The sequence below is a fragment of the Lepidochelys kempii genome, chromosome 20 (genome assembly GCF_965140285.1).
Source record: "Lepidochelys kempii isolate rLepKem1 chromosome 20, rLepKem1.hap1, whole genome shotgun sequence".
Taxonomy (NCBI): Eukaryota; Metazoa; Chordata; order Testudines; family Cheloniidae; genus Lepidochelys; species Lepidochelys kempii.
In genome coordinates this window covers 15,046,867-15,117,862 of record NC_136399.1, presented here as the reverse complement: position 1 = coordinate 15,117,862, position 70,996 = coordinate 15,046,867, and the positions used below count along the sequence as shown (strand labels likewise).

The following is a 70,996-nucleotide window of genomic DNA, read 5'->3' as shown; positions in this document are numbered from 1 at the left end:
GGGCTCAGGGCTGACAACCCTGTGTGTGCTCTCGGCTGATAACCCTCAGCATGGCCGGGCTCCGCCTGAAACCCCATTACAGTGGTCGGGGCTCACAGCATCCTGGATGCCCCAGCTCAGGGCTCACAGCCCCACTCCTGGTTGGGGTCAGGACTTGCAACCCCATGTGGCAGTCGGACTCAGGGATCACAGTCCCGCTCCTGGCCAGGGTTGGGGTCTGGGCTTGCAGCCCTGTGTGGGGGTTGGAGTCGGGGCTCGCAACCATGATTCCCTGTCGGGGTCGGGATTCACAGCCGCACACCGGGGTCATGGCTCACAGCCCGGCGCAGGGGTCGGGGTCGGGACTCACAGTCGCACACCAGGGTCAGGGCTCACAGCCTAGCACAGGGGTCAGGACCCACAGCCGTGTGCCTGGGATGGGGCTCGTAGCCCCGCAGCTCCACACAGGGGTCGGGGCTCGCAACTTACAGCCGCGCGCTGGGGTCGGGGCTTGTGACCCCCCCACTTAACCGGGTTGTGACCCCCAGTTTGAGAACCAATGATCTAATCTACCTGGATGTCAGTGATGCATTTGATACAATTGGGAAAATATTAGTTCAATTGGAGAAGATGGGGTTTAATATGAGATTTGAAAGGTGGATAAAGAAGTGGTGAAAAGGACCTGCAGAAAAGGACCTGGGGTTACAGCAGATGAGAAGCTGGATATGAGTCAGCAGTGTGCCCGTGTTGCCAAAAAGGCTAACAGCATATTGGGCTGCATTAGTAGGAGCATTGCCCACAGATCGAGTGAAGTGATTATTCCCCTCTATTCAGCACTGGTGAGGGCCTCATCTGGAGTATTGCGTCCAGTTTTGGGCCCCCACTACAGAAAGGATGTGGACAAATTGGAGAGAGTCCAGCGGAGGGCAATGAAAATGAGTAGGGAGCTGAGGCACGTGACTTATGGGGAGAGGCTGAGGGAACTGTGGTTATTTTGTCTGCAGAAGAGAAGAGTGAGGGGGGATTTGATAGCTGTCATGGAGTCCCCGGACGATGCTCTGGAACTGCTCCCCATGAAGCCAGTCAGGACTCTGGGGAAGTCTCCTGTCTGTGAGCAGACTGTCTGCAGGCTGACACAGCTTCCTGGGTCTGACCTCAGAGCATTCAGCATCCTCTGCCCCTCCGTGCGCTTCCCACAGCGAGTCCGCTCAGGCGGGGCTCCTGGGGAAGCCAGAGGGTCCTGCACCCCAACTTCGCAGTCAGATGTGACTCTCAGCCAGCCAGTAAAACAGAGGTTTATGAAACGACAGGAACATGGTCTAAAACAGAGCTTGCAGGTGCAGAGAACAGGACCCCTCAGCTGGGTCCATTTTGGGGGACCGTGAGCCAGACAACCATGTCTGCCCTTCACTCCATGTCCCAGCCAGCCCCAAACTGAAACTCCCTCCAGCCTCTCCTCCTCTGGGTTTTGTTCCTTTCCCCGTGCCAAGAGGTCACCTGATTCCCTTGTTCTCCAATCCTTTAGCTCTCACCTTGCGGGGGGAAGGGCCCAGGCCATCAGTGGCCAGGAAACAGGGTGTTGGCGATTCTCTGTGTCCAGATTCCTGCACACACCTGCCCTCTAGGGCTCTGCAGTGATCATACAGCCTTATCCCACCACCTAGATCCTTAAGAACTGCATAAGGAAACTGAGGCACCCCCACACTATTCAGAGGAAACATTAAGAACAGTCCCACATTGTCACATCAGCGCCCCCCCCCGCAACTTGTCTAGAGATTTTATCGGTGGTAGGCATCGGACATGGTGATGGCACTGAACTTCCGATATCCACACAGAACCGGATCGACCCGTCCTTCTTGGGGACCAGCACCATGGGAGAGGCCCAGGGGCTGGAGGATGGCTGGATCACCCCTAAAGCCAGCATGTCTCCAACCTCTCTCTCCAGATCCTGGGCTGTTTTCCTAGTGACCCTGAATGGGGACACCTGATGGGAAGATTGGCTCCTGTTTCCACCCAGTGAACAGCCAGGTTAGTGAGCCCAGGCCGGCTGGAGAACAGCTGCCGGTGTGAAGGCAGCACCTCTCTGATCTCTGCCTGCTGGGCAGGGGTTAGCTGGTCTGAGAGGAGAATTGATTCCAGCGAGGGGTCAGCCCCCACCTCAGGGAGGAGTCCCACCAGGGGATCTTCTCCCTTCTCCTCCCACTGCCCACACCCAGCCAGCCCCAACTTCTCCCTGTCCCAGTATGGCTTCATCATGTTGACATGGTGCACCCAGTGGCGGTGTGCCCGGATGGACAGTTCCACTACATATTTCACTTCATTTACATGTCTGATGACCTTGAAGGGGCCGTTCCAGGCAGCTTGCAGCTTGTGCTTCCTCATGGGGATGAGAAGCATCCCCTGGTCCCCGGTAGCCTAGAAGCAGGCACGTGCTGAGCAGTTGTACCAGACCTGCTTCCTGTGCCCTGGCTAGGTTTCCCCTGGCCAAGCCCATGAGCTCCGCGAACTTTTCCAGAAAGGTCAGAACATACTCCATCGGGGGAGGCCTTCCCCCCGCACTCGTCCCTCATCAAGTTGAGGGGTCCCCTCACCCTCCTCCTATTCAACAACTCAAAAGGGGAAAACCCTGTGGATTCCTGGGGCACTTCCCTGTATGTGAACAGCAGGTGGGGTAAATACTTGTCCCAGTCCTGTGGGTGCTGGTCCATAAAGGTTTTCAGCATCATCTTTAGGGTCCCGTTGAACCTCTCCCCCAGCCTGTTGGACTGAGGGTGACACGCCGAGGCCCAGGTGTGTCGGACCCCACACTTCTCCCACAAGCACTGGAGCAGGGTTGACTGACATGAAGTTGGACCTCTGGTCTGTAAGGACCTCCTGGGGGAACCCCACTCTGCTGAAAATGGTGAGCAGCGCGTCTGCCACGGTGTCTGCCTCCATAGACGACATGGCCACTGCCTCGGGGTAGCGCATAGCGAAATCTACCACCACCAGAATGTATTTCTTCCCCGACCGGGTTGCCCTGCTGAGGGACCCCACTATGTCCATGGCCACCATCTGGAAAGGCTCCTCTATGATGGGCAGAGGTCTCAGAGCTGCTTTACACTTATCCTGTCCCTTCCCCACCCTCTGGCAGGAGTCCCAGGACCTGCAATACTGTTGGACGGCATCAAAGGCCCCAGGCCACTAAAATCTCTGCAGCAGCCTCTGCCTGGTGCGCCAGATGCCCTGAAAGGGGAATATTGTGGGCCAAGTACAACAGTCTGTGGTGGTACCTCTGGGGGAAGACCACCAATTGCCTCTTGGCTTTCCAAGGTTCAGTTGGCCCTGAATCATAGAATCATAGAATATCAGGGTTGGAAGGGACCTCAGGAGGTCATCTAGTCCAACCCCCTGCTCAAAAGCAGGACCCATACCCAATTAAATCATCCCAGCCAGGGCTTTGTCAAGCCTGACCTTAAAAACTTCTAAGGAAGGAGATTCCACCACCAGCCCATTCCCGGTACAGGAATCCCTTCTCCCACAGGAATCTCTCCCGGCAGTCCTCCCCCTGGGATCCTGCACCATTGTGGCCAGCAAGGGCCCTCAGCTTCTCTAAGGAGGGATCCTCCTGCAGCTCCATCTGGAATTCGGCTGCTGGGTTGAGGGGACAGCCCTGGTTGGCGGTGCCTCAGTTTCCCCACCTTGGGACAGAGGCTCTGGCCCAGCAGTGTCAAGCCCTACCCCTGTGCTTCGGTGTGTCCCCCGACCCCAGCATAGCCCTATCGACTGCGGCCCCCTGGACCCGCGGTGCCCCCTCTCGGTGGGCTTCCACCCAGTTGACACCCCGCGGGTTCTGCTCGGCTGCCATTTCCTCCATCTTCAGGCATTGAGCCACCTTGTGTCCTTTTTGGCCACAGTAATTACATTTCAGGTCCCTCAAGTCCCACGGGGGGTCAGCCTGCCCCGGCCTTCAGGGGCACCTGTGAGTTGGGCTTCCTGGAGTCCCACCCTGGAGAGGTTTCTGTGTGACTCCCCTTCTGAGTCCCTGATGTGGGTCTCCCTCCTGCGCCCTATCTGCTGTTCACAAACTCATCCACTAGTGCCCCTGCACTGCGCAGATCTTTAGCCTTCCGGTCCACTAACCACATCTTCAGGTCTGGAGGGCAGATGTCATACAGCTGCCCCAACCTCACCACGTTACACACCTCTTCTGCGGTAGTGGCCCCTGTGCCCTTCCCCCATCTACGGAGATATTCCCCCAGCAGATTGGTGACCTCCTTGTAACTGACACCTGGGGTCTTGCGTACACCCTGGAATCGTTTCCTGTATGCCTCAGGGGTCAGTTCAAACTTCAGCAGCAAAGCCTGTTTGAACAGGTCATAGTCCCCCATCTCAATACCATCCATTTGGCTGAATGGCTCTGTGGCCTTGGGATCCAGCAGGGGGGTCAGATAGTGTCATAACCATACAGCTCAGGGTAGCCTAGAATTCTTCCTTAACTAGTGTTGGCCCATTCCCAGCTTCTGGCAAACAGAGCCTAGGTACACTTCAGAGCTTGGTTTTGCATCCCTGCTCATCCTGACTAATTCATGAACTTATCTAGTTCTTTTTTAAACCCTGTTATAGTCTTGGCTTTCACAACTTCCTCTGGCAAGGAGTTCCACAGGTTGACTGTGCATTGTGTGAAGAAATACTTCCTTTTGTTTGTTTTAAACCTGTTGCCTATTAATTTCATTTGATGACCTCTAGTTCTTGTGTTAGGAGAAGCAGAAATAACACTTCCTTAGTTACTTTCACCCCCTTAGTCATCTCTTTTCCAAGCTGAAAAGTCCCAGTCTTCTCTCTTCTTATAAGGAAGCTGTTCCATACCCCTAATCATTTTTGATGCCCCTTTCTGTATCTTTTCCATTTCCAAGATATCTTTTTGAGATGGGGAGACCACATCTGCACACAGTATTCAAGATATGGATGTAGTGTGGATTTATATAGAGGCAATATGATATTAATTCTGCTTATGCTCAAATAAATTGGTTAGTCTCTAAGGTGCCACAAGTACTCCTTTTCTTTCTGTTAATGTTGCATTTGTTTAATCACTGTACAGTGCCTAGCACAACAGATCTTTGTCCATGACTAGGGCTCCTGGGCACTATGCTAATACAAACAAATAATAACAATGATGATGCAGAATAGACCTGAGCTCTCCCTCCTGTAGCTGGGCTGGCTCTGCAGAGTTAAGATGAGCAAAATGCAACAAATCCTCCCCCTTCTCATTTTTGTCACGACCGTCACAGCTCTGATTCCAATACACACACACAGAGCAGGCCAACTAAGGAGATGCCATTTTTAGCCAGTCACGTTTCAGAGCAAAAGGACATCATGGTACTGAAGTGACAACTTGCCGGCGGGGTAGCAAACATATTTTCTGATGGGCAGCCAAATCTGAGATCTGAACGGTGGAATTGAACGCGGCCATAGTGAAGTGGCTAAAATATATGAAATCTGGCATTTTAATGAAAAATCTGATGAACTCTTTTCAGAGTATATCAAATGATACCTCCGCCAGAAACAAGAGGCTTCCGGGTATCCCAGTTGGTGCACAGACGAAGAAAAACAAAATAAGTACATGAACGATTTCTACCAGAAAGAAGGCATGTGTTTGTGCCAACACGAAATCAGGTTTAACCCTGCTAAACGCCAAATCGCTAAACTGTTTTTAAATTCCCTCACAAGCGAGATCCTGCCAGATCAACACATCACCAAGTTTGTGTCGGCAGACCCGAAAACATACAGGTATAAGCTGTCAGGAGGAAAGGCCTGTATGAAAGTCAAAGGTATTACCCTGAACTTGGCAAACTGTCAAAAGATCAACTTTGACAGTTTGAAAGATCTAGTCCTGGACTATTACACGGGCCTGCGAGAAAACACCTCAAAAAAGAGAGAGGTGCAGCAGCCCTCTATCGTAAGGAACAAAAATCAGTGGTAAATGGAGACAAAAACCCTTAAGAAAAGACAGAAAGTCATTTACAACAAGAGGGTCCTAGGAGAAGGGTTTAAAACCCTGCCCTACGGCTTGTAAAATGGATACGAGGTGGAAACACCCCTTTTCTGCAATTCTCGCGGGGCCTAGCAACAGTGGGAAAAGTTACTTTATAAAAAATGTGTTGGATAATGCCAAACAAAACATTGGTTTCAGAGTAACAGCCGTGTTAGTCTGTATTCGCAAAAAGAAAAGGAGTACTTGTGGCACCTTAGAGACTAACCAATTTATTTGAGCATGAGCTTGCGTGAGCTAGAGCAGGAGAGTGAGTTTGTGTGTGTGTGTGTGTCCCCGGGGAAAAAAAAGAAAAAGGGGGGGTGGGGTGAGAAAGCCTGGATTTGTGCTGGACATGGCCCACTTTGATTACCATGCACATTGTAGGGAGAGTGGTCACTTTGGATGAGCTATTACCAGCAGGAGAGTGAGTTTGTGTGTGTATGGGGGTGGGGGGGTGAGAAAACCTGGATTTGTGCTGGAAATGGCCCACCTTGATTATCATGCACATTGTAGGGAGAGTGGTCACTTTGGATGAGCTATTACCAGCAGGATAGTGAGTTTGTGTGTGTGTTTTTTGGAGTGGGGTGAGGGGGTGAGAGAACCTGGATTTGTGCAGGAAATGGCCCACCTTGATTATCATGCACATTGTGTAGAGAGTTGTCACTTTGGATGGGCTATTACCAGCAGGCGAGTGAGTTTGTGTGTGGGGGGGTGGAGGGTGAGAAAACCTGGATTTGTGCTGGAAATGGCCCGACTTGATGATCACTTTAGATAAGCTATTACCAGCAGGACACTGGGGTGGGAGGAGGTATTTTTTTATGATCTCTGTGTGTATACAAAGTCTGCTGCAGTTTCCACGGTATGCATCCGATGAAGTGAGCTGTAGCTCACGAAAGCTCATGCTCAAATAAATTGGTTAGTCTCTAAGGTGAAACAAAACATTGTCTGTTATGCCTGAGAATATTGGATAACATGGCTATAAAAAGCATTGCAAGATACACATGTGTGGGCTTGCTGAAACACATTTTGAGCAAAGCTAGGCATGCCCAAGAATTTAAAATTTATTTTTTACAAAATTCATCACCATCCGGTCGTTTTGCACTAAGTCGTTAGAATACAATTTTAAAATCCGGTCAAAGGATAAACCCTTACTCCAATGATGTAAGAAAAACACTCAGTGACAGCTGCAGGTAACAGAGCGGGGGTCTTGTAATTGTCTATTGAGAAACACAATGCCTGTGGCATTTTTGTTTAAAAATTTCATAATGCTTTTAGGAAACAACATGCTCTTCGGGGGGTGCCCGTATGAGTCTAAAAACTCTCTACCGTTACGCTCCGCCAGACACAAGGCAAGCCAGTGTTCACCAGGTTCGTTGTGTGGATGCGTGTTGACCACCAAACCTAGGGGTCTCTGAGACAGCTTGTAGCCAGGGAGCCAATGGCAAGGGAACGCATCTAAGAAATTCTTTTTCGTATAAGGCACATTGATAAGACACGAGAGCTGCACGGTGTCCATGTTTACATATAGTCAAACAGAATGTCTCTCCTCTGATTTCTCTCTATGATGTTGTCAAAAACCCCATGCACGATCAGATTGACGGTGATGGTTAAAGCCTTCTCAAAACGTGTTTCTGCTCTCTGGTTCCCGGTTTTAATCAGGGAATAGTCATTGGTGCATTCCTGGTCAGGAGACAGGTCAAAGGCAAACAAGGTGTAACCCTGTGGAAACTCCTCACGGTCGATTAACAGAGAACGATCTGTCATGTGTTTACTGTTAGGATATAGATATTCAGGCCTGTCTGCAAAGGCCTATACTCTAAGAATTTAGGTGTATTCTTATCACTTGGCTAGTGATAGAGGTATAAAAGAAAGAATCAAAACCACTGTCTGCCAGTGTAAGGGCCTTCTCTTACTGTGACAGTTTGTGGCCCTGTTCTTAGGCTAAGGCCTTTGGCTAAGCAGCAGAGGCAGCCATAAGCTGGGAAGCGAACGGTCACATCCTCACATTCCAAACTAGTCACATTGAAATTAGGTGCTATTGGGCTGTTAGGCACTATCAGGACAGGATTGTACTCCTATCACCTCCAGAGAAAGGGAAGTGCCTAGAAAATGTAAAAGGAAACTTAGTTTGATAGCACCCTGTCTGGCAAGAACTCACTTATCAATAGCTGGGATGTGAAATCCTCACTTCTGTATTGTTTTGCCATTATAGTTCCCACTTTGCTGTTGTTTGTCTGTGTAATCTCTGTCTGGTTCTGTGATTGTTCCTGTCTGCTGTATAATTAATTTTGCTGGGTGTAAACTAATTGAGGTGGTGGGATATAATTGGTTACATAATCATGTTACAATATGTTAGGATTGGTTAGTTAAATTTCAGGAAAATGATTGGTTAAGGTATAGCTAAGCAGAACTCAAGTTTTACTATATAATCTGTAGTCAATGAGGAAGTGACTGGGTGTGGGTGGGGGTGGGCATATGGGTGTGTGAGATGGGAATGGGGGTAAGAAAATTGGAATCATGTTTTGCTAAAGGGGGAGATGGGAACAGGGAATGGGGGTAAGAAAATTGGAATCATGTTTTGCTAAAGGGGGAAATGGAAACAGGGAATGGGAGTAAGGAAGTTGGAATCATGTTTGGCTAAGGGCAGGAATGGGAACAGGGACACAGGTGTAAGGCTTTGTGGTGTCAGAGCTGGGAAGGAGGATACTAAGGAAGGAAACTGGAATCATTCTTGCTGGAAGTTCACCCCAATAAACATCGAATTGTTTGCACCTTTGGACTTCGGGTATTGTTGCTCTCTGTTCATGCGAGAAGGACCAGGGAAGTGAGTGGGTGAAGGAATAAGCCCCCTAACAGTCTGCACTTTGAGCTAGGAGGGTCACTCCCAGTTCAATGGGACAGGCCCACACTAGCTCGGACAGCGCTCGCATGCTAAAATTAGAATGTAGCTAAAGCAGCACGAGCAGTGGGAGGAGCTAGCCACCTTGAGAATTGACTTTGGGGTTTAGACGGTTCCATACTTGGGGTGGTTAAACCTCCTGTTGCTCCTGCCATCGCAGCTACTCTCTATTTTTAGCACTCAGGGCTAGTGCGGGTATGTGTCATCAAGCTGGGAATTTTACCCCCAGCTCCAAGTGTAAACATGCCCTACGAGACAGTGTCCCAGCCTCTACGACTAAATGACTGCACCATGCTTTCCCCGCAACAATCCCGAAGCACTTTATAGCAACTCATGATTTCCTCCAACCACCACACTGGAGAGGTAGGGATATTAACATCCCCATTTATGTATGGGAAGCTGAGGCACAGAGAGATTAATGGCAGCTCAGTGCTGCACAGTGGGATTTTTTTCTCTCCCCCTCAATGGGAATACCAAAAGGGACACTGGGCATCATCTCTCACCAGCTAACTTGGCTGCAACTGCCCGGATCTCTTCCCAGCTGCTACAGAAGTACGTGATGGTGATTTTGTACAAGTTCTCCAGCAGCTCGGCATTCTCTTTGGCCTAGAGGAAATCAGTGACACATGAGCTCTCTCTGGCTAGAAGTGCCCTTTGACTGCCAGCACATGTTTTTACAAGCCATAGGTAAATCAGAGAAAGAACAGGTGACTGGGTGGACGTGGGAAAAATGGGGATCTGTGGCAGATTTACATTTCCCGTCACCCTCAGTCATATATCCCACTCTGCCCGTTATTTCCATTACCCATCACACATCCCCCCACACCTCTACACCACCACATGCCACTCCAGTCAAGAATCTCAGACACTTCAACAGCTCACTCACAAGGTGTCTGCAAATGTCCACCTGGAGCTCTTCAGGCTTCAGCTCGGCTGTGCCATCAAAGGTGTTCATTAATTGCAGTTTGGAGCCTCTTCAGTCCCAAAAACGGGACCCTGAGGTGAAACGTAGCTCTGCATTCCTGAAAAACAGAAAGAGTGTCACACCATTTAATGGTTCCCTACTGAGTGCTTTGGTCATTCAAAGGGAACTCATCTGCTTGACTGCTCATCTATTTCAGGACAAAAAGGGATTCATCTGGATGTAACTGGCAGAAAACATGCAGGAATGACTAATAGAGGGGAGAGCTTCCTCTGAAACCTGGAGGTAGCATCAATGTCTTTTTGGAACCGATCTACCTATGAAAGCTGCTTCACCAGGTCTCTCTTCTGTTCTGGGGAGGCAGGGGCCTGGGGTGCAGAGACAGACAGGAATAGAGAGCTGTTGGGCTCAGACCCATGACCTATCCTGGATTCTGGTGAGGCAGCCATGGACCAACCTGGCGGAAACTCACTCAGCAGAAAGGCAATGAACTGAGGGGAGAATTTGGGCCTCCACAGCAGGCAGGAATAGCAGAGCTCCCCTGGCATTGGGAGGAAGATTCCTTTGGCTTAGTCAATAAGTCACTCTCGGTCTTACCACTGAAACCCTGGGGTTCGGGTCTTGCAGGTGCAGCAGAAGTGTGACCCAGCTCTGTCTAACCTGGTCGGCGAAATAGGCCTTCCATTTTCTTTTTGTCAGGCAGGCCAGGATGCCAAATAGGACAAAGGCCAATAAACGAAGAGCATCATCCTCCTACAGCCAGGAAAGCCCCACAAGTTAGTAACTAAGGGGCAATCACATCACGTACCTCGCACAGCCATCTCTTCTACGCTAAAGTCGAGGGATTCCAACTCCAGCTAGTCGGAAACACTTTCATGAACCAATTTTTTATTTGAATTTGATGATTCATCAAGCTATTTTAGCGACAGTTCCATTTTGATGAAATTCCTCCAGAAGTCAGGCAGGGGTCCTTAGTATCCTGCCTGCTGTCTTGCCAGTGCACTCATCCAGCTCCTTGGAAGCCGATCTAGCAGGCTGACTGGGATCGTGGGCTTCCAGGCCCCCAGCTTCTGGGACTCTGGCTCTCAAATTTGCAACTCCCTGGCACCTCTAGCTCCCACAGTTTCCTGGGTTCCCAGCCCCGGGATAGTCTGAGAGCAGACTGCCCGGACCCAAGGCTTTCAATAGAGCTCGGTTGAGAATAGTAATTCTGTTTCACAAAGAGTTTTGAAGTTTGGGGAGAGGGAGTCCCACAACTAGGAACAAAACCAAAATTTGAAATCTCAAAATTCTCTGCAAAACGGAATCATCATTCCAACCCTCTCACATAAAAATGGTATAGAGCAGGCCCAACACTCTCTATTGTACCTTGGAACCCCCTTTTCATGGTTATCTAGCTACCCAATCTAGTATTCAGACTTTCTTTGAGGTTCTCAGTGGCAAGAAAGAAGAACAGAAGGGGGAGACTGTGGGAGCAGGGATGTCATCCCCATCCTCCTAATGTTCTTCTCCTCCGTAAAACACCTCTCTTTCTTGGGGCCGAAACATCTCTTCACTCTGACATGAGCAATGCCCAGGGAGTAAACGGAGTCTAATCAAGATCGGTTGAAGTGGGGCTGGAGAGTTCTGGTCACATATGTTGTCAAAGTAGGTCCGGATCTGTTGGGTGAGGTCTCTGAAGGAAGAACCTATGTCCTTCTCTTTCAGCTCCTTCAGGACTTTGGCCACTGCTTTCATGCTCTCGCCAATGACTTCAGAACTGAAAGGGTCATTTAAGGCCCTGATCAGTATGACCATAAGAAACTTCTTGTGCTTTTTCACCTGTACAAACATACAACATTAAAGAACACTCATCACTGATCACACTTCTAATAAGTTTTCTTTAGCAGTTATGAAGCTGTGGGAATTTCATCTCCCCCTCCCACCCCCTGGAGACCTATAGCTATATTTCAGACCAGGTTCGAGCTACAATGAGCCAAACCTGGTGCCATAATACACCTGTGTCATCCTATTATTAGATTCCTAGTTACTTAGATTCCAAGGCCAAAAGGAACCATTGTGATTATCCGATCTGACCTCCTGCATAACATAGAACTTCCCTAAAATAGTCTCTGTTGGGACTAGAGTGTATCTTTTAGAAAAACATCCAATCTTGATTTTAAAATTGCTAGTGACAGAAAATCCACTACAACCCTTGGTAAATTGTTCCAATGGTTAATTAAAATTATCATTAAAAATCAATGCCTTATTACCAGTCTGAATTAGTCTAGCTTCATTTTCCCCCATTGAATCTTCTTATACCTTTGTTTGCTAATGGGAAGAACCCATTCTCAAAATGTGTTCCCCATGTGAGTAGTTATAGACTGTCCTCAAGTCACTCCTTAACCTTCTCTTTGTAAGGCTAAATAGATTGAGCTCCTTGAGTCTATCACTAGAGGTATCTTTTCCAATCCTTTGAGAATTCTTGTGACTCTTCTCTGAATCCTCTCTAATTTATCAGCATCCTTCTTGAATTGTGGACATCTTATCTGGACACAGCGTTCCAGCAGTGCTCACATGAGCGTCATATTCAGAGGGAAAAGAACTTCTTTACTCTTATTCAAGATTCCTCTCTTTATGCCTCCAAGGATCATTTCAGCCCTTTTGGCCACAACTTTGCATTGGGAGCTTATGTTCAATTATCTGCCATGACTCAAGTGGTTTTCAGCATCATTGCTTCTTGGGATAAAGTCTCTCATCCTGTAAGTATGGCCTGCATTTTTTGTTCCTAGATATAGACATTTACACATGGTCATATTAAAGTGCACAGATTGTTTGCTTATGCCCAGCTTAGCAAAGGATCCAGCTTGCTCTGTATTGACTGCAAAGAGGTTACTCGGGTATGTGAGAGAGCAGAATTTGGCCTAGTGCATTGTGTGCAGCCTCTGTAAACTCCGAAGAACTATTTCCCTTGGTTTCTCTAGTTATGCTGCATTCTAGTCAGTATTCTCTCTTACCTTCTCAGGTGCCCCATAGACTAAATTTCCCAGGCCTCTTTCAGCCATCTGACGGACAATGCTGTTCTTATCATGTGACCTTTCTTCCAAGATGTGTAAGACTGGCTTAAGGAACTTCTTCTCCCTGAGCATGGGATCACTCATTAGCTGAAAGAAAATCAACCTGTCCATTAGCCCCAATAGGATCAGTAAGATTGGGAATAGAATTTGAGCAGACATGTCATACACTAAAAACAACAAGGAGTCCTCCTACAGCCCCAGTCTTGAGGATACAGACAAATATGGCTACCCCTCTGATACTTGGCACATAATACACTGTAACTTTAGTATTCCACACAAATGAGAAAGGTCTACAAAACATGGAGCTTTCCTTTTGGGCACTAGAATAGGGATCCACTCACCTCTTGAGAGCCTCTTAGTGGCTGGGTATGGTATCACAGTCCTTTTCTCACCCCTGGTGCACACTGCCAGCCGTCCTCAGTGAGTCTTCTGTGGCTCAGGCCTCTGGCTAAGTCCCAAAGTCCAAATGAACCCCTTCTTGGATAGTCCAGAACAGTCCCATTGCCCTCACTAGGGTCTCCAGCCCCAACTCTGGGTCCTTTACATTCTGCCCTTTGTTTAAGTTCTCCCTTAGCATTGGAGCTAAACAGGAGCTAGGCACTGCTTGATTTCAGTTCATTGTCGCTTCTTCCTACCGGCCACTTTTAGCTTCACTCTCACCTCAGGGTTAAAGTTCTTCGGGACTCTCTTCCTGTAAACCCATCTTAAGTAAAGGCTGCCAGAATCAAACTCTGGCTGTCCCCTGAATTTCTGTGGCCAGAGAGCAGCACCCTTTCTTGCCCCTCCAGTTCCTGCCAGGAACTGACCTGTTAAGGCAGTTCAGCTCCTTTTAGCCGAGCCTGATGGGCTCGGATTGGCTGCTTTCATGAGGCCTCTCTAGACAGACCCAGATTGGGGGCTCTTTTCCTGGGGCAGGGTGTAGTAGGACCATGGGGCCTCTTGTAAGGAGCCTCAAAGCCCAGGTACAGCCCATCACAGGCACAGAGAGGTTGTTTTTCTTAGAATCGGATGAGCCCCAAAGATAGTTGCTTACCGTAAGTGGGAAATATGATGCAGATGTTGGAGGAAGGCTGTGGAAAGGGAAGATGCTCCAGCAGGTATCACACTAGCCTAGGACTTAGGAGACCCAGGTTCCATTTCCTGCTCCCTCAAAGCCTTCCTGTGTGACCTTGGGCAAGTCACTTAGCCCTTCTGTGCATCAGTTCCCTGCCTGTAAAATAGGAAGAATAGTGCTTCCCTACCTCGCAGGGGTGTTGTGGGGATACAGACATTAAAGAGTTTGGAGGTACTCAGATACTAGAGTAATGGGAACCTAAGATAGACGTGAATGTAGTTGTGGGTTGCTTGGTTGGTAGTATTAGGACACTAGGTTCATTCAGAAGATCTGCTGAGCGAAACCAAAATCAGGAGCTGTTGGTTAGGATCAGCACTAGGACTTGGCAGAAGAGATCCAGTCATCCAAACTCTGTCTGTATCTCTCTCAGCCAGCACCTGGTTGTGTAGCTAGTATAGGCAATTATGGCAATAAAAACAACAGAGAGAGAAGGACTCAGAAAGGTGTCGTGAAGTTCCTGGTGAGGTTTCCATATAAAGGAGGACCTATTCTACTGTCTAAAATGACAATTACTCCTATGCACTGAACTGTACAACTCCCAAAAGAAAGGCAGACAACAATCTAATGGTGAAACTGCTCTTCAGAGCCCTGTGTCTTACCTGGGCAAGGAAAGCTGTGCTGGTGACTCGGTGGTTTTCTGTGGGGGAATTCACCCAGGGGAGGAGGCGCTGTATGATCTTAGGTGTTATGAGTCCAGATCTAAGCAGAAGACTGGAAGACAAAAGAAACCTCTCATGGGCTAGATTGCACACTTCAAAAAAGCTCAGCTGCTCTGAGCATACAGCTCTGATATCTAGGAGTGGGAGCTGTGTGTTTCCACCCAGGACACCCCCGCCCACAAAGCTATAAACGGGAGGTTCCCTCTCAGCCACTCCATTGGCTACTGATTCCCAAGGATAAAATGATGCCTCCTAGATCTCTTACCTCACCAGCAGACACACTTCCTCCTGGTGAGTCTTGGGGTTTTCCAGAAGAATCCATGTTCTCTGCTTCCTGAGCGCTCTCACCAGTCTCTCATTCCCACCCTTGAAAAGCACAGACTCGAATGCTTTGATAAAAAGCCTGGGGAAAGAGAGGCACAGACCTGCAGCAATCAGGAGGAAGGTACAGCTTGAACAGAAAGTCAGGAAGCCGCGGTTACTTCTCAGGTCTGCTGTTCAATTGACAGTTCATCCATTGGCAATATCCTGGACACCAGTGTCCCTGGAAGGACTTGATGCTGGGAGGTAAGTTTCAGTCTCATACATCTCCTAGGACTAGATTTGCTAGGGACAAAAATTTGCAGTCCTTTTTCTCTTTCTGCAAGCAGTATGGGCACTAAGAGAGTACAGTGATATGGAAAAGATACATGATCAGGACCCAAAAACAGGGGGCATTGAGTGTGGTGATCACTAATGGACATTTTGGGGTCATATCTCCAGATATGAGGTGACAGAGTGCTGAGGGTTTGCACCTGAGTCAGCACTCTGGTCACTATTCCTACTAATTCGGTTCCTCACAGAAGGACTAATTGGATAGAGGTGTACCTGATTACGAGGTCAGATTGGGGCTAGTGAGTCAAGGAACCAATCATTCCATTAACAGGGAATCTGTATAAAAGGACATGGGCAGGAGCCCTTTGAGGGGAACAGACAGAGAAAGAAACTTGGGTGACCAGATGTCCTGATATTTGGGGCTTTATCTTATACAGGTGCCTATTCCCGCACCCCCACCCCCGTCCTGATTTTTCACGCTTGCTGTCTGGTCACCCTAAGAGAAACAGAAAGACAAAAAGCTAGGAGAGCCTGACAAAGTGAGGTCTCTGAGTGGAAACACCTTACCCCCCCCACACCCGACTTTTGGAGAAGAGTTTAGAAAGTTGAGATACAATATAAAGGTGCTATGTATTGCTAGTGGGATTAAATAGACTATATGTTGGTGCTTAGACACAAAAAAGTCTCAACGCGGTCTGTGTTTGTGGAGGATGTGGGGGTGCAACAGCCCTCTCTGTCACAGCTGGGGGCTCATCAGGGATTTCCTTGATATCTATGCAAATGGAGAGCCTTTTGGAAAAGCTGGTGTAGAGGTTTGCTAGTCCGGGCGATGGAGGGAACACTGAAACAGGTGATGAAGCAGCAAAGAGAAGTGTAGAACAGGGGTTCTCAACCTTTCTGTTTCTGAGCCTCCCCCCACCCTCAACATGCTAGAAATACTCCATGGCCCAGTTCCAGGCCCGTTCCAGACCTCTGCCCTGCCAGGCATCAGAGTCTGGGCCTGGTATGTACATTCTAGTTCACTAAAAGGTTGCCCCATGAGTCTCAAATAAAAGCCCGTGTTATCAATATCATTGTGAAACGCATGTACAGATGCTGCGTCAAGAGTCATGTATATGCATTGAAAATTACATTCTTAGGATCTGTGTCTTGGGACTAGTCACCAGGAAAGGTGACAAAATGGTTTTCTTTCAGGCAAGAAATGTTTATCCATCTGTTTGTTTACATGTGCATTAAGCATGTAGGGTTCACATTCAGTTGAGAAGGACTGTGAGAACTTCAAAGAAAGAAAAGTAGCAAGAAGTAGACAGGGGGTGGGGACCCAATTTTGGGGTACACATCAAAGGTTTGCTCTAGTATAATTGGGGGACATCTTTCGCTTAGGAAGTAGATGGACCGCGAGTTTGCTTGATGAAAGAGGGGTCGCGCTCAGGCTTGGTTGAGAACTTTGGGTGAGAAACATCTTTAGACAGGAGGTTAACCTGTTGGTTAAGTTTAGTTTCTAGGAGCAGGTTATGATTTCATTTTACATGTAACCATTTTTGGCTTGCATTCTTACTGACGATCACTGGACTCTCTGCTCTTTGATAATCTCGCTTCTTGTTTTCACTAGAAATATATCTAAGTGCTGTGTGTTTTGCAGTATAGAGTATAAGGAATAAAGTATCAAGTATAGAGTCTAAAGTAGAAGTAATAAACTGGTGTGTACTGTTCCACTGGGAACAGCAGGCCTGACAATTCTGTGGGAGTTCAGTGGATAAAGGGCTGGACACTATACGGAATGGTCAGAAGACTCGGTGGTGGGTTTGTGCCTGTCATTAACCTGTACGAAGAGACTGAGGTCTGAGGAGGCCTGGGTGGCAGGGTTTGTTTTGCCAGAGCCTGGTAGTTTCAGGGAACTGACCCACAGCAGGCACACACAAGACTTCCTCACTCGAAGGGCACGTGACGGTAAGGTGCCTCGTAACCCTGGGAACTCCTGGGGAGCGTCACACAACTCTCCTGGAATTCTCTTGGTTTCTCTCCCTTCCTTCTAATTACCGGCAAGGGTTGCCCTCAGGAAGTTGTAGCCCTTTTCGGATTCTGTACCACAAACCCCTCCTGCACCACAAACCCCTCATCCCCGGCCACACCCCAGAGACTTCAGCCCCAGCCCTCACTCTCTCCCACACCCCAACCCCTTGCCTGAACCCACAGCCTCCTCCCACACTCTGAATCCCTCGGCCCCCACCCCCTAGCCTGGAGCCCCCTCCTACACCCCAAACCCCTCATCCCTAGCCCCACCCCAGAGCCCGCATTCCAGCTGGAACCCTCACCTCCTCCCGCACTCCAACTCCCTACCCCAGCCCAGAGCCCCCTCCTGCCTGAACCCCTCATTTCTGGCCCCACCCCAGAGTCTGCACCCCCAGTTAGAGCCCTCACCCCCTCTCATACCCGAATCCCCTGCCCCAGCCCAGCCAAAGTGATGGAGGCTGAGGGAGAGCGAGCCACCGAGGGAGGGGAAATGTAGTGGGGGGGGGGGAAGGGGAAGGGCCAGGGCCAGGGTTATTGGTTTTGTGCAATCAGAAAGGAGGTAACCCTAAGCATACACAGCTCCCAGACCCTCAAGTTGCACTCCCAGAATACACTGCTCCTGCCCCTCAGCTGCTGTCCCAGCCTGCACCGCTCCATCTCTGACCCACGTTCCCAGCATGCACTGCTCCTGCCCCTCAGCTGCTGTCCCAGCCTGCACCGCTCCACCTCTGACCCACGGTCCCAGCATGCACTGCTCCTGCCCCTCAGCTGCTGTCCCAGCCTGCACCGCTCCACCTCTGACCCACGGTCCCAGCATGCACTGCTCCTGCCCCTCAGCTGCTGTCCCAGCCTGCACCGCTCCACCTCTGACCCACGTTCCCAGCATGCACTGCTCCTGCCCCTCAGCTGCTGTCCCAGCCTGCACCGCTCCACCTCTGACCCACGGTCCCAGCATGCACTGCTCTACCATCCAGGCTGCGCTCCATCCCCTGCCACCACTGCTGTCCCAGCCTGCACCATGGCCCCTTAGCCGCACTCCCCCTATTCGCCCCGCCCTCCCAACACGGCCTGCTCCAATCCAAGCCCGACCCTGGGGGGCGCCAGCTAACCCCTGCGCCGAGTGCCGAGTGCTCAGGCCCCTCCCACTCCGCCCCTTCCGCGGGCGGGCTGACTTGAGCAGCCTCGCTGGGGTGCCGGAGGGGAGGGGGGTCGGAGCCTCGCTGGGGTGCCGGAGGGGAGGGGGGTCGGAGCCTCGCTGGGGTGCCCGAGGGGAGGGGGGTCGGAGCCTCGCTGGGGTGCCGGAGGGGAGGGGGGTCGGAGCCTCGCTGGGGTGCCGGAGGGGAGGGGGGTTGGAGCCTCGCTGGGGTGCCCGAGGGGAGGGGGGTCGGAGCCTCGCTGGGGTGCCGGAGGGGAGGGGGGTCGGAGCCTCGCTGGGGTGCCCAAGGCGGGGGTGGTGAGCGCCTCGCTGTGGTCTCACGGCGCGGGACGCGGGAGCTTCGCGGTGCCTGCTCCGGAGCTCCAGGAGCCGCCTTCACACTGAGACCATGCGCCGGTTCGGCGCAAAGTCTGCTGGGTAATGCCTCCCGCCAGGTTCGCCTCCCCTCCCCGGGGGCCGGTAACCTCTTCCCTCCCCCCGGCCAGGTAGCCCTTCCCCCTCCCCTCCTTCTCCCTCCCCCTCCCCCCGGCCGGGTAGCCCTTCCCCATCCCTCCCCCTCTCCCTTTCCCCGGCTGGGCCGGCGGGGTAGCAAACATATTTTCTGATGGGCAACCAAATCTGAGATTCAGGTTGTCTCTAGACTGTGCAGTCCTTTAAATTCTGTCTTATTTAGACTTATAATCTTGGGGGGAAGGATTTTTTTTAGATGACCGATGCATTCAAATTGTATGAATTGCAGTGAAGACAGGAGAGAATCTAACTCTTTGCGTTTTTTGTTTGTTTGTTTGTTTTAACGAAAACATCAGGAACAAAGTTCTTCGTACAGATCATGAGCCACAAGGTAGGTGTAAAAGTGTTGACCTCTCAGGCAGGTGTAGGGGCTCAGGATGGAGTATTACTTTAAGTGTGTATAAGAAAAGATAGCTGAGCTCCCCAAATACATGGCTTAATTTTTCTTGGGAACTGGTTCTTTGAATCCTCTTAAATGTATTGGGAAAAGAGGATGTTTCAGACAAAAATCTGTGGATTTTAGCATCTTGGAGGAAACCTTTTCTCTGTGGAGCACAAGAATACGTGGTTCCCGGTACCCTACATTATACGTGGGCCCCCAAGAATAAGCTTGTATCCTATGCATGTACAGCGTAGATATAAAGTCTACCACTTGCTGTAGTGCAGTTGATCTTTGACACTTAATAGCTGTGATGAATAAATTGAAATGACTTTAAAGTTATTTCCAGTGCCTGGAAGTTGAAGCTAGAAAAACGCAGAATGGAAATAAGGTTTATTTTTAACAGTGAGGATAATTAACCATTGGAAAAATTACTAACTGTTGTAGATTCTCCATCAAATTTTAGAAAGACATCCAATTTTGATTTCAAAAAGATCTGCTCTAGGTCAAATGGGAATTAATTCATGGCAGTCCTATGCCTTGTGTTCTACAGAAGGTCAGCCTAGATCAGTAGTTTTCAACTTTTTTTCATTTGAGGACTCCTAAAAAATTTTGAATGGAGGTGCAGGACCCCTTTGGAAATCCTTGACATAATCTGTGGACCCCCAGGGGTCTGCAGGTGACAGGTTAAAAACCACTCCTAGATTATCATAATTGTCTCTTCTGGCCTTAGAAATCTGTGAAGCTCCTCATTTTTCGTCTGTAGGGTTGATATTTTTAGGAGGAGAGTGACACTCAGAGACTGGCTCAAAGAGTCCTCCAACAAAGCTTCAGTTCTTTCAGCAGCAGTAAAATGGATTTAGAAGGCAACTCTGGTAAGTGTTTCTTTGCTGGCTTCTAATATTCATGCAGGGAACTGGACTAGATGACCTCTCGAGGTCCCTTCCAGTCCTACAATTCTATATTTCTATTCATGTATCCTGCAAAGATACAGTGAGAGACAGCTTAGATCTTTGCAAGTATGAAAATATCTTAAACTTGGTGAAAGGAGGAAGTAGAGTAACTTTCCGCTATAGGCATTAAGTTTGGTGAATATATGCTTCTGTGTATTAGAGCAGCAGTTCACAACTTCTTTCATTCTGGGACCCAAAACCAGGTGCAGTGGTGGTCTTGCAATTCAAAACCACACAAAGTTTAGAGGCAATAAAGGATAATGTGGGTCAATATCACAGCAAGAAACAATACCTAGGTTTTTCAAGGTGGGTGTGAGACTGGCTGGGTAATATGTAGTTGTTGGGTCCGGGACTGGGTGTTCTGAGACAAATGCTTCTAGGCAGTGTATTGGGTGCAGATACTCTACATCATGACCCAACCTTTGTGAACCAGGAAGGCTGGAGTGGGGGCATAAATGCAGCTATGTGTGATTTGTTTTATTTATTTAGTGTATGCAATCCGGACAAGTCGCAGCGTTCTTATCACTGATGTTCAAGGCATGAAGACCACCAGGAAGTTGCCATTTTGCAGTCCTCCACAGTGTGCATCATGGTTTGTGGGTTCCCACATTGACCTAGTGGACTATGTCCCCCAGCTGCAGCATGTCTGTGGTCTGGAGAAATGGAGGATCCAACTAGCAGATCAAATTTGCTTTGTGGGGTACAAACTGGTTATAAAGCTACAGTCATGTCTTGTGCAGCCAGGGCCTAAATCAATTTCCTGGGGATCATCCCAGTGAAGTGACTGTTCTTATTAAGGCCCTGTCCTTGCCATAATTCATAATTGACTTTATTACCAGTGGCTGGCTCCAAAATGCGTTTTGCTACAGACGCAACATGATTAATATCCTGTTAGTACTAGGGCTGTCAAGCAATTAAAAAATGTAATCGCGCACTTAAAAATAATAAAATACCATTTAAACATTTGTGGATGTTTTCTACATTTTCAAATATATTTATTTCAATTACAACACAGAATACAAAGTGTACAGTGCTCACTTATATTTCTTTTTTATGACAAATATTTATGCTCTACAAAAAAACCAAAGAAATAGTGTTTTTCACTTGACCTAATACAAGTAATATAGTGCAATCTCTTTACCATGAAAGTTGAACTCGCAAATATAGAATTATGTACAAAAAAAATTGCATTCTCAAACAAAACAATGTAAAACTTTAGAGCCTACAAGTACACTCAGTCTTACTTCTTGTTCAGCCAATTGCTAAGACAAACAAGTTTGTTTACATTTGCAGGAGATAATGTGTCCATGCTGATGAGTTCTGCTCAATAACGATCCAAAGCAGTGTGGCCCAGCACATGTTCACTTTCATCATCTGAGTTAGATGCCACCAGCAGAAGTTTGCTTTTCTCTTTTGGTGGTTTAGATCTGTAGTTTCAACATTGGAGTATTGCTCTTTTAAGACTTCTGAAAGCATGCTCCACACCTCGTCCCTCTCAGATTTTGGAAGGTACTTCAGATTCTTAAACCTTGGGTCGAGTACTGGAGCTATCTTTAGAAATCTCAGATTGGTACCTTCTTTGTGTTTGGTCAGATCTGCAGTGAAAGTGTTCTTAAAATGAACAACCTGTGCTGGGTCATCATCCGCGACTGCTATAACAGGAAATCTGTGGCAGCGTGCGGTGAAACAGTGCAGGGGGCGCACCGCTCTCCCCCAAGGAGTTCAGTCACACATTATTTAACCCATTATTTTTTTTAACAAGTGTCATCCGCATGGAAGCACGTCCTCTGGAACAGTGGCCGAGGCAGGAAGGGGCATACGAATGTTCAGCATCTCTGGCATGTAAATACCTTGCAATGCCGGCTACAAAAGTGCCATACAAACGCCTGTTCTCACTTTCAAGTGACATTGTGAATAAGTAGTGGGCAGCATATCTCCCATAAATGTCAACAGACTTGTTTCTCTCCGTGATTGACTGAACAAGAAGTAGGAGTGAGTAGACTTGTAAGGTCTAAAGTTTTACATTGGTTTGTTTTTGGGTGCAGTTATGTAACAAAAAAATCTATATTTGTAAGTTGCACTTTCACGATAAAGAGATTGCACTTCAGTACTTGTATGAAGTGAATTGAAAAATGGGATTTCTTTTGTTTATCATTTTTACAGTGCAAATATTTGTAATAGAATAGAGTGAGCACTGTACATTTTGTATTCTGTGTTGTAATTGAAATCAATATATTTGAAAATGTAGAAAACATCTGAAAATGTTTAATACACACACACAATAGAATACCAATTGAAATGTAACTGTGTGATTCATTTTTTTAATAATTTTTTTTGAGTTAATCGCGTGAGTTAACTGTAATTAATCGACAGCCCTAATTAGTACCATGGTCAGGTAAGGGTGCTGCCCTCTCCATGGTGTTGGTTTGATGCATTGAGGACTTTTTTCCACCCTATAGTAGTTCATGGATGCACGGGCTTGGTGCTCTGGAACCATTGAATGAAGTTCAGGGCTTGTCTCCGCTTCCGCTTAAGTTGTTGTCACTTATGTCTGTCACGGATATGAAAAAGCCACCCCCCTGAGCTGTCCACACCAGCACTAAGTCAGTGGGAAACACTCTCATTCTGTCATAGCTTCCACCTTTCCCTGAGGTAGAGTAATTATGCTGACAGGAAAGCGCTCTCTGGTCTTCATAGTGCATTTACACTACTGCCCTACCTTAGCGCAGCTGCAGTGAGTCTGGTGAAGACTAGCCCCCAGACCAGTGGGGCCCCTCTTGCAGTGTGACTACCCCTTGGGACACACTCGCACTAGGACAAGCCTCCTGGGCTTCAGCTCAGAGCATTCAGCATCCCTGTCGTACGCCATAAGCTCCCTGCAGTGAGCCACCTGAATAGGACACCTGGGGAAACCTTACATGCCCTCCAAAGGGGCCATGCACCCCCGACTTCAGCAGTCAGGAGTGACTCTCAGCCAGCGGTGTAAAACAGAAGGGTTTATTAGTCGTTTGGAACACAGCATAGAGCAGAATCTTGTTAGCACAGAAAGCAGGAAGTTACAGTAAAGTTCAACTTGAGCAGACCCAGAGCCATGGGTCTCTCCTCCTGAGTCCCAAACCAGGAGTCTGACCAGCCTCCAGCAGTCCACCTGCAGTCACACCCAGTTGCCCCTCCTCCATCTTGTATGCTGTTCCTCAGGCAAACCGGTCACCTGGCCTCCACCTCCCTTTGTTCTCCAATTCCTCCAACTGGCTCTTGCAGAGGATGGGGCCCGGCAATCAGTTGCCAGGATACAACTATTGTCTGGGCCCAGGGAGCTAGACGGCACTTGTACCTTCCCTCTCAGGGTATCTGCAAAGGTCACACACCCTTATCCCACCACCTAGATACTTGTGCAACACATAGGGGAAACTGAGGCGCGCACAGTATTCATGCAAACACTAGGACATTTTCCACTTCGTCACAAGTAGCCATTTGTCCTAAGTACCTGTGTCAGTCTTTCTCAATGGCCTGTCTCTCAGATCTCCCTGACACTGTTTAGAAAGGCTGCAAGCTTTGGATTCACCAAGGGCAAGTGATACCTGACCAACCTGATTGCCTTCCATGATGAGATAACTGGTTCTGTAGATATGGGGAAAGCAGTGCATGTGATATATCTTGACTTTAGCAAAACTTTTGATACGGTCTCCCACAGTATTGTTGCCAGCAAGTTAAAGTAGTGTGGATTGGATGAATGGACTATAAGGTGGATAGAAAGCTGGCTAGATTGTCGGGCTCAACGGGTAGTGATCAATGGCTCCATGTCTAGTTGGCAGCTGGTATCAAGCGGAGTGCCCCAGGGGTCAGTCCTGGGGCTGGTTTTGTTCAACATCTTTATTAATGGTCTGGATGATGGGATTAATTGCACCCTCAGCAAGTTTGCAGATGACACTAAACTGGGAGGAGAAGTAGATACGCTGGAAGGTAGGGAAGGGTCCAGAGTGACCTAGACAAATTGGAGGATTGGGCCAAAAGAAATCTGATAAGGTTCAACAAGGACAAGTGCAGAGTTCTGCACTTAGGAAGGAAGGAAGGAAGGAAATCCCATGCACTGCTACAGTGCATGGGAAGGACCTGAGGATTACAGTGGATGAGAAGCTGGATAGGAGTCAGCAGTGTGCCCTTGTTGCCAAGAAGGCCAATGGTATATTGGGCTGTATTAGTAGGAGCATTGCCAGCAGATCTAGAGAAGTGGTTATTCCCCTCCATTTGGCACTGGTGAGGCCACACCTGGAGTGTTGCGTCCAGTTTTGGTCCCCCACTACAGAAGGGATGTGGACAAATTGGAGGGAGTCCAGCGGAGGGCAACGAAAATTATTAAGGAGCTGGGGCACATGACTTACAAGGAGAGGCTGGGGGAACTGGGGTTATTTAGTCTGCAGAAGTGAAGAGTGAGGGGGAATTTGATAGCAGCCTTTAACTACCTGAAGGGGGGTTCCAAAGAGGATAGAGCAAGGCTGTTTCAGTGGTGGCAGATGACAGAACAAGAAGCAATGGTCTCAAGTTGCAGTTGGGGGAGGTCTAGGTTGGATATTAGGAAACACTATTTCACTAGGAGGGTGGTGAAGCACTGGAATGGGTTACCTAGGGAGATGGTGGAAACTCCATCCTTAGAGGTTTTTAAGACCCGGCTTGACAAAGCCTTGGCTTGGATGATTTAGTTGGTGTTGGTGTTGCTTTGAGCAGGGGGTTGGACTAGATGACCTCCTGAGGTCCCTTCCAACCCTGATATTCTATGATTCTCAGCTGGTCCCTGGTATCAAAAAGGTTGAAAAACACTGATTTATGTAATGAATCTGGCCCATCCTCCTTACTTCCAGCTATCTAGAAAACCTCCCACTGTCCGTTGGTCCATGTTCCTTTCTGTGCATGCCCTCTGTACACTGATACAAACGTGTATAAATAGCATGGAAGGTGTGAGGGGAGACACATTTGTGATGGCAAGAAAGCTGCTGCACGGACACAAACTGAATCCTGAAGAAGAGGTCTATGAATGCTTGAAAGCTTGTGTGTCTCACTATCAGAAGTTGGTCCTCCCCTACCTTGTCCCTTCTGTGTAACTGTTAAGTGATTAAGGTGATTCGTGCCTGTCTCTGGGTCATAGTATGGACTAGGAGGGAACGCTTTCAAAAAGTGCCTGTGACTTAGCCCCTCACTATGTTCAGTGAGTGTTGGGCTCTTAAGCACCTGCCAACCTCTGCACTTTACAGGGCCAAGTGCACTGTACTGCAAATTGCATTCCTTAACTCCAGACATGTTTGTTTGAGTTTGATTTTTTTCCTTTTCCAGCAGAGATGGCCTTGGAGTATGAAGGTAAATGCAAAAGGATTTACTTCAGAATGCCGTGCTTCTGCCAATCCTTAGCATGTCACTGCTGTACAACTAACTAATTTGGTAGCTTCAAGGGTTTTTATAGTAATGTTTATTTCCAGCTCACTGTTCTGCATAAGTATAGTCATTCATATGTACTGGCCACTCTGCACTACTGATTGCGCTTTCATAGAATATCAGGGTTGGAAGGGACCTCAGGAGGTCATCTAGTCCAACCCCCTGCTCAAAGCAGGACCAATCCCCAATTTTTGCCCCAGATCCCTAAATGGCCCCCTCAAGGATTGAACTCACAACCCTGGGTTTAGCAGGCCAGTGCTCAAACCACTGAGCTATCCCTCCTCAATTTTTAATTTAATATTCCACTCACCCAAAATCCGAAGTGAATTTGGTTGGGTACACACAGTGAGTGCCAACTTAGCAGTTTTGCATTTTTGTCTCGGCTATTAAAAATTGATGGCTTAACCCCGTTAGAGGGCAGCTCCAGTAGCTAGTATGTTTCCACTCTTGTTAATTGTGTTGATGATGAACTTAGATCTTGTTTTACAGAATGTTTTCTTTTGTCTTTTTATTCCTTCTCTTCCAGTTGATGCTTTGGATCCAGAGAGGTTAATACAATGTCCCTATGATAAATATCATCAAATCAGGGCCTGTCGGTTTCCCTATCATCTTATAAAGTGCAGGAAGGTAGGATGGGATGTTAAGGTCTCTAATGCACTTGGGAAATCATATTTTTGTAAATGCTAATGCATGGTGAGCTCAGTACGCTGTGCTGCCTTTTGCTAGAAGGATGCATTCACTTGCTATTAGGCTGGAAGAAGCCGTCTTTATTTCATATTTATATCGCTCATCCATTTACCACTTCGTAAAAGCATCCCGTTCATATTTAGTAATGCCCTTCAGATCAGTGCATTTACCCTGAAGAAAGGCGAAACAGGTTCTTCAGAATACCTAGCTCAGTGATGGGATCCTATTCTCTTCCAACAGTTCACTCATGGGACCAGGGTATTTACTTCCCAATACAGGCCATGGAGCAAATGCAGCCAGTGTTATACGGATGCCTTCTGGCTGGCCAAAGCAGAAGCGATCTGATGTTGCAGTTAAATCTTTACTTTGCAATCAGAGCAGGAGAGCTGCTAAGCCATCTTTTTTTTATATTGCTAATAACTCTATTCAGTGTACATCTGTCTGCAAGTCCCTCTTCTCAGTCTTCTATCCTGGGCGAGAATGCTGTATATTTAAGAGGAGAATCTGCTCCTTTCTTTTGTCCTCTCAGTCTAGTATCTTATTTTAAGCTCTCCAGTGCTAGTGTATATTAGTTGTACAGGTATAAGCACACTTATATCGGTATAACTGCATCCACGTGTTAAGATGATGTCCTGGTATGATTGTATTGGTTAGGAATCACACCCCTAGCCAACATCGCTATAGTGATAGAAAAGCCATGCAGAGCAAGCCTGAGCAGTGGGTTCGTCCTCTTTGTATTCTTGCTCTTTTCTAAGGGTAAAGGCTCTTCATTAAGTGGGGGACAGTAGTGCTCTTCTATGTCCACACTAGTTTACCTGTACTGGCAAAATGCTCCCAATATAGACGTGGCCTCAGCTGGAACATTGAGTAACTTCCCTCCTGTTTCAGAAGGGTTAAATTAACTGCAAAGACTTAAGCTCTAGCGCAGGCAGAGACTTATCATAGAATATCGGGGTTGGAAGGGACCTCAGGAGGTCATTTAGTCCAACCCCCTGCTCAAAGCAGGACCAATCCCCAACTAAATCATCCCAGCCAGGGCTTTGTCAAGCCTGACCTTAAAAACCTCTAAGGAAGGAGATTCCACCACCTCCCTAGGTAACCCATTCCAGGGCTTCACCACCCTCCTAGTGACAAAGTTTTTCCTAATATCCAACCTAAACCTCCCCCACTGCAACTTGAGACCATTACTCCTCGTTCTGTCATCTGGTACCACTGAGAACAGTCTAGATCCATCCTCTTTGGAACCCCCTTTCAGGTAGTTGAAAGCAGCTATCAAATCCCCCCCCTCTTCCTTCTCTTCCACAGACTAAACAATCCCTGTTCCCTCAGTTTCTCCTCATAAGTCATGTGTTCCAGTCCCCTCATCATTCTTGTTGCCCTCTGCTGGACGTTTTCCAATTTTTTCACATCCTTCTTGTAGAGTGGGGCCCAAAACTGGACACAGTACTCCAGATGAGGCCTCACCAATGTCGAGTAGAGGGGAACGAACACGTCCCTAGCTCTGCTGGCAATGCCCCTACTTACAAATCCCAAAATGCCATTGGCCTTCTTGGCAACAAGGGCACACTGTTGACTCATATCCAGCTTCTTGTCCACTGTCACCCCTAGGTCCTTTTCTGCAGAACTGCTGCCGAGCCATTCGGTCCCTAGTCTGGGGACTAGGTGCATGGGATTCTTCTGTCCTAAGTGCAGGACTCTGCACTTGTCCTTGTTGAACCTCATCAGATTTCTTTTGGCCCAATGCTCCAACTTGTCTAGGTCCCTCTGTATCCTATCCCTGCCCTCCAGCGTATCTACCACTCCTCCCAGTTTAGTGTCATCTGCAAACTTTCTGAGTGTGCAATCCACACCATCCTCCAGATCATTAATGAAGATACTGAACAAAACCAGCCCCAGGACCGACCCTTGGGGCACTCCACTTGATACTGGCTGCCAACTAGACATAGAGTCATTGATCGCTACCCGTTGAGCCCGACAATCTAACCAGCTTTCTATCCACCTTATAGTTCATTCATCCAGCCCATACTTCTTTAACTTGCTGGCAAGAATACTGTGGGAGACCATGTCAAAAGCTTTGCTAAAGACAAGGAATAACATGTCCACTGCTTTCCCTTCATCCACAGAACCAGTTATCTCGTCATAGAAGGCAATTAGATTAGTCAGGCATGACTTGCCCTTGGTGAATCCATGCTGACTGTTCCTGATCACTTTCCTCTCCTCTAAGTGCTTCAGAATTGATTCCTTGAGGACCTGCTCCATGATTTTTCCAGGGACTGAGGTGAGGCTGACTGGCCTGTAGTTCCCAGGATCCTCCTTCTTCCCTTTTTTAAAGATGGGCACTACATTAGCCTTTTTCCAGTCGTCTGGGGCCTCCCCCGATCGCCATGAGTTTTCAAAGAGAATGGCCAATGGCTCTGCAGTCATATCCGCCAACTCCTTCAGCATTCTCGGATGCAGCATATCCAGCCCCATGGACTTGTGCTCGCCCAGCTTTTCTAAATAGTCCCGAACCACTTCTTTCTCCACAGAGGGCTGGTCACCTCCTCCACATGCTGTGCTGCCCAGTGCAGTAGTCTGGGAGCTGACCTTGTTCGTGAAGACAGAGGCAAAAAAAGTACATTAGCTTTTTCCACATCCTCTGTCACTAGGTTGCCTCCATCATTCACACTTTCCTGGATTTTCTTCTTGTTCTCTAGTTTGTCTCTTACTTAATTTAAAAATAAAGTGGCTGAATTATTTAGGGTTTCAAAGCACTTACTCCCCATGTAGGGTTTTTAGGGCAATTTCATCTGTGCACTGAACCATGCCAGTGATGACACTGCAACAGTTTCACTGTGCTTCTTCTGGGGCTGATCTTCAATCAGATAAATGCAGGGCGTAGTTTAAATGTGAAAATAAACAAACATAGGCTGTATCATAAAGGATGCATATGCTTTGCTGTTTTTCCACTGCTTTTGTGCTCAGGACCTGAACTAAGTTTGACTTTCCTTGTTTTAATTTTTTCAACCTATTTCAGGATGCAGATTGCACAAACCCTTCACTAGTGATTAGAAAACACAAGGGTTTGGATGAATTCAGTGAGATAGCACATGCTTTTTCTGTTTCTCTAGAACCACCCTGAAATTGCAAAGCAGCTAGCCACATGCCCCTTTAATGCCCGCCATCAGGTTCCCAGAGCTGAGATCAGCCGTCATATATCAAGCTGTGATGACAAAAGCTTCATTGAGGAGCACATTGGTGAGAAAATATTAGACTCCTTCGGCTCTGTAAACTCACTTTGGGAACTCTTGGGCTAATGGAGTTCTAACGTAACTTCTGCTGTTAATGTTAGATTGTTTTAATGCTCTATTATTCCATAAGCAACCCTTTACCTGTAAAAAGAAAAGGAGTACTTGAGGCACCTTAGAGACTAACCAATTTATTTGAGCATGAGCTTTCGTGAGCTACAGCTCACTTCATCGGATGCATCCGATGAAGTGAGCTGTAGCTCACGAAAGCTCATGCTCAAATAAATTGGTTAGTCTCTATGGTGCCACAAGTACTCCTTTTCTTTTTGCGAATACAGACTAACACGGCTGTTACTCTGAAACCTTTAGCTGTAGTGCTTCATGATCCTGAAGCAGCAGGAGTCCTTGAAGGCTTGAGTTTCATTCATTCTGTGTCCATGCAAATTCTCCTAAGCATCTGAGAGGCAACTGGCTTGTATTACATGTGTTATCTGCCAGAGATTTTAGCATTAAAATGGGAACTGTGCATTATGCCATAAACTGTGTGTGTTGAATGAGATCTAGTTGGGAATCTGGATGGCTTAGAGAGGAAAGATAGTGGCCATGAGAGGGGTGGGTCTCCAGTGCAGATCTGATCTGATAGTGACCAAAAATCTTTATAGCCTGTCTAGTGGCATATGTGAAATAAATTGGTCTCAGTCCAGTTCTTAATGGACAAGTGTCTAGATCATAACAATCCTCACTTCTGTTACATCCTTCTTGACTATCTTAGCAGAAAAGCCATGACTGAGCCAGGGAGGCTAAATAACTTTCCCAACAGGAGTTGGGTTCCTCCAGTTCAGAGTGGGGCAAGTTGGGGAGGGGACTATGGAGAAGCTTCCCTACCACTGCCCATGCTGTCTGCTCTGTGATGAGGAGTTCACTATCCAGGTCTGTCAGCCCAGCACCTAAATCACTTGGTTATGTGGGTCATGTTCCAGTTCTTCCCCCCACTGATATATCTATATGGCTATCACTACACTGGAAAACGTACCTATTCTCTGGCAAATGTAGAGTTGTACTGAAGATAGCAATGATGTGCGTGTTAATGTAGACAGGGCTTAGAGCATGACAGTAGTGAAAAAACCCTGAGAAGATTTTTGTGACATGACAGTAGAAACACACCTGAACCCTCTCCCAATTCGTATGTTGGAGCAGCTGCACCATTGCTGAAAAATGTGTGCAGAATTGTTTAGCTTTAGAAAAGGCCTAAAACAGGCATTGGCAAATGGGGGCCACATCCACCCTGCCAGATCATTTGATTTGGCTTGCCAAACATTCGGTGTTGTACAAACCTTTCTGAGTTAGACAATATATAGCCTCTTAAGGTATGGCCCACCAAAGGGTTCTCATGGATTTTGTATCCCTTTGCTACCTTCAAGATGCCCATCCCTGGCCTCAAGAGTTTTGCTCCTAAGACTAGGGGAGTACCTGATCAGCTTCCAGTGTATGCTGCTCCTCTCCAAGGCCTAGAGCTATTCTACAGCCAGGTCAAAAAATGATTAATGTACCTAAAATAGGATTTTATTTTATCCAAAAAGATTTTCTCACTAAGACTCTTCTTTGCTTTAAGTGAGTCAGTCAAATAACTGCCAGGGAGAGAAGATGAACATTGTCAGCATGTGGCAGCCACCCCCATGTGACGAAGATTGGGATAGAGGTAAGGACGTAGGTTGATGACACGGGCTGTCAGCGCCTGCTATTCCCTTCTTCTTGTCCCCAAAGAAGTCACATGGACTAGGAGAGAGAGGTCCCATAGATTCTTCTGCACAGATCATGTGTTGGGACACCCAATTATACTGTCTCTGAACAAATGAAGTTCTCCTGCTTCACAGGCTCTTCCACATGCCTTCTATTCTCTACAAAACTTCTGTTGTTTTCCATATAGTCTGTTGCACCATCTGTGCTTTGATGAAAATGGAAATTGATGATAACCTTTACACTTTATATTTGTCAGTTAAATGTCTGCTTTGCTGTCACTTATGCCAAGCCTTAAAAAATTCTCATTCCGTTTTGTAAACCTAGCAGCGTCTCTGCCATATTTCTTATTTGATGTTGCTATGACGCTTGCAGAAGTTACTCGGTACTGAGCCACAATGATGTCTATTTCCTTTTGGCAGATCTACAGGAGCAATCAAATTCTGCTTTCGTTTGGGGCACGTTCAGTAGTGGCGTAAACAGGTAGCAAAAGGTGTATTTCTTGTGACAGTGCTTTCCATAAAAGATGTGCTTTCAAACTACTTTGAACTCATGCTGCTGTGTTGTTGGGAAGATGCAATTTACTTTATGAATTCTATTTTTGGGGTGATGGTGGGGGCGTTCCCACTGGCATGACTCAACATTCCTGTGCCCCTGGGTCAATGTTTCCTGTCTCCTTTTAGTGGCAGATCCATAGGAGAGTATAAGAACATACTGTTGCTACCAGATAATGGTTACTCCTCTAGTTCTACTGTAGTACTATTAGTGCGGATGGTCCTGGGTTCAATCCCCACTGGTTCTGTATTTGTTGCGGGGGTTATTAAACACTAAACTGTTCTGCTGGGCTTGATAGAAATGCAGACTGATGTCAGCTGTTAAGCAATTTAGGCTTAAACTTCTGACAGCTAATCTAATCTCTCATGACCTGAGTCAGAAATAATCATTTTGTTGTTTGTGTAATCACAATGCAGGATTGGAAAATGAAGCATAATGTGTCTGGTCATTATCTCTGTCTCACCCCTGAACACCCAAATCATTGTACTGTGCCTTACCTCTCTAATCAGAGGTCATCAACATATGAACTTCTACAGCCTGTAACAGTGACATAGAATTGTAGGACTGAAGGGACCTCGAAGTCCTCTAGTCCAGTCCCATGCACTCATGGCAGGACTAAGTATTATCTAGACCAGTGGTTTTCAAACTGCGGGTCGTGACCCAGAACTGGGTTGTGGAATGAAAGGCACTGGGCCGCGGCGGCTCTCATCAGCACTGCTGACCGGGCTGTTAAAAGTCCCGTCGGTGGTGCTGCCCAGCTAAGGCAGGCTAGTCCCTAGCTGTTCCGACACTGCACTGTGCCCTGGCAGCGGCCAGCAGCAGGTCCAGCTCCTAGGTGGGGGGTGAGCCCCAGGGCTCCATGCGCTGCCCCCGCCCCGAGCACCGGCTCTGCACTCCCATTGGCCAGTTCCCGGCCAGTGGGAGCTGGGTGGGGCAATGCCTGTGGGCGAGAGCCATGCGGAGCTGCTTGCACCCCTGCGCCTAGGAGCCGGACATGCTGCTGGCCGCTTCCGGGGTGCAGCGTTGTCCGCAGTGCCAGGAAAGGCAGGAAGCCTGCCTCTGCACCCCAGCTGCACCGCTGACCAGGAGCCTCCCTAAGTAACACCACACCCCTGTCCCAGCTCTGAACCCCCCAAACCCAGAGCCCGCTCCTGCAGCCCCAGCCCAGAGCCCTGACCCCCTCCCACACTCTGAGCCCCTCATTTCTGGCCGCAGCCCACACCCCAGACTCCTCATCCCCAGCTCCTTTGGATCGCGGGCATCAACAGTTTTTTTCAACTGGGTCACCAGAAAAAGAGTTTGAAAACCACTGATCTAGACCATCCCTCACAGATGTCTGTCTAACCTACTCTTAAAAATCTCCAGTGATGGAGATTCTGCAACCTCCCTAAGCAATTTATTCCAGTGCTCAACCACTTGGACAAAAGGAAAAACTTCCTGTCAAACCTAAACCGCCCTTGCTGAAATTTAAGCCCATTGTTTCTTGTCCTATTCTCAGTGGTTAAAGAGAACAGTTTTTCTCCCTTTTCCTTGTAGCAACCTTTTATCTACTTGAAAACCATTATGTCCCTCCTCAGTCTTCTCTTCTCCAGGCTAAACAAACCCAATTTTTTTCAATCTTCCCCCATAGGTCATGTTTTTTAGATCTTTAATCAGTTTTGTTGCTCTTCTCTGAACTTCCTTCAATTTGTCCACATCTTTCCTGAAATGTGGCACCAATCATTGGACACAATACTCCAGATGACATTTAATCAGCATGGACTAGAGCAGTAGAATTACTTCTCGCGTCTTGCTTACAACACTCCTGCTAATGCATCTCAGAATGATGTTGACTCCTATTTAGCTTGTGATCCAGTATGACCCTCAGATCCTTTTCTTCAGTACTCCGTCCTAGGCAGTCATTTCCCATTTTGTATGTGTGCAACTGATAGTGGAGTACTCTGAATTTGTTCTTATTGAATTTCATCCTGTGATGGCTTCCCCCAGGGGTGCCACCTGGGACTGGGGTTCCACTGAGCCCACTGACTCACCAGCCTGGGCTCCCTCTCAGCACTGTGCTGCTGTGACAGGCTATAGACTGCTCCTGGACCTACACTCCCAGCAGCATTCACACAGACAGGGACACACCCAGCTGCAGTTTCATGCAGGCTTTGGACAGCCACTGCATGATCCAGCAATAGAGAGGCTACAGCCAAAATAACCCCCAGTCTGGGACCCCAGAGCTGTACCATCCCGCCCTGATCAAAACCCCAATCAGTATGAATTTATTACCCAGTTCGCCATTCCCTCAGTGTGGAGAGGACAATGCATACTTGTGTTAACCAGGCTGAGATTTCCCCCCAGACACTTTGGTCACAGGCATACCAGTTTAGATAAAGCAAAAAAGTTTAACTACAAAAGAGAGATTATAAGTGATAGAAAACAGACCAAAGCAGATTACCTAGTAAATAAACAGAACTGCAAACTGTAAGCCGAAAATACTAGAAAGATTGGATATGAATTAACAAATTCTCACCCTGGTTGATGATACAGTCAGGCTTGCAGATTCTTAAGGGACAAGCTGCATTTGTTTTGCAGCTTGGGATCTCCTACCCTAAGCTTCTAAGACTTTTTCTTTTAGAGCTTCTCTCTGTTGAGTTGTGGGGAAGTGAAGAACAACCAACAATGTCACTCCTTGCCTTATATAGCTTTTTCATATGGCAGGAGCTCTGTTTCAAACTTCAGAGTAACAGCCGTGTTAGTCTGTATTCACAAAAAGAAAAGGAGTACTTGTGGCACCTTTAGAGACTAACCAATTTATTTGAGCATGAGCTTTCGTGAGCTACAGCTCACTTCATCGGATGCATACCGTGGAAACTGCAGCAGACTTTATATACACACAGAGAATATGAAACAATACCTCCTCCCACCCCACTGTCCTGCTGGTAATAGCTTATCTAAAGTGATCATCAGGTTGGGCCATTTCCTAGCATGAGCTTTTGTGAGCTACAGCTCACTTCATCGGATGTGTGGGGGGGTGGAGGGTGAGAAAACCTGGATTTGTGCTGGAAATGGCCCAACCTGATGATCACTTTAGATAAGCTATTACCAGCAGGACAGTGGGGTGGGAGGAGGTATTGTTTCATATTAGAATCATAGAATCATAGAATATCAGGGTTGGAAGGGACCCCAGAAGGTCATCTAGTCCAACCCCCTGCTCGAAGCAGGACCAATTCCCAGTTAAATCATCCCAGCCAGGGCTTTGTCAAGCCTGACCTTAAAAACCTCTAAGGAAGGAGATTCTACCACCTCCCTAGGTAACGCATTCCACTGTTTCACCACCCTCTTAGTGAAAAAGTTTTTCCTAATATCCAATCTAAACCTCCCCCACTGCAACTTGAGACCATTACTCCTCGTTCTGTCATCTGCTACCATTGAGAACAGTCTAGAGCCATTATATTCTCTGTGTGTATATAAAGTCTACTGCAGTTTCCACGGTATGCATCCGATGAAGTGAGCTGTAGCTCACGAAAGCTCATGCTCAGATAAATTGGTTAGTCTCTAAGGTGCCACAAGTACTCCTTTTCTGTTTCAAACTTGGTTCCCAGACCAGTTTGTGGAAAAATTCAGGTACCCCAAATGGAGTCCAGAAGCATGGTCTGGTCACATGCCCTTGCAGAGTCATAGCAGCCATAACTTACAGACTGGCCTTCCACAGGAAGGCTAAGCTATTCCACAGCCCATTGTCTTTGTTGATGAGCCATTAGCACTGTTTGGCTTCTTCATTGTTGAACCTGAAAGGCTGGCTGTGGGTGTTTTCCAGAGTAAGCCCCTTTGAAATACAGATACCTAGTCAATATTCATAACTTCAGATACAAAAATGATACATGCATACAAATAGGATAATCATATTCAGCAAATCATAATTTTTCCAATGACACCTTACATGACGAACTTGTACAAAACATCATAATTATGCCATAATCATCCTAATAATAATACTATGATGACTATGGAGTGTTGCACATCCTATTTACTTCAGACCATTTCTCCAGTTTGTCCAGATCATTTTGAATTTTAATCCGGTCCCCCAAAGTACTTGTAACCCTTGCAGCTTGGTATTGTCTGCAAACTTTATAAATGTGCTCTCTATGCCATTATCTAAATTGCTGATGAAGATACTGAACAGAACTGGACCCAGAACTGATCCCTGTGGGACCCCACTCAGTATGCCCTTCCAGCTTGACTGTGAGCCACCTACTCTCTGGGAACGATTTTCCAAACAGTTATTCACCCACCTTGGAGGAGCTCCATCTAGGTTGTATTTCCCTAGTTTGTTTATGAGGAGGTCATGCGAGACCATATCAAAAGCCTTATTAAACTTAAGATACACCACATCTACCATTACCCTCCCCCATCCACAAGGCTTGTTACACTGTCAAAGAAAGCTATTAGGTTGGTTTTGCCACGATTTGTTCTTGACAAATCCATGCTGACTGTTCCTTATCGCCTTATTATTTTCTAGGATTCAGCAATTTGATTGCTTAATTATTTGCTCCATTATCTTCTCGGGTACTGATGTTAAGCTGACTGGTCTGTAATTCCTCAGGTTGTCCTTATTCCCCTTTTTATAGATTCGGCGCTATATTTGCCTCTTTTCTAGTCCTCTGGAATCTCCTGTCTTCCATGTCTTTTCAAAGATAATTGCTTATGGCTCAGATATCTCCTCAGTCAGCACCTTGAATATTTTAGGATGTATTTCATCAGGCCCTGCTGACTTGAAGACATCTAACTTGTCTAAGTAATTTTTAACTTTTTCTTTCCCTATTTTAGCCTCTGATCCTATCTCATTTTCACTGGCATTCACTGTTAGACGTCTGCATGAAGTCTGCATGTATAGAGATGACTAGGGCATGTGTGCTGAGATGCCATTTACAGTTGAGGGCAGTGCAATACTGATAATCAAGCTTTAACTCTGGTTTTTCTTGCTGTCTTTGGCTTATTTCTTTCTTGTCTGGATGACTGATTCTGGGGATTTTAGTCAAAGTAGATGGCATCAACATGTTGTACACTTTTCTCTAGCCTTTGTGAGGAGAAGTAACTGTTCTGATTGCATGAAGGTTTGTTTAAATTAACATACTCTGTTGTCTTCAGTTTTAGAAGAATACTTGAATATTTATAGTAAAAGGTACTTGGCTAAAAGAAGTACACATGTGTAGGATAATTCGTATTTGATCTCTTTCAGCCCTGGGTCCAGCGTAGTAATGGAACAAAAGAGTAACCTAATGTCAGGCATGAGAGCACCCAAGTCCTTGCCGTATAGCCTATCCTGGAAAAGCAGTAAGTACAACGGCTGGAGGTCTCCTCATGCTGTAAGATGGGACCTACATGTTAGCTCAAAGTGGAACGGGATAACTTTTCTCTGTATTTTTATTCCGTGTGTCAGCATTCTCCTCCATAAACTGAAATGCTTTTATTACCACCATCAGCAAGTGGAGATGGAGAGCTCTGTAACACAATCCTCCCTAGAAGCAGCTGCATTTCTGTAGTGGATGGAGTGTCTTCTGTATCCAGGTTTTATTTTGCTGTAGGTGGTATTGTGTCAAAGGTTGTCAGGCTCCATGTATTGCCCCCATTACTGTAGCATCTGACATTTAACTTATTCACCGCTATTGGTTGAACAAAAGTCGAGGCTTACAAACAGTTCTGAGTCTGGCACAGTGGAGCTCAGCACAGTTGTAGCTCTTCGGGTATAGCTGCTACTGAAGTCAGTGGAAGCTGTACACGTGTGTAGCAGCTGTAGCATTTGGTTTGGTTTTGCAAAACTTGATTGAAAACTCAGAGCTAGGGTGTGTCTATCCAGGAAAACCTACCAGTATTACTTCCAAGGGGATGTAATCTAAACTAAAAAGGCCATTGTTTGGAATAAGTGTTCATGTCGGAAGTCACCCACATAGTGGTGTAGTAATGTGTATTCCTGAGGGAATTCTGCACTAAAAATTAAACATTCTGCACACAATATTTTTAAAATTCTGTATATTTTATTTGTCAAAATAATAATATAATCACACCAGTTTCAATTATTTTGGGATCTTATTTCAAAATACCTGTCAGCCAGTATGTCTGTAACAATACAGACAGCAAAAAAGATTCCCCCAGGAGTAGAGAGTCAAAGAAACTCCTACAACAACCCAGTTCCTGTTTCTCTGTTATGCTTTTGTTGGGCACCTGTCTGAGTGTGTCACACACATCAGCTGGGCCCATCTTGGGAGAAATCTCTGTCCCTCCAGTCTTAGACATCCACACCCCCTACCCTCCCAGAGTCCAGCTGTGGGGCACCCCCTTAGTCCCCCAGACACCTGCACCCCCTACCACCCAGAACCCAGGGATCCAGAGGGAGAAACAGCCTGATGCTGGGTCCCAGGCTTGTACAGAGTTTCCTGCATGCCAGTTCCTTCCTTCAGGACCTGCTGGGAACTGCACCTGCATGGAAAAGTCCAGCTCCCCCTCCCCCTGGCAGTGTCATGTATTTGCAAGCTGGAGAGCCAGGCTCTGCTAGGTCCCGCATCTGCTACTGACAGCCAGCAGCTTTGCAGCACTAATTCTGCTCTGGGGTGGGGGGGGGAATGAAATTATGTGCAAATTCTGCACTGTGTTGTGGCACAAAATTCCCCCTGGAATAAATGTTGGTAAATTTCCCCTATATACAAGCCTGGGTCTGTTCCCAATGGTGTCTATGGATGAGTCTATTGTAGTTGTTGGGGAGTGTGGGCTCAAGACTTGGCATTTTCTCAGTCATCTGAGTCCATCCCTGATGAGCTGAAATGGCTCTTATCCCTCCCAAAGTCAGATCCTGAGCTTCAGCTCCATGCCTTACTCTGAATGCCCTGTCTCAGCCCTTTGCTGCATGGCTGCCGTGATTTCCTGTCCACCACATGTCCTGCTAGTGGAGGGGACGAGGATCTCCAAACCGCAGATGTCAGGCTGTGGGGACTGGAAACGGCTCAGAAAAGGAAGCAAAAATTACCCAGGGTCTGGAATGGCTTCCATACAAGGAGAAAAGGAGTACTTGTGGCACCTTAGAGACTAACCAATTTATTTGAGCATGAGCTTTCGTGAGCTACAGCTCACTTCATCGGATGCATACCGTGGAAACTGCAGAAGACATTATATACACACAGAGACCATGAAACAATACCTCCTCCCACCCCACTGTCCTGCTGGTAATAGCTTATCTAAAGTGATCATCAAGTCGGGCCATTTCCAGCACAAATCCAGGTTTTCTCACCCTCTGCCCCCCCACATACAAACTCACTCTCCTGCTGGTAATAGCCCATCCAAAGTGACCACTCTCTTCACAATGTGTATGATAATCAAGGTGGGCCATTTCCTGCACAAATCCAGGTTCTCTCACCCCCTCACCCCCCTCCAAAAACCACACACACACAAACTCACTCTCCTGCTGGTAATAGCTTATCCAAAGTGACCACTCTCCCTACAATGTGCATGATAATCAAGGTGGGCCATTTACAGCACAAATCCAGGCTTTCTCATCCCCCCCTCCCCCGGAAACACACACACACACAAACTCACTCTCCTGCTGGCAATAGCTCATCCAAACTGACCACTCTCTAAGTTTAAATCCAAGTTTAACCAGAACGTCTGGGGGGCGGGGGGTAGGAAAAAACAGGGGGAAATAGGCTACCTTACAAGGAGAGACTAAAGAGATGACTAAGCGGGATGTGATAGAGGCCTATAAAATCATGATTGTTGTAGAAAAAGTGAATAGAGAAGCATTATTTACCATTTCACACAATACAAAAACCAGGCGGTCACCTGATCAAATGAATAGGCAGTAGGTTTAATACAAACAAAAGGAAGTACTTTTTCGCACCGTGCGCAACTAACCTGTGGAACTCATTGACATGGGATGTTGTGGTGACCAAAAGTGTAACTGGGCTTAAGCAAGAATTGGATAAGTTCATGGAGGATAGCTCCATCAACAGCTATTAGCCAAGATGATAAGGGATGTTACCCCATGCTTTAGGTGACTCTAAATCTGTAACTGCTAGAAGCTGGGAGTGGAAGAGAGGGGTGAATCACTCCATAATTGCTCTGTTGTGTTTACTCCCCTTGAAGCTCTGGTAGGGGCCACTGTTGGAGACAGGATACTGAGCAAGATGGAATATGATCTGACCTAGTATTGCAGCTCTTATGAGCTCTTGCCACATATGACTCTTCACAAGGTTTTGTTCTTTAAAAACTGATTCAGTTGCCCAGTGTCCCAAGAGCCCGATTCCCAAAGCATTGAGTTCAGGGTATCTATTATTAAACAGCCTGGTGGTATTCCATGCCATTTGGATCTTAGGGAGGGAGTTTCATGTATTTACACTATACTTAATTGAAAATCTTTTACCCCTTAAACAGCAACAAGCATTAACTGGAAGGAGGTGTGACCCATTGAGCGCTTTTCTTGGTCCCCTTGTCAAACTGTAGCTGTGACGGACTGGCCATAAAGCTGCCCTGTTCCGGGGATGCCTGTGGCTTGAAAGAAAGCAAGATTTTGCAAGAGAATTCCTTTGAAGTAGCCATTAGTTTAAACATTAGGGAGGATTATGGTCTTTTACTTCTGAGTATATGACAGAGTTTCTGTAATCTGAGCATCTGTTCCCAGTGTGAGCCCCACTTGCTACAGAGACTGTCTCCTTGATCTTGGGCAAGTTACTTAAGCTCCCCGTGCCTCAGTTTCCCCATCTACAGAATGGAGGGATAGTAATTTTAAGGTCAGGCTTGACAAAGCCCTGGCTGGGATGATTTAATTGGGGATGGGTCCTGCTTTTGAGCAGGGGGTTGGACTAGATGACCTCCTGAGGTCCCTTCCAACCCTGAGATTCTATGATAATACTTACCCTGCAAGTTAAGTATTACTAGTTATCTGAGAAGATAAACATGCAACTTATAAAGCATCCTCAGATGAAAGGTGATGGAGAAGCACAAAATAGCATTATTACGGTTTACACTTTGGGTAGGAATTTGCCAGTTTAAAAAAAAAAGGCCTCCACTTTTGCAGGAGATCCCCATTGAAATACACATGCTACTTGACGCCTGCTGTAAATTGCCAGGCGAAAGCGTGAATGAACTGAGAATGCAGCATCATGGACACAGTTATTTGCAGTGCAAAACACACTCCACATAAATGGGGGCTTGGTATGAAGCTTATTTCTGTAGTTTATTTTTATCACTGTATTTTGAGCTAGTAGGTCAGGATTCATGTAACTGTAACTCTGAGGTGCTGAGTGATGAATACGTTCCAAAAGCATAACGTCTAATAGTCTGGTTGTAATCTGATTTAAGAAAAATCTGAAAATTGTAACACAGTATGCTAATCGACTCCTTCTTTGCACCAAGCAGGATATTTTTTTTTTTTTACCCTTTAAGTGCAGTTCTCCTGTCAAAAGCAGCCTTACATAAAACACATGGGCGGGGGAACAAGAGAGAGGTGATTAATTCCCAAGTTTTCCTCAGGTGTTAGGCCAGAAAATTCATGACGATATTATTTATATCGTTGTTACAACCAGGATCTCATGGTGCTAAGGGCTGTACAAACAGAGAACAAAAAGACAGTCCCTTCCCCAAAGAGCTTAGAATCCAAGTAAGAATCTGAAAGTCATGCTGGCTTGTGCATTGCCAAGAATTAGAGATGCTGCAGCTGGAACTCAGTTTGACTAATCTGGCTATACACAAGCCAGCTCTCCCTCTCAGCTTTGCTGGCTTTGCAGGGCTAGCAGAAGTAGTTTGGTCAGTAAAGTAAGCAGAAAGATAATAAACAAATGCACATAAGTGGCAGGTCAGAGTAAAGGGAACTGTCTAATATCCTCGCTTTTCAAGCCAGAACTAAACTTTAAAAATGTTCCAGTACTTAGAGCAGCAGTGAAGCTTGCATTTTGCCTTCAAAACACCTCTTTTGGACTCCTTTTTAAGCAGACCTGTTAGGTACAACCAGATGCTTAATCACCTCCCATGATTAAAAAGCCAGGCAGCCCAGGATATTGTACCAATTTCACAATAAAATCTGCTGGGTGCATGTGTCTAGGGAGTACAGGGTGCGTTGTCGGCAGCCCTCTGCTTTTTTTTATGCTGAGGTGCATGGATGGGAAATTGGTACTTTGAAAAATGATTGCTCATCAGCTTTTGCTACGGTCATCACTATGGGCTGGCTCGCTGTGGTATGGAATAGTCGACCATTTCCAGATGCTGGACAGTAGGTGTCCTGATTTCAGGTGGAGAGTCCACATGAATCATTGGAGAGGTACTGGAACATTTCACAGACAAAACCTGCAATCAGTCTTGTCACTGTATGGGCAGGCCACCTTGAAATTGTGTGCACCTGTATCTGATTAGATTTTCTAGTACATTAATCTTGTGAGATGAGGTTTTCTAAGGAGGATACTTGGGTGAAAGGGGGAATGGCTTAGCTCAGTGCCTGAAGGTCACAGCATTGATAAACACACACTGGAGATGAGTTCAGATGTGTCTGTGTACATTTGGATTGGTTGAGAGTGAGCTAAAGCAGAACGACTTACTCCAAGTGTGTGGTAAGGACCCTTAGCGTGCCCAAATAGAGCAGCTGGTGATATAAAGCTTTAGCCAGCTTTCTAGCCAAGGTGTGGTGAGGATCCAGTCTAGCAGGGCTTCCTGGAGACCTACAGAACATACCTGTGCTTCATATTTGATCTTTCTTAATGAACATTGCACTATGGGCTGATGCACGGGATCAGCCTTGTTCTGCTGGGTTGGCTCCCAAAGTCACAGCAGTAAGGACGGTTGCTTGGTTTTCATTCCACTGAAGGTGTTGGAGCTCCAGCCAGACAGGCTGGGTCTATTTTTGGGAAGGAACTAATGCTGAGCTCTGGGCTCAGGTTGGGCACTAGTCCTGATCTTGCATGAGCACAGCCAAAGGGGCAGGAATAACAGCATCCCACCATACATTGGGACTCTATATAGAGCAGTGAGACACCTGCTTCCCCCAGTTAAGGAGCTTTTCCTGCATGTTGCTTGTAAACAGAGAACGGTTTGTCTAATAAACTCCCCCCCTCTCTGTGTATATGAAAGGGCCCCATAGCCCGTATCCAGGCCTCCAGTCCCATTCCCCTACTCCCTGGTATGCTGACCAAGGAGCAAAACGCTAGCTCCCCTGTGCTCGTACAGGTGTTGCTTGTGCTCTGGGGGTGGTAGCATGAGGAGTGCTGCGTCGCTGCTTTGGGGAGACCGCAAACTGCCTGGCTGTGAGCACGAGTGTGGAAGAACAGTCCAAGTGTCTGCGTTTCAACACAGTGATTGACTTTGCTGAGGGGGTAGCTTGTGGACCTAGACTGAGTCCAAAGCAGCTTGTCTGATGCTTACAACTGGGGGATGATGTTAGAGCTGCTGTTGTTGATTATCTAAAATCTCTTGCTTTTTCATCTAATTGCAGGAGCCGGTAACTGAAGACCAGAGAAGAGGCTGCTATTGAGTGCTCATCATCTGTTTCCTTTAGAAATGTGAGGTGCTGGTTAGGAGACTCAGACTTATAAATTCCCTCTGTGTTGGCTAAGCACTCGCAGCCCTAACCTTCCTGCAGAACTGTCCTTCATGTATCGACTGCTGTCCCGAAATTATCCCGACCAAGGTAATTAGACAGAATGCTGTTAACCCTTGATATCAGAGATCAGACCCTCAAAAACTAACTCCACACACGCTGATGCCAAGGAGCTAGCAGAGTTCAAACTGTCTGGATCAGCATGCTCTACAAGTTACCTCCTGCAGGGGGTTTGCGTAAATCATTGCTCAAGCCCTGCATGTCTTTGGATTTAAATGTGTTGCAGCTGTTTACCACTGCATGGTGCTGATGGTACGTCCCTCTCATAGGGATTGCTGTGCCAGGTCAGACCATTGGTCCATGTGAGCCCACACTGGGGGTAAGCTCTCGGTGGTACATCTCTCCCCGATGGGGAGTTAGGCACCTGAATGTTTGGTTCCCTCTGTTTCCCTCCAGAGACCTTGAATGTGTTTGTGTGTCCCAGGGTCAGATCAGCTGCAGCTCTAAGGCCTGCCTGTTATGCGCACCCACCTAGATGTGAAAAAGGAGCTGCCATTCAGACTGTAGATGGTGCATGGGGGAGTCAAAACAAAAAGTCTTTAAAACAAAATATTCTCATTGCTGTTTAGATTAGGCCTAAAAGTTCATCTGTAAGGGAGCTGGGATGGGGGATTCTGCTGAAAAGTGGCTGCCTTATCAATAAAACAGTTGCACTGTGCCCTCCCACCGTGGCAGCCCTAACACCACACTTCTCATATGTGATGCCCAGTGCATGCTGCTGCTTGAGCACCTCTGGCCTGGTGCCCCTCTCTAGTCTCGCTCAGACTCTCTTGGGCTGTGGGGACTTGCAAATGATTTTTGTACTCCGTCACAGGGAGTGCCATTTAGTTCTGAGCAGGGGCATGTGTGGGTGTCCTTGTGCTTCATGGAGAAGGTGAGGGAACGTTAATTGTTGTAAGGACAGGGCTGGGGTGGCAGGAACGTTACGCATCCTGGAACATCCCCCCAGTCTAACACCTGGTGTCACGTGATCTGGATAACATTAAAGCGTGAGACTATCCAGCCAGATCCTGGTCTGTAGCTCTGTCCCATCTGTGTCTGTCCAGCAGAGCAAAGGGAACAGAGGGCAGTCAGGAATTTCCCTGACATCAAGCTGGCATAACGAGTTTCATGCTACCTGCTCCCTTCTCCTGGGGCAGAGAAGTGCTGGAGTGGGCCTCCCTAAAGCATCAGACACTCCAGCCATTCTTGGCCCAAAGAGCAGTCTTGGGAGAACTGTGGTAGTCAGCATAGTTTCAAGTAGTCCTTAGCTTACATTAATTACACTGGAAGATATTTTTATCCCCGGCTGGCTCCAGCATCTGCATGTCAGCCAGACATAGGATCTGGCCATCACATTCTAGTCAAACCTGTCTTGTCCTGTTCCCCTCCACCACACAAAAGAGAAGATTTGATATTCTGAGTAAAGAGCAAAGGCCCCTCCTTGCTCTTAGCCTAGCATCACTGCTTGATCCTGTACAGGAAGAATAATCCTGCGCTTGACATCCGCTTGTCACCGTGGAAACAACTATAGGGCTGGCCCTTTGAGGGAGTGAAGTGTGTTTGGTCAGAAGGCAAGTGTAGCAAAATCCGTTTTTGCCACCTTGCCATTCTGACAAGAAATAAATATGTGCTCTGGTTAGTGAGCTCTTCATACACCCATTGTTACATCCACGAGATACTCTCTTGGGAGGGATTTCAGTGTTCCACTCCTGGCATTGTGGTTTAGTAGGTCCCACTTGCAAACCCGATGAGAGAAATGTCTAAAAACTTGTGATAACGGGTAAGTAGCACCTTCCCCTCCATTTGCAGCAGCTCTGTTATAAAACTTGTTACGTAGTTTTTTTAAGTCTTTGCAACTTGAACATATTTCTCTTGAGGGCAGAGTTAAGTAGTCAACTTCTTAGCAGCAAAACAAACTCTACATCTTTAGTTTGGCCATTAAAACTAGTCTGTGAAGATCCCAGTGTATGCAGAATAACTCTCCCTAACAATTGTACATAGTGGCAGCATGTCACTAACCTCCGCACTCCAGATTGGCGCAGTCTGCAGCGCCTCCAGAGAATACATTCTGCGTGTGCTGTTAGGTCAGCATGTTCACCTCCAGAGGACAGATGTCATGGGACTTCTTTGAGGCTAGCTATTCTGATGCATTGCCTCAAAGATTTGTGGAGGCAGGAAGGTGCACAGACCTCAGACACTGAGCGTGCCCATCAGCACCAGGGCAGGAATTGAAACAGCGTTGCGTGGAGCTACCTCTCGGATTTCCCAAAGGGCTTGGTGTTGGTCTTCAAGCTTGTCTACAGTGGGAAAGTTATTGAAATAGCTGTTCCGGATTAACTCCCTGTGTGGACATTTACTGCTGAATAAGAGTATCGTTTTCTAATTTAGTTTAAAACTCAATCCACCTCCAAAGTGGATTAAGCTAAATAAGAAAAAGGCACTCGTATTCTAGAAAAAAGAAAAGGAGGACTTGTGGCACCTTAGAGACTAACCAATTTATTAGAGCATAAGCTTTCGTGAGCTACAGCTCACTTCTTCAGATGCATATCGTGGAAACTGCAGCAGGCAGTTTAAAGTATAAAGTATAAAGCCTGCTGCAGTTTCCACGATATGCATCTGAAGAAGTGAGCTGTAGCTCACGAAAGCTTATGCTCTAATAAATTGGTTAGTCTCTAAGGTGCCACAAGTCCTCCTTTTCTTTTTGCGAATACAGACTAACACGGCTGTTACTCTGAAACCCGTATTCTAGAAGAGTATGTCTGCATGGGGCCTGAGACAGATGTCGCTATTCTGGGAGACTTCCGTGTGTAGAGACCCTGACTGCTCCTGGTGACATTAGTGGAAAGCGCTGGCTTCAGTGGAGCAGTTAGGCCAAAGCTGCATGTGTCTCAAACTCCCACTCTCCAGTATTAAAGGGCAAGAAAATTCTCAGCTGGGTTTAGGGCAGAGTACCCCTTCCCCCACTATGGGATCATGGAAATAATCCCCTGTTGTCAGTCAATGCTGTGTCTTGTCCCAGCCTGTCACCTGCAGCACTCATACTGACAAGCTCTGACCTTACCCTGCCTGCCCCACCTTAGTAGGGCGTTAACAACATGTACATGTGACCTTACAGCTAACTTGTTATCAGAAGCTGGGTTGAGTTTTGATCTAAAAGACCCATGCAATAAATAACCAACATACACACACACACACACCCCTTTCAAAGCATATCCAAAAGGGGTCTGGCAGTTTCGGGGAGCCTAAATGAAATAGAAGCAAGCTGTTTATAACCTTTTATCTAGTAGGTTTGCAGATAAGGTACTGCAACTGCAAGGGGACATCTTAGAGAAAAGGAGACCTACTCTGATGTCCCCTCTGCTCTGGCAGAGTTAGGCAAAGCGCTCCTGAACTCTGCACTCAGCTGCTCTTGTCTCTTGAGGTTACAAGCTCTCTGCTGCTCTAACACCCGCAGGTTTTTCATTTGTGGGTTTGGATTGTGAGGAATCAATCCTATTGATTCTTTTCAACCCTCTCTCCATGTTAGTTATCCTGGGTTAGTTAGGATTAGTTAGGACCCACCAAAGGCACTTGTACCTGAGCTGGAAACCAGGGCTATGCTGTCAGAGACTGCCCAGCACCATCTGCCTTGTGTAGAAATACAGCCCTTTTCCAAAATCGGAGCCAGATCTGGTGTTTGGAGAGTGCCTCCTGCAGAGAGAGACGGGGCCCAGTTCCTTGGTGCCCTTGCACTTGTGGTAGCATGTCGCAGCAGCTTCACGGTGGTGGGAGTGACTGTCTCAAGGCACAGGACAGCAGTGAGCTGGGGCAGAATGTCTGTATGCAGGATAAATCAGTGGTGGTCTTCCTTACAAGAAAGCTTCACCTGACCGCCCAGCAACTTGATGCTCCTCCAGGGTTAGAAACAAGGGGAAGTTTGAGAAGCCCGTTGTCAAAAGTTACTCTCTGGTTTCCTTTATTGAAAAAAATAAAAAAACAAAAACAAGTGCATTGAGCTATAGTTTTATTTGTGGAAGTGTTCAGGATGGGCTGAAAACCTAGAGCTTGCTAGTCTGATTATGGGTACATAGGGTGATTAGCAACAGTGGTACGAGCTAATAGCCATTGGGCCACCATTCCTGCGCTGGTTATGCACTTCTGAAAATGGGGTCCCACAACTTGGTAGCAGATTTTCAAGATTACCCAGGAGCTCCCCTGAAGAAGAATGGAGGCTATCGGGAAACCTGGCCAAACGCGCTCAAACCAGCATTGTGGAGGGAGCTGCTTTGGTTGCACTTTAAGTGCTTTTGGGGACATCACTGTGCGTTTGTTTGCGCGTTGCACAGCGCAGTAATGTTACACTGCATAAAGCTAAAACAATGAGGCATGTAGAGAAAAGAGACACAGTTAAGAGTTTAGTTGATTTCTCAGGGGTGAAAATAACCTGAGTGTGAGCTTTTGTTTTGTTTCCCATGTTTTGGAAATACTGTTCCTAAAAGCTGTCCATGGCTGTACTTTTGTTCGTATTTCAATAAAACCTGCTTTTTGGATTGCTCACACTGCCTTGTCATCTTACACCACTTTAGCAGGCCATTTTATTTCCTTTTCCTTTGTCTTCCAACAAAAATGAAGAGAAAAATAACCTGTTTATAGCATCTCTCTAATCCTATAAGCAGCCCTGTCTGCTCTCAAGAATTCCATCGTCTCAGAATGGTAGATTACATTACCTCCAGCACCGACTGGTGAATTCTAGATTGTAGTGAGATTGGTGTGATTGAGCTGTGTATGCCTTTAACAAGGCGGTGCATTGAAGAATAAATCTGATTTAAGGAGGTAATTGATCCAGTCTAGCAAGAGGAAAATGAGCCCCCAGTAGTGGCAACCTAGAACAGCACAAATAGATTTTAGGCTGTAGGTAACATTTCCAGTGCTTAAATTACTTAAGAGCCTTTGGCCTTGTTGGTGTGGGCAAATATTTTTTGGTTTAAGTGAATGGTTAAAATTCAGACTTTCTAGCTGCATGGGTCTGATGCTCGTGGACATTGAGTTCAGTATCCAAAGGGCCTTGGTTTGGTTTATATCAATTGAGGAAGGGGTTTAAGCTAAACCACCCCCAGTAACCCACTCTTCTACTGGAATAAGAGTGCCCCTGCAGGGGCGTTCACCACTGGCATCACTATTCCCAAACAGCTGCATTGACCTGAGTTCCAGTCATGCCCATCACTCATTTCTCAGTTTCCAATGCAAACAATATTAGGAAATACAAAATTAAGATTTAAACATAAATTCCATTGTCTCATAAAACAGCAAGACTCCTAATTTATTCTGTCACAAAACCAACCCCACCCCCTGAGCCTTAGCTTGAACCAAATTACCAATTCTAATGAACGTGATGTTGAGTCGGAAGTGCACTAGCTACTGCATCTGTCAGTATCTTCCTCAGTTTGTATAACTTATGGTAAAGTAATAACACAGACACTGACCTTACATGTAAACAAAATACCAATCACAATGACTAACCTAATCTTCAGCCTTGGCAGTCTGCAAAGCACATCAGTCAGTTTCATGGTATTCCCTTGATAGCCAAGACCTAAATCCCATTTTCAAAAGTGAATGAGAAACTTGAGTCTAAGCTCAGTGAAAATCAAAGGAGTTCACCATCCTAAGTCAGTTATTGAAAATATGAACCTGTTACCAGTTTAGTTTAAACAGAGATTGTTCCTTGAACACTTGTCTGTAATTCTTCACACTTTTCTTTTGGAAGCTATTTCTAAAATCTTTTATGAATGAAAGAAAAAATCCCCATCATTTTGAAGCCTGTGACACACAATTTAAAACAGAAGGACATCATCAGCTAGGGGAAACTGTCAGAACTCTACATTGGAGCGATGGCAATCTATGTCAGCAGCCAGCTGTGGCCGAGAGCTAACAAAGAAGGTAACTTAAACCTGGCTGTGCAAAGGCTTATCTAAATGTGCTTCGCTGTAGTCACGTGTGGTCCCATTGAATGGGACTCTGCACATAGCATTAAATACATGTTTGCAGGACGCAGGCTTACAAGTCAGCCGTGCATGTCACACGAGTTTGGCTTTCAGAAGCAGAGAACTTTTACATTGGGATAGGTTTGTTCTGTTGCTGTTTGGTGCTGTGCCCTTAGAACTTGAGCTGAAGCGAGTTTGAATAGTCCCTAGGACAATTCCGCTTTGGGAAGGTTCTTTAAGAAAGTGTTAAGTTCCCTGGTGCTGCGGTGCATTAGCTCTGCTGTCTTTGCTTTGATCACATTTTTTAGGTATCAGTTTAAAATAGTCTCAACATTGTGTTTTGGGTATTGCAAAGGGAAACAAACACTTCAAGCACCTGCCAGAATTAATCCAGGTAAAAATGTCTGATTTGGGGAGGTGGGGGAATAAACTTTTAAATAACCCCTCCCAGGTCCCTGCAGAGCTGGGGTTCTCATAACGTGTGTGACTCCTTGTTTATCTTTGCTGCCTGTGACTACATTTTTTAAAGCACAAACGGCTCCAAGACCTGCAGCTGTGCTTGTCAGACAGGAGTTTGAAATCCCCTTTATTTATGTGCGGAGCATTTAGAGCAGCCTGGAAGCTGAGCATCCATCCCACCAGGCTGGAGAAGCATCTCAAACACTGTGGACCCCTTTATGGCACCTTAAGAAGAGGCATATTTCTGTCAATAGCTTCAGCAAATTGTCTATTTCATGTTTGGCTGTGAAATACAGACCGCCTGATGGAAACCTTATTTCAGAATGTCAACGCTGGGAGCTTTGAAGGGCAGGCAGCGTTTGCAGCCCTTGCATTCGCTCCTCTCACATGCGGCGGGCACCCCATGGGGCCGAGAGTTGCTTTTCTTTCTTTCCACGCTTTCCGAGGCGCTGTGTGGCTGGAAGGCTGCAATTGAGGCTTTGGCTGTGCAATCTCCTTCTGGGCTTTGCTTCCAGACTTGTTTAAATTGGGTTCTTTGCAGACCTGCTTTTCTCAGCCTCATGTCTGTGTTTCAGCCTGAGAGGATAAAAGCATTTAGCCACTACCCACTCCACTGTGGAGCGAATAATCCCCACGAAGCCCTGCAGGTACGGGGAGGGTGGCAGGTATACTTCTTAATTGCAAAAATAAAGTACCGACCCAACTGTTAATTTGGCATTTTATCTGTAATCAGCGAGCGCTAGGGCAGGCCTGTTCCTGAGGTAAGCTGCAGCTGATGGCAGAAGGGCAAGCTAGGGGCCTTATCCTGTTACTGCGGATACAACGAGCCGGGGGGAACAGTTTAAGCTCTGGGGTGGATGTTGCCCAGTGAGCTGAGCCAAGGTCAGATTCCAAGGCTGGGTGGCTGGCTGGAGTCACTAGGTTTGGGGATGGCAGGATGAGTTTTAGAGTGCCTGGTTTGTTTCTGGGTCCCTGGGGGACTCCCCATTCACTTTGGCTTGGGAGGGCGGCGAGGTGGCAATTACCCCTCAAGATGCTGTCCTGGTAGGCATGGCCCTGTGGCATTGTGGGAGACAGGACAGGAGTGACCTCTGGAGGGAGGGTTTGAGCCCACCCCTTGCACTAGTGACCCCTCCCCAGCCACGGCAGAGTGCAGCCCACCCTGTGGGCGTAAGGGGGAGCTGGGATCTGCGTGCCCCTGCGCAGCAGCCTCCCTCAGGGCAAAGCACCCCTGGCTCCTGACGTGGGTAGAAAGCTGGCTAGATTGTCGGGCTCAACGGGTAGTGATCAATGGCTCCATGTCTAGTTGGCAGCCGGTGTCAAGTGGAGTGCCCCAAGGGTCGGTCCTGGGGCCGGTTTTGTTCAATATCTTCATAAATGATCTGGAGGATGGTGTGGATTGCACTCTCAGCAAATTTGCGGATGATACTAAACTGGGAGGAGTGGTAGATACGCTGGAGGGGAGGGATAGGATACAGAAGGACCTAGACAAATTGGAGGATTGGGCCAAAAGAAATCTGATGAGGTTCAATAAGGATAAGTGCAGCGTCCTGCACTTAGGACGGAAGAACCCAATGCACAGCTACAGACTAGGGACCGAATGGCTAGGCAGCAGTTCTGTGGAAAAGGACCTAGGGGTGACAGTGGACGAGAAGCTGGATATGAGTCAGCAGTGTGCCCTTGTTGCCAAGAAGGCCAATGGCATTTTGGGAAGTATAAGTAGGGGCATAGCGAACAGATCGAGGGACGTGATCGTTCCCCTCTATTCGACATTGGTGAGGCCTCATCTGGAGTACTGTGTCCAGTTTTGGGCCCCACACTTCAAGAAGGATGTGGATAAATTGGAGAGAGTCCAGCGAAGGGCAACAAAAATGATTAGGGGTCTGGAACACATGAGTTATGAGGAGAGGCTGAGGGAGCTGGGATTGTTTAGCCTGCAGAAGAGAAGAATGAGGGGGGATTTGATAGCTGCTTTCAACTACCTGAAAGGGGGTTCCAAAGAGGATGGCTCTAGACTGTTCTCAATGGTAGCAGATGACAGAACGAGGAGTAATGGTCTCAAGTTGCAGTGGGGGAGGTTTAGATTGGATATTAGGAAAAACTTTTTCACTAAGAGGGTGGTGAAACAGTGGAATGCGTTACCTAGGGAGGTGGTAGAATCTCCTTCCTTAGAGGTTTTTAAGGTCAGGCTTGACAAAGCCCTGGCTGGGATGATTTAACTGGGAATTGGTCCTGCTTCGAGCAGGGGGTTGGACTAGATGACCTTCTGGGGTCCCTTCCAACCCTGATATTCTATGATTCTATGATTCTATGAAATGGCCTGGCTCCTCAGCCTCAGGCACTGTGCAGCCTGTCCCACCCCAGCCCTTTAACACCAGCCATGGTCCTTGCCCCAAGGACAGCACAGTCTGGCATGGCCAAGAGAGGGGGAAGGGGAGAAGACAAAGAGCCCCCTGCTCTTCCTCCCCCCCCAGTCTCAGGGCTAGTCTACACTGGCACTGCTGTGGCAGCGCTTTAACGTGGCTTGTGTGGTCACGGCACAGCGGTGGGGCTCCCAGCGCTCTAAAAAACCCACCTCCACGAGGGGAATAGCTCCCAGCGCTGGGGCCTTGTCTACACGGGCACTTTGCAGCGCTGAAACTTGCTGTGCTCAGGGGGGTGTTTTTTTACACCCCGGAGTGAGCAAGTTGCCGTGCTGTAAAGTGCCCGTGTAGACCAGCCCTCACCCTCTTCTGCCGAGTAGCAGGGCCCCGCGCCAGCTGAGCCTTTCTGGAAACCAGGAGGATGGTGGCGTAGTTCATCTTAACCTCGGAGGATGGGACAAGAAGCCATGGGCTTAAATTGCAGCAAGGGAGGTTTAGGTTGGACGTTAGGAAAAACTTCCTACCTGTTAGGGTGGTGAAGCACTGGAATAAATTGCCTAGGGAGGTGGTGGAATCTCCATCATTGGGGATTTTTAAGAGCAGGTTGGACAAACCCCTGTCAGGGATGGTCTAGATAATATTTAGTCCTGCCATGAGTGCAGGGGACTGGACTAGACGACCTCTCAAGGTCCCTTCCAGTCCTACGCTTCTATGATGTTCATCAAAATAAGAGACTCAAACATTTTGCCTCCAAAAAAGGCTACAATAAGTTATAATGCCATTTGTTTTGCCGAATGACTCTGTTTTAATATGACAGGTTTCAGAGTAACAGCCGTGTTAGTCTGTATTCGCAAAAAGAAAAGGAGTACTTGTGGCACCTTAGAGACTAACCAATTTATTTGAGCATGAGCTTTCGTGAGCTACAGCTCACTTCATCAGATGCATACCGTGGAAACTGCAGCAGACTTTATATACACACAGAGAATATGAAACAATACCTCCTCCCACCCCACTGTCCTGCTGGTAATAGCTTATCTAAAGTGATCATCAGGTTGGGCCATTTCCAGCACAAATCTAGGTTTTCTCACCCTCCACCCCCCACACAAATTCACTCTCCTGCTGGTGATAGCCCATCTAAAGTGACAATTGTTAGTCTGTATTCGCAAAAAAGATGGATTTGTGCTGGAAATGGCCCAACCTGATGATCACTTTAGATAAGCTATTACCAGCAGGACAGTGGGGTGGGAGGAGGTATTGTTTCATATTCTCTGTGTGTATATAAAGTCTGCTGCAGTTTCCACAGTATGCATCTGATGAAGTGAGCTGTAGCTCACGAAAGCTCATGCTCAAATAAATTGGTTAGTCTCTAAGGTGCCACAAGTACTCCTTTTCTTTCTGTTTTAATATAAACACTTGTTTTGATTTTGTTCTTGTGTTTCATCAAAAAATTTTCATCTTGAAAATAAATGCTTAAGCCAGGGCCTCTGCAAAGCAAACCGGGCTGCTGGGGCAGCAGATGGCGCTGGAGAGCTGGTATAGGGAATCCCTTTGTCAAGTCTCCCTTGCCTTCTTCAGGGGTGGGAGGGCAGGTGGTCAAGTGATTAGAGCAGAGGGACAGCGAATCAGATCTTCAGGACTCTGTTCCCAACTCTGGGGTGGAAGTGGGGTCTAGTGATTACAGCAGGAAGGGGGAGGGGCTGAGAGCCAGGACTCCTGGGTTCTATTTCCTGGCTCTGTTGCCTGGGGAGGTGAACACGGCTTCCCACATCAATAACAACATGGCTCTACAGAGTGCACTGAGCACCCCATCACCGCCACCCTGGAACGGGTGCCCGAGGGATTGTCTGCCAGGCTCAGGGGGGCTCCAAACCCCAGTGCCCCCACCACCACCACCAGAACCTGCATTTCCAGGTGCCAGGCATGCCTGGAAACCTAACTCTCCCTGGGCCAGGAGCCTCGGAACATGCCAGCAAGTGATGGCACCCAGGCCAGCTGGGAGAGGCTGGAAAAACTGGCTGACTCAGAGAGGAGATGGATGAAATGGGACCTGCACTGACCCAGCCCCTGCCTTGTTCTGCCCCCACCGCCATCCTGCTTTGGCAGGGCAGCACAGGGAATGGGGCTGGCAGTGCAAGGGGGCAGCAGTGGGTTGGGGGTAGCAGTAGCAGGGTGGAGGGGCTGCAGTGCAGCAGTGACTCCGGGACGAGCCCACGTCCTGGGCTGGCTCCCGATGGGGCTGGCTCTAAGGAGTTTTCTCCAGGCTGCAGGCCATGGGGCTGGGCATCCTGCTGGAGAGGGAGAGGGGGGTTCCCTTGGCATCGCTCAGGGTCTCTCCCAGCCCTGCAGGTCTGGGCCATTGTGAGGCAGGCAGCCCAGGGGACCCCCTCCCAGTGGCTGGGCTTTGGTGAAGCATGTGGGAGGGCAGGGCTGGGGGCTTTCTCTGGGGTAGAGCAGTCACATAAACACCTGCCCCAGGGGATGCTTGGAGGCTGCTATCTCCTGGGGGGAGTGGGAAGGGGGCTGTCCCTGTCCCAGTGCCCTGGAGCTGCCAGTCACTACAGCTATACTGATCCCCTAAAGATGAGGTGGGAGCCCATCCCCCACAAGCTGCAGACGTAACTAAAAACCGCTTAAGAAGGGCTCCTGTCTCCAGCACTCAGACACCCAGCTCCCAATGGGGTCCAAACCCCAAATAAATCTGTTTTACCCTGTATAAAGCTTATACAGGGTAAACTCATAAATTGTTCGCCCTCTATAACACTGATCGAGAGATACGCTCAGCTGTTTGCCCCCCAGGTATGAATACTTACTCTGGGTTAATAAGTAAAAAGTGATTCTATTAAATAAAAAAAGTAGGATTTAAGTGGTTCCAAGTAGTAACAGACAGAACAAAGTAAATTCCCAAGCAAAATAAAATAAAACGTAAGTCTAAGCCTAATACAGTAGAAAACTGAATATAGATAAAATCTCACCCTCAGAGATGTTTCAATAAGCTTCTTTCACAGACTGGACACCTTCCTAGTCTGGGCACAATCCTTTCCCCTGGTACAGTCCTTGTTTCAGCTCAGGTGGCAGCTAGGGGATTTCTCATGACTGCAGCCTCCTTTGTTCTGTTCCACCCCCTTATACATCTTTTGCACAAGGCGGGAATCCTTTGTCCCTCTCTGGGTTCCCACCCGTCCTAAATGGAAAAGCACCAGGTTAAAGATGGATTCCAGTTCAGGTGACATGATCACATGTCACTGTAAGATTTCATTACCCACTTGCTAGCACACGTACACAGGAAGACTTACAAGTAAACAGAGCCATTTACAACCAATTGTCCTGGTTAATGGGAGCCATCAAGATTCCAAGCCACCGTTAATGGCCCACACTTTGCGTAATTACAAATAGGACCTCAGAGTTATATTTCATATTTCTAGTTTCAGATACAAGAATGATACATTTATACACATTGGATGAACACACACAGTAGATTATAAGCTTTGTAATGATACCTTACAAGAGACCTTTTGAATGAAGCATATTCCAGTTACATCATAGTCACGCTTATTAGCATATTTTCATAACATCATATGAGTGCACCGTCACAGTTAGCAAATGGTGGAATGGGCCAGGAGAGGTAAAGTGGCCTGTTAACATAGGACAAAGAGGGGGGGCTAGTGGTTAAGGCTCAATTCCTAACGGCTAGACACTGAAAATCATGGGCTGATCAGACACTGGTTCTCCGACTTATTACAACCACCTGTAACCCACCAGCCCCCTTGTTCTCCTGCCCCTGCAGCGGTGTTAACGCACCACCACACCTCACATGGTCACTTACAACATGTGCTAACTCCTTACGCTGAACAATCTGTGCACTTGCCCATTGCTGTGAGCTGGGAGAACTTCACACCTGAAGAAGGGCTTGGTGTGGCTCTGAAGCTCTCTCTCTCCAGCAGAAGTTGGTCCAATGAAAGAGATCCCCCCTGCCCCCCCTCTGTATGCTGGGACCCACTTGGCTACAGCTACACTGCAAACACTAAGACCCCTGGGCATAGACAGCTGCCCCTTGCCCATTGGCTGTCTGTGAGGGTGCCATGGGGGGAGAGGTAGTCTCCTCCCACCCATTGGGTTCCACTGCACCATGCACCTACCTGGCCTGGACTGGGGACATCAGCTGTAAGTTCAGCCCTGTGCTTCCCTAGCCAAGCTGGTTGCAGCACCATGGAGGCAGGTAGCTTGGTACTGCCAACCCAGTCACCTCTACTGCCCACCTCATTCTTCCACACAAGCCCACAACACCAACTGGCTACAAGACAATCCTTGAGCAACACGGTGAAGACAACCTCTCTCCTCTACTACAACCCCCAGCTTTGTAGCTCTACTACAACCGAGCATCCCTCCCAGCTCAGCCCAGCCCAACCCTCTGTTGCCCCCCACCATCCCCCGCAGCACGACCCTCCATCACCCTCCCAGCTCAGCCCAACCGTCCGTCACCCCACGACTATCCCTCCCAGCTCAGCCCAGCCCGACCCTCCATCACCCTCCCAGCATCCCTCCCAGCTCAGCCCAGCCCGACCCTCCATCACCCCCCACCATCCCTCCCAGCCCGACCCTCCATCACCCTTGCAGCATCCTCCCAGCTCAGCCCAGACCTACCCTCCATCACCCACCCAGCGTCCCTCCCAGCTCAGCCCAGCCCAGCCCAACCCTCCATCACCCCCCAGCATCCCTCCCAGCTCAGCCCAGACCTACCCTCCATCACCCACCCAGCGTCCCTCCCAGCTCAGCCCAGCCCAGCCCAACCCTCCATCACCCCCCAGCATCCCTCCCAGCTCAGCCCAGACCTACCCTCCATCACCCCCCCACCATCCCTCCCACTTCAGCCCAGCCCAATCCTCCGTCACCTCCCATCCCTCCCAGCTCAGCCCAGTCTGACCCTCCGTCGTCCCTCCACCATCCCTCCCAGCTCAGCCCAGTCTGACCCTCCATCACCCCCCCACCATCCGTCCCAGCCTGACACTCCACCACCCTCCCAGCATCCCTCCCAGCTCAGCCCAGCCAGACCCTCCGTCACCCCCCAGCATCCTCCCAGCTCAGCCCAGGCTGACCCTCTGTAGCCCCCCAGCATCCCTCCCAGGCTGACCCCTCCATGGCCTGCCTACAAGCCCCACTCACAGGGCATCTGAGTGCAGGAGGTGGCTTAAGAGCAGAGAGGTGCCTCCCCACTGGCACAGGCGCTGATCCCCCCAGGGGCTGCCCCCCCCCAGCCCAGTGCCCTGGGGCCGAGGTGTCACTCAAAGCTGAGCAGAGCGCCAGGCCCAGATTCAGATTGTGACCCAAACAGCTTCCCAGGGGGAAGGGCAGCGGCGACCCTGCCCCAGCGGAGAGTGACCCCGTTCCCCACACTCTGCTATCATGGCCACAGGCCGCGGCTCCTTCTCCCCATGGCTGTGGCTCTGCCCTTCTCGCCATGACCCCGGGGCTCCCTGCTAGCGCAGGGTCCTGGGGTGTCTGTCGTAGGAAAGGGGCTCACAGGCCTTTCTGCGCCGGCAGTTTCAGGCCTCGGTAGCCCAGTGGCGCTGCTGCCCCAGCACAGACAGGCGGAGCTGCCCCAAGTTGCAGTTGGCACTGGGCCATGCCCCGCCGGCTGCAAAGGGCAGGTCCCCGCAGCACACCTAGCGCAGCTGTGCACCAGGGAGTGGGCGGGTTGTTTCGCTGCACGGTGATGCCAGGATGGTGCATTGAACTGGATAAAACCCACAGCGACAACAGTCAGCTTGTGGGCTCTGGGGAGGAAGGCAGAGGTGGCTCTTTGAGCCCTGCTGTAGGGCGCACCCAAACCCAGCACCACTCCCATCCTGCCAGCTTTGGGTAAGGTGGCCCCCATACCTCCAGTGCCTGGGCCCCTCAGGGGCTTCAGTGCCTTTATCCTCACAATCCTCCCCCAACTGCAGGGCCACTACCCTCATCATGTGAGGGAAACTGAGGCACGGGAAACTAAGGGCTGGATTTAGGCACCAAAGTCCCACTGAACCCCAGGAGTTCAGCACCTACATACCTGTGGAAGCCTGGCCTGAAGGGCAGTGCCAGGGCACGGCTCCCCAGGGACTGCACAGAGCTCAGCAGGGACAAGTTTTTCCCTGCCCCGTGGACTCACCAGCGAAGCTTTGGGGCAGGTTCTTGTATCTGCACTGGCCAGGTGAGTCCCATGGCTCCCTGAACGGGCAGGACCCCTGTGCAGCCAGCAGGAGGCAGCGCAGCACCTGGGAGCTGCACGTGGCTCTGTGGGCAGGGCCTGTGCACTGCACGGGGGAACAATCCCCTCTGCAGCCAGCCAGAGCAGCCAGTGGCCTGGGCAGGGGGGATTCTGCACCCCTGGGGGCGGAGGGGCAGCTCATGGAGGGGGGGTAATCCGGGGGAAGGGGGGGGGGCTCTGGAGCCATGTTTGGCCCAAACAATGCCTCAGTAAGGAGATTAACTTGAGGGTTCCCCAAGCTAAACCAAGCCCCGCCACAGCTGTACCCTGTGCCCCACCCGCCTGCGGATGGGGCTGGCTGGTGCAGAGGGACCTCTCTCTCCTGGAGGGTGACACAGCGTCAGTGATCTCCAGCGGCTGCCTCTCAGGGCCCCAGCACGGTGCCTGCTGCTCCCATCCCGGCCAGCTCCTGACGGCTGTCACAGGGTGAATCACGCCCTGAGCCTGCAGCCAGTGGAAGTGACTCTGAGGAAACAGACCAGCGGCCTCCAGCTTCCAGCCCATCAGCTCCCCACTCCCCCAGGCCACGTGCCCCACGTCCAGGCTGCCACATGCCCCATGGCCACGCTGCCCATGCTGGCACCAAGGGGTCAACCTGCCCCACCTGCCGACAGGCAGGGTGCAGGGGCATGGCGCTCTTTGGCCTGAGACCCGAGCTAATTCTGTGGAGGGCCAGAGCTCAGGCCTGGTGCCATTCAGCCTCCTGGGCTGGCTCTAAGCACTTTCACTAGCCCGTGCCTCAGTTTGCCCTGTTGCTAAATGGGGGTGACAATCCTGACTCCAGTCCTGTGTGAGAAGGACTGTTACGCACACAATTCTCCGTTACTCACACACTCTAGGGGCACCAACCTGTACCCAGTTCCTAGGGCTCAGGCATAACCTCGCGCTCTAGGGCACCCACCGTTACCTTTCCGTGGGCTCAGGGCATAACCTCACACTCTGCAGGTTTGTGGGGTCTTTTACCAGTGAAAGAACCTTTCCCAGGAATACCCTTAACCTCTATTTATTGACAGTCACCAAAACAGAATGCACCTGCTCCGCATACAATGCTCACCACTCACCACTCCCAATAAGGCAGCTGACCTTTTCTTGATTGCCAGCCAGGATCAGGTCATCTGGGGGACTCCAGCTTCCGCATGATGTGATTCCAGGGACCTCAGTCCCTGGAAGAATCATGGAGCAGGTCCTCAAAGAATCAATCCTGAAGCACTTGCATGAGAGGAAAGTGATCAGGAACAGCCAGCATGGATTCACCAAGGAAAGGTCATGTCTGACTAATCTAATCGCCTTTTATGATGAGATTACTGGTTCTGTGGATGAAGGGAAAGCAGTGGATGTATTGTTTCTTGACTTTAGCAAAGCTTTTGACACGGTCTCCCATAGTATTCTTGTCAGCAAGTTAAGGAAGTATGGGCTGGATGAATGCACTATAAGGTGGGTAGAAAGCTGGCTAGATTGTCGGGCTCAACGGGTAGTGATCAATGGCTCCATGTCTAGTTGGCAGCCGGTATCAAGTGGAGTACCCCAAGGGTCGGTCCTGGGGCCGGTTTTGTTCAATATCTTCATAAATGATCTGGAGGATGGTGTGGATTGCACTCTCAGCAAATTTGCGGATGATACTAAACTGGGAGGAGTGGTAGATACGCTGGAGGGGAGGGATAGGATACAGAAGGACCTAGACAAATTGGAGGATTGAGCCAAAAGAAATCTGATGAGGTTCAATAAGGATAAGTGCAGGGTCCTGCACTTAGGACGGAAGAACCCAATGCACAGCTACAGACTAGGGACCGAATGGCTAGGCAGCAGTTCTGCGGAAAAGGACCAAGGGGTGACAGTGGACGAGAAGCTGGATATGAGTCAGCAGTGTGCCCTTGTTGCCAAGAAGGCCAATGGCATTTTGGGATGTATTAGTAGGGGCATAGCGATCAGATCGAGGGACGTGATCGTTCCCCTCTATTCGACATTGGTGAGGCCTCATCTGGAGTACTGTGTCCAGTTTTGGGCCCCACACTTCAAGAAGGATGTGGATAAATTGGAGAGAGTCCAGCGAAGGGCAACAAAAATGATTAGGGGACTGGAACACATGAGTTATGAGGAGAGGCTGAGGGAGCTGGGATTGTTTAGCCTGCAGAAGAGAAGAATGAGGGGGGATTTGATAGCTGCTTTCAACTACCTGAAAGGGGGTTCCAAAGAGGATGGCTCTAGACTGTTCTCAATGGTAGCAGATGACAGAACGAGGAGTAATGGTCTCAAGTTGCAGTGGGGGAGGTTTAGATTGGATATTAGGAAAAACTTTTTCACTAAGAGGGTGGTGAAACAGTGGAACGCGTTACCTAGGGAGGTGGTAGAATCTCCTTCCTTAGAGGTTTTTAAGGTCAGGCTTGACAAAGCCCTGGCTGGGATGATTTAACTGGGAATTGGTCCTGCTTGGAGCAGGGGGTTGGACTAGATGACCTTCTGGGGTCCCTTCCAACCCTGATATTCTATGATTCTATGATTCTATGATTCGCAGGTGTTGAGGTCTGGCAGCTCTGACCTTGGGGCTGTGTCCTGGAGTTGGTTCCAAAGAACTTCCTTTTGGACCCACCTTTACATAGTGAAATTTGAGTCTTGCTTAGCTCTACCTTAACCATCATTTTACTAAAATATTAGAAAACAATTTTCTAACTAATCCTAGCACATTGCAAAACAATTCTTTAACCAGTCATACCCCAGCACCTTAATTGATTGACACCATCGCTCGCTCTCCCCCACCCTCATTCACTTTCACCAGGCCGGGGCAGGGGGTTGGGGGAGTGGGGATGAGGGCTCCGGTTGGGGGTGCAGCCTTTGGGGTGGGACTGGGGATGAGGGGTTCAGGGGCTCTGGGCTGGGGCCAAGGGGTTCGGAGGACGGGACGGGGCTCAGAGCTAGGGCAGGGGGTTGGGGTGCGGGGTGTGTGTGCGCGGGCAGTGCTTACCTCAGGCAGCTCCTGGAAGTGGCCGGCATGTTCCTGCGGCTCCTAGATGGAAGTGTGGCCAGGCAGCTCTACAGACTGTCTCCGGCTTCAGGCTCTGCCCCCACCGCTCCCATTGGCCACCGTTCCCGGCCAATGGGAGCTATGGAGCTGATGCTCAGGGTGAGGGCAGTGCACAGAGACCCCTTGGCTGCCCCTGTGCCTAGGAGCTGGACATGCCGGCCGCTTCCCAGGATCCACGCAGAGCCAGGGCAGGTAGGGAGCCTGCCTTAGCCCTGCTGTGCTGCTGACCGGACTTTTAGTGTCCCAGTCAGCAGTGCTGACCGGTGCCGCCAGGGTCCCTTTTCGACCGGGAGTTCAGGTTGCAAACCGGACACCTGGCAACCCTAGTTCTGTCCCGGCTCTGGGAGGGAAGCAGGGTCTGGGGGTTAGAGCAGGGGGGCTGGGCATCAGGACTCCTGGGTTCTCTCACCAGCTCTGTCCTCCCCCAGCTGACTCACTCAGCTTCCGGGGGTGAGGGCCTCTGAGGTGTGGCCCAAAAGACGCAGAGGCGAGCTGGTCTCAGCCCAGTTCCCCGCAGCACAGGGCTGACAGCACAGACATCCCCCACCCCCAGCAGAGCCAGAGGGCACAGAAATGCAGCCAGAGCAGAGCTCCGAGCTTCTCCCTCGCCCTGGCACCTGGCGCCAGCTGGGGCACTCACTGGCTCCTCTTGCAGCTTGTTCAATGGCCTGGTCACCTGGCGGATGGGGGGTCCTCGATAGGGATGCAGTACACAGGGGCGGGGGGGAATGATTCACTGACTGACATGGAACAACTGACCCACACGCTTCCTCCCTGCACCCACCCAACTGATCCACTGCACTGACCCACACGCTTCCTCCTCCTTGACCCACATGCTTCCTCCCTGCGCCCATCCCACTGACCAACGCACCTCCTCCTCCCTGCCCCACCCTACTGACCCACATGCCTCCTTGCCCCAACCACAGCCCCACTCCCCCCTTACTCTTCATGCCCCCCACCCACGACCGCAGTTCCACCCCCTTCTCACCCCTCATTTCCCCCACCCCACCTCCTTACCCCCTGCCCCCATCCCACTGCCTCACCCTGCCCCCTCACTTCTTCCAGTTTCTCAAGTCAGACTAAAATTAAAAGCACATGGTGGAAAAAGGGAGGTCGCTGACGGGTCTGACTCCCTGGAGCTGGGGGGACGGGCCTGGGGTAGGGGGCTGATGCAGGGGGCAGACAGAGAAGGCAAACAGGAGACTCTTTACTGAGCTGTTCCCAGGACCTTCTGGGGGGCGCTCCAGGCTGGACACTCCAGGAGGGAGCTGCTGGTGCTGGGAGGGGCCTTTGTTTTGGGGGTTGGGGCTGGTGAAAGGTGCTGGGGTTGCAGCCTGTTCAAACTAGGGGCTGCAGCTGTCCTGCTGCATCCCCTTTGCTAGCCCGCCCAGCGAGTGCCAAGGGGGTGGGTGTTTGTCTCAGCACAGGTCTGGGAGCCAGGAGCACCGAACACTGGCTCAGGCACCCACTGGGCCAGGCCCTCACCTGCTCTGTGCCTCAGTTTCCCCCTCTGTGAAATGGGGATGATGACATCCATCACATGGGGGAGCCATGTGCTAAGCATCATCTGGGTGGCCCAGCTACATCGGCCTAGCAGGCAGAAGCCTGGGAGTCAGGACACCTGGGTTCTATGCCTGGCTCTGACCTGCTGCTGGGGAAGAGGGCCGAGGGGTTCGTAGTGTGGGAGGGGGTCTCCAGGCTGGGGAAGGGGGTGAGGGCTCCGGCTGCGGGGGGTGTGGGCTCTGGGGTGGGGCTGGGGATGAGGGGTTTGTGGTGCAGGCAGGGGCTATGTGCTGGAGCCAAAGGGTTTGAAGTGCTGGACTGGGCTCAGGGCTGAGGCAGGGAGTGGGGTGCGGAAGGAGGGGGTGTGGTCACTCCCCTTCCCTATGCTTGTTTCCCTCCCCCTTGGTCTAGGAGCTCGCCTCTGCAGCGGCACCCGAAGAAGGATGATGAGACCCACCCAGCTCATGGCACCTATCAGCCAGTGCAGTGTCGCTGATCGCTCCTAGCCAGGGCTGGCTTTGATGCAGCAGCCTGGGGACGGTGCCCCATCCTAGCTGGGCAGGGCTCATGCCCTCCTTGCCTGGCCAATCCCATTGGGCTCCCCTTGAATATGTCCAGGACGCGATGGCTGCAGCCCTGCAGCCGCTGTACAGCCATGGGCACAGTAGGCCTGTGTGTGGGTGTTTGTCTGGCTCCAGGGCTGGGGAGGGAGGAGGAGACCCGGGAAAGAGCAGCAGCAAGCCGTTCGCTGAGTAGACAGGACTGGGCTGGAAGCTCCAGGCACGTTCCCAGCTCCGCGGAGAGGGACGTCAAGGCTGGCTGGACTGGGTCTGCGCTTTCCTCCGAGCCAGGCTCCGGGCAAAGCGTTGGTGACTGGGAGACCCAGCGTGTGCGTGATTACCCCAAACCTTCCTGCAGGCGCCGGGGAACTGGATGGCACCTGGAAAGACCGTGGAGGTGTTTCCTTTGGGCCAGCCATGGGGCTGGGGCTGCTTTGCAGCCGAGGGCGGTGGGGGGCTGTGTGGGGGCTCCTGCATGGGCCCTGCTGCCCGCCAGGGGACGGACGGCTGGGCCTGCACACGGGGCCTGGGTTTATACCTGGCACAGACACAAGGGCTAGCGCCTCACAGCAGCTCATGAGGATCTGACGGGCTCCATCCCCAGCCGCGCCCTGATGTGGCCCAGCTCTGTGCCTCAGTTTCCCCCTCTGTAGAACAGGAGGATAGCGACACCAACCCTCCAGCTATCCCGCTGCAGGACTGGGCCCTTGGTGGCATGGTTCTGGAGGATAGCTTCATGCAGCCAGGGAAGGCTGGCATCAAGCTGTCTGTGTTTTCAAAGGCCCTCCAGCTCCCTCCCCTCCCTCTGCACTCTGGTGCGGATTACAGGGATCCCGGTGCGGTTTTTTATTGGGAACGCTTCCCAGCTGCTGCTCCAGGCCCAGAACACGGTGTGTTCGCTTTCAAAGCTCGCATTACGTCTGTTAGCCTTTTACAAGGCCAAGACAATAGCTGGGGACGCAGCCAGGGCTGGAGCTCTCCTCCATCTTCCTTTCCCGGTGTGCCAACCAGCCGGCTGCACCGTGCCACAGCCAGCAAGTTCCTTTCCCTTAACGCTCAGTGGAAACCCTTCCTGCTGCCCGTTGCCAGCCACGCCAGCGTCACTCCCACAGACCCTGGTCGTCGGCGGGTGGGGATCAAACCTGGGGCCTCTGGAGCTTAGTGCATGACTCTATCGCATGAGCTGAAAGCCCCCTGGCTGGGAGCGACGGCTGCAGAGCAGACTCATCTTATCTCTCTCTCGAATGGTCTTGGTGCCTCTCGATGGGACACAACACCACACCCAGAAGGTGCGTGGGTTACATCAGCTGGCGGAGGAGTAACTTTATGTCGAGCGTCAGATCCCCGTCTTGGGCTTTGATTGATTGGGGAGGGGAGTCCCCAGGCATGCTGGGGTGGCTGGGAGGAAATCGAAAGGAGCTGTTTGTGCTGAATTGCCCCCCCCCACCGTCACCCCACATTCTCCATCACAAACCCCGGGGCAGCAGCAGCTTCCAGTACACTGGGCTCCCCACAGCTCCCACCGGGGCAGACCTCAGTTGGGGCAGTTTGTCCCAGCCCTGTTCAGGGGCACAGCACATTCTCCAGCCCTGTTCAAGGAGCCGTGGTCACTGACACGAGCAGTGGATCTGCCCCAGTGACTTCAGTGCAGCTGTGGGACTCAGCACTGCAGAAGAGGAGGCCCTAGGTAACTAGCAGCTGAAGCGCCAGGATGAGAACCCTGGGCCCAAAAGCCGCCCTGTATGACGTCCCCAACCGCTATCCAGAGGAGAGCGCTTGCCCTGGCTCTGGGACTAGGGCTTTTAATCTGCTCCGGGTGGCTCCGTTCCCCAGCGGCGCAGGCTCGTTCCTACCAGAGGGGTTTATTGCAGTCTCTGTTTGCCTCCCGTTAACAGCAGGCGGGAGGGAGGGAGAAGCTAGGAATTGCACACCCGCCCCGCAAGGCAGGTCGGTCTTTCCCAGAGGCTTGGGGAGAGGCTCTGCTTTCACTTTGGCCCGTTCGCTCCATCTGACGCTGTTGTGGGCCGGATGTAAACCAAGCTGGCTGGGTTTCAGTCCAACACTCATTGCAGGGCCTCTTGGAGAGGCACCATGTCCCAGGGTTAAACAGGGCGCCCTGGGGCTCCCAGCTTCCTGCACAAACAGCAAAATCTCATACCCAGTGTGACGAAGGGGGACTGTTCTTAATGTTTCCTCTAAATAGTGCGTGGTTCCTCGGTTTCCCCTAGGCAGTTCTTAAGTATCTAGGTGGTGGGGTAAGGGTGTATGATCGTTGCAGATCCCTAGAGGGCAGGTGTGTGCAGGGGTCTGGACACAGAGAATGGCCGACACCCTGTTTCCTGGCAACTGATGGCCTGGGCCCTTCCCCCCTGCAAGGTGAGAGCTAAAGGGGTTGGAGAACAAAGGAATCAGATGCCCTCCTGGCTGGGTAAAGGGACAAAGGCCAGAGGAGGACGGGCTGGAGGGAGTTTCAGTCTGGGGCTGGCTGGGACATGGAGTGAAGGGCAGATGTGGTTGTCTGGCTCACTGCCCCCCAAAATGGACCCCCCAGCTGAAGGGTCCAGTTCTCTGCACCTACAAGCTCTGTATTAGACCATGTTCCTGTCATCTAATAAACCTTCTGTTTTACTGCGAGAACCAGCGTGGGGCGAGGGATGTGCTGGCCACGGCTTCCTGCAGCCCCCGTTGGCCTGCAGTGGGGAACCGGGGCTAGTGGGATCCGCGGTCGGCCAAACCTGCGGACGCGGCTGGTAAAGAAACTGGCCCGGCCCACCAGGGGGCTTACCCTGGGGGGCTGTGTGCCAAACGTTACCGACCCCGGTGCTACAGCAATCTCCCGTACAGCAATGGCTCTTACAAGACAGAGTAAGTTAGAACAACCCAGAGTCTAAAGCTCAGGTGTATTTGAGGATCTGGGCCAGTACTTGGCTGTTTCTATAGTAATGACCCCTGAGCAAGCAGTGTAATGTACATGCTTATCACTGAGCTTGTCCAGAGGCTGCATAGAATCATAGAATATCAGGGTTGGAAGGGACCTCAGGAGGTCATCGAGTCCAACCCCCTGCTCAAAAGCAGGACCAATCCCCAATTAAATCAGAATGACTAGATGTCCTGATGTGTAATAAAAACACTTTGAGTCATAAAAAATCAACCCAGCCTCCTTTACAGGGCCTGATCCTTCTCTCCCTTACAGCATCTGAGCAGTAGGAGAATGGCTAATACGGGCCAGTATTAGGGTTGTTGTATTCTATTTATAAAAGTATAATACTGGCCAGTATTATAGTTGCTGTATCGTGCTATAAAACAACAAAATCAATAGAAAAATAAAAAATACAAATGAATGTTTTGAATTAATTTGGGGAAAAGAATTTACAGCTCAGTACAAGGATTTAAAACATTTAAAACATTCCTTTCTTTCTCTCCAGTATTATAGTCTCTCTTGTTCTAATTTTGGGTCGCAGGAGCGAGTAGTGTAAAGGCCCTACCATCAATCAAACGTTAACCCCACCCCTTGACCCTGTAAGCCCTGCACACAGGTCACTGGAAGTCCCATCTCATGGGAGTATTACTTCCAGGGTCAAGGTGGACACATGTCCGGAAGCAAGGTGTGTCATGTGACCCCTGTAAGAACTCCTCCCACTGTCCTCTGCTGATCAGGATGGATTTTGCCCTGACAGGAACGACTCGAGAGAAGATTTGACCAATCAGGGGGAGTTCCGGGGTTTGTGTGACCCCTCTAAGAACTCCTCCCACTGCCCTATACCAATCAGGAAGGGTTTCAGCCGCTGGGAACCACCCCGAGAGGAGATTTGTCCAATTGGGGGGAATTCTGGGGCGGGGTGACCCGTCAGGAAGTGGCTCGTGTGACCCCTCTAAGAACTCCTCCCACCACCCTCTACCAATCGCGATGGGTTTTGGCCACAGAGGACAGCCCCGAAAGGAGATTCGACCAAAATAGGGTGGGTTCTGGGACGGGGTCAACCGCCCAGAAGAGGGTCGTGTGACCCCTCTAAGGACCCCTTCCAACGTCCTCTGCCAATCAGAGTGCAGCACCATCACCTCATAAGTCCCAGCGGTGGGAAGAGGAGGCCATCTCTTACCAAGAAGACATGTTTTAGAAATTGTGGAAAGGCTGAGAGGAAACGTGGACTCCTTTACCACTCCTGTGAGACCTTCAGACTTTGTTTTAGCCCCGAGGACCTTTGGAGTTGTGTGGAGAAAGCGCTACAGCAGCGACAGTTCTGAAGAGGATGAGAGAGAAGCCAAGGGGATTCCTTTGGCCCAGCCATTGATGGATATGCCAGAATCCGACCCTGAAGCCCAACGGCTCATGAGACACCCCCATGAGCATGGTGGCCTCTCGTCATCCGCCACCCTGGAGGAGGAAGGCCATCATGGCGTGGGGGAGGCACTGGCAGACAAGGTGAATGGAAAAGACGTAGCTCAGGTAAATGAATGATTAAGAAGCGACGGTCGATGATTGGGTGTAATGGGGTTAGGAACCAGGGGTTGTGTAAATCTAAAAACAAGCAGTGGGAACTTACGCTTGTTTCTTGTCTGAAAATCTCTCGACAGCTTGACGATGCCTTTCTAGAGGACCCGGAGGCCCTGGACGGCGTTGCATCAAACAGCGAAGGTGAACCAGGCCCGCCTTGTTTTTGCTCAACGCCGCTAGAAATTGTTGAAGATGACTCCGAGGAGGACGGCTATGAGGAGTTTAGGAGAGGCTTGGCATGGAACTCGCTGAGCCAGTGCCACGTCACGAGCGTAAAAATGTTATGCGGACTATTGTTCACGTTGCTGTTTATGCTGTTCTTCATCACTGTCTTAGGGAAAAGCTTTTTGAAAATGGTGAGGGCTGTGTCATAAATGCCCCAGCCCAATGCCCAGCCCAATGCACCATGCCTGTGTGACTTGGACTTCAATGGATAGAAACTGCAAGCTCTGGGGCCTGTGTGCTGAGCTGTGTTTGGAAAGCTTATTGAACACTATTATTGCCATAGGTTATGTTATGCAACATCTGTGCCTAACCCAAGAACATTTAGCGCAAGCGGTGACCTTGAGAAATGCTGTGCAATTCAGTGGAGACCCTGACCGTGTTTTAAAGAAAATGTCCAAACTGGAAGATGCCTGCTTACAGCGTTACATTGACCGTCTGGTCCACACAAAAACTGACAGAACCCTGCTTAAGAAAAAGACTATTTGTAAGAAATCTAAAAGGATTAATTGAGAGAATGATGAGGGGACAAACATGCAATATCAAACTTGGTCGCTGTACATTTTAAAAAATTGAATGAAAAGGGCTTTGTGATTATCTGTGTTTCTGTTAGAAGGTCTCTGGCCCTTAAGTGAGCTAAAAGTTTTAATGGAGATCTGGGTTTGTTTTCAAGAAGCTGTATGACTTTTAAATTGAAAAAAAATGGTTTGTGAGAACCTAGCTCTTGTGTCTTTGTGTAAAAGAGACCCATTTACAGCAACAAGCTGTGAAGTGGGAGGGGAACAAATCCTAAATATGTGTTTACAGTGTAACCCTTCTGCCCATCAGAGTTGGCAACAACAGGGGTCTAGGTTCAGTTTCTAGAAGTTCCATTCCAGTAACACAATGCAAAACCAGGTCAAGCCCCCACCAGTGGGGCACTGAAGCTCCCCTACGACAAGTTGAAATCACTGAAAACTGTGTTAAGTAGTACGGGGGCCTCAGAGCTAGGACACCATGAACCCAAGGTGAATTCAGCTCTGCAGTCTGTAACCAAACTCCTAATAGAATTAAAATTCTCTCTGATATTACATAATGGAGAGAAGGTGCAATTGGTATTTGGGGCCCTCAGAAGGGGGCTCACACCACTAGGCACAAACCTCCATCCTCAAACTCTCTCAATTCACTGGCTTTTGCAATCCTTGTCCCTTGCCTAGCAAGTGCTACTTAGTTGATGGTGAGTCCCTCCGTCATAAAAGGCCAAGTACAGTTCCACTGTCCTTGGTTCACATAATCAGGATAACGACACTTTATTCTTCCTGCCCCAATAACAGAGACACTGGGGATCCCACAGCAGCCAAAGTGACCGTTTGGGCTCCTGTGGGCTCATGCTAGGCGGGGTGGGTGTGCCTGTGCAAACGAGATCAGCTCCTGAAGTCCTTTTCCACAACTCACCACCAGATGTCAGGGTAGAGCTCATCCTGCCTCTGCTTACAACACGAAAACAAAACAGGGATGGTTCAGACATGTGTTTGAGTACAACAGAGTTGGCTCATTCTGTTGAACTGAATGGTTTTAACCACACCCCCACTGAATAGTGAAGGTAACTGTGATTCCTTACCCTTGTTGCTATAGGGATAAATTTGATGGGTGTGCACCATCAAAGGGAGGTGGGTGAGTGAGTTCGGATTAATATGAAATGAAATAAAACCTCAGGAATTCGCAGATGCTATTGGGCAGTTTAAATATAATCCCTGGAGTTGGCAGAACTCTACTGGACAGTTTAAAGGACCCAGGAACTGGCAGAACTCTACTGGACAGTTTAAAAGGACCCAGGAACTGGCAGAACTCTACTGGACAGTTTAAATATGACCCAGGAGTGGTTTTGAATGCTATGGGTCACTCTTTCTAGCAATTCAAAGCCATTAAAAGTTTAAAATACTATATTTACCAAAAAAACCCAAAACAACCAACCAAAAAACCCCACCACACACATTAATAATCAAGGTGGGCCATTTCCAGCACAAATCCAGGTTTCCTTACAATGTAAGTGATCACTTTAGATAAGCTATTACCAACAGGAGAGTGGGTTTGTTTTTCTTTGGGCAGGGGGGGGAGAAAACCTGGATTTGTGCTGGAAATGGCCCACCTTGATTATCATACACATTGTAAGGAGAGTGATCACATTAGATAAGCTATTACCAGCAGGAGAGTAGGGTGTGGGGCGAGAAAACCCTTTGTAGTGATAAACACTCATTTTTTCATGGTTTGTGTGTATAAAAACATCTTCTATATTTTCCACGGTATGCATCCGATGAAGTGAGCTGTAGCTCACGAAAGCTTATGCTCAAATAAATTGGTTAGTCGCTAAGGTGCCACAAGTACTCCTTTTCTTTTTGTGTTTTAAACTCTCTCTCTCTCTCTCTCTCTCTGTGTGTAAAAAAAACATAGGTGTTTTTTTTTTTAAAGTATATGGCTGCAAACTGATAGTAATGGTGTGTTTCAAACTAACAGGGTGTTTTTTTACTGTGCAAAATGTGTTTTAAACTGGATTTTAAAAGTTGATTTTAAAAGCAGTTTGGTTTTTATTTTGCAAAATGAGGTGTATTTAAAAAAAATGTTTGCGGGTTTGTTGTTTTTTGTTTTAAAGTGGTAGAAATAAACTCAAAACTCCTGTTTGTTGTGCAGCCTGAAATGGATTATTTTGTTTGAAAGC

General features: G+C 48.9%; 1 protein-coding gene across 3 annotated transcripts; it reads left to right on the top strand.

Moving 5' to 3' along the window:
* The first annotated feature begins 19,227 nt into the window (after window positions 1-19,227).
* Window positions 19,228-45,928, top strand: LOC144929047 (gametocyte-specific factor 1-like). Of its 3 annotated transcripts, XM_078849596.1 has the most exons (8): window positions 19,228-19,246; window positions 20,061-20,169; window positions 26,201-26,301; window positions 29,472-29,598; window positions 31,201-31,287; window positions 31,748-31,808; window positions 37,105-37,199; window positions 43,333-45,927. In XM_078849596.1, the coding sequence occupies exons 2-8, from the start codon at window positions 20,148-20,150 to the stop codon at window positions 43,344-43,346; spliced, it is 507 nt and encodes a 168-aa protein (XP_078705722.1). In that variant the 5' UTR covers window positions 19,228-19,246; window positions 20,061-20,147; the 3' UTR covers window positions 43,347-45,927. The 3 variants fall into 3 exon arrangements, 2 of the variants coding, with proteins under 2 accessions (XP_078705722.1, XP_078705723.1); XR_013634846.1 differs by lacking the exons at window positions 19,228-19,246; window positions 43,333-45,927 and adding an exon at window positions 36,494-36,660 and having other exon boundaries at window positions 19,279-20,169; window positions 37,105-37,190; XM_078849597.1 differs by lacking the exons at window positions 19,228-19,246; window positions 31,201-31,287 and having other exon boundaries at window positions 19,279-20,169; window positions 43,333-45,928.
* The last annotated feature ends 25,068 nt before the right edge of the window (window positions 45,929-70,996 follow it).

Bases quoted from the DNA above. Each gene is read 5' to 3' on its own strand.
- LOC144929047 (XM_078849596.1), top strand. From the start codon at position 20,148: ATGGATTTAGAAGGCAACTCTG. The intron at 20,170-26,200 runs GTAAGTGTTTCT...CTTCTCTTCCAG, and splicing joins GGATTTAGAAGGCAACTCTG to TTGATGCTTTGGATCCAGAG. The intron at 31,288-31,747 runs GTAAGGACGTAG...TCCTTTTGGCAG, and splicing joins TGACGAAGATTGGGATAGAG to ATCTACAGGAGCAATCAAAT.